Consider the following 72,089-nt stretch of genomic DNA (forward strand, 5'->3'; position numbering starts at 1 on the left):
AGGTTTATTTCCAGGTATTTTAATCTTTGTAATGTTATGATAAATGGGATTGTTTCCTTAATTTTTCTTTCTGATCTTTTATTGATATTGTATAGGAATGAAAGAGATTTCTGTCTTAATATTTTATGCTGCAACTTTACAAAATTCATTGATGAGCTCCAGTAGTTTCTGGTAGCATCATTAATATTTTCTATGTATCATGTCATTTTCTCTGCAAACAGTAAAAATTTTATTACTTCTTTATCCCCAATTTTGATTTTTAAATTTCCTTTTCTTCTGTGATTCTTGTGGCCAGACCTTCCAAAACTGTTTTGAACTAAATTGGTGAGAGTGGACATTATTGTCTCGTTCTTGATTTTAGAGGAAATGCTTTTAGTTTTTCACCATTAAGAATGATGTTTGCTGTGTGTTTGTCATATATTACCTTTATTATGTTGAGGTAAGTTCCCTTTATACCCACTTTCTGGAGGGTTTTTAATCATAGATTGGTGTTGGTTTTTGTCAAGAGTTTTTTTTGCAACTATTCAGATGATCAGATAGGCTTTTATTCTTCTACTTGTTGATATGGTATAATATGCTGATTGATTTGCTTATATAGAAGAATCCTTGCATCTGTGCAATAAATCTACTTGATCATAGTGCACGCTCCTTAATATGTTGTTGGATTCTGTTTGCTAGAATTTTGTTGAGGATTTTTGCATCTATGTTCATCAGTGATATTGTCCTGTAATTTTCTTTTATGTGGCATCTTTGCCTGCTTTTGGTATCAGGGTGACAATGGCTTCATAAAATAAGTTTAGGCATTTTCCTTCCTCTGAAAACTTCTGGAAGAGTTTGCTCAGAATAGGTGTTTGCTCTTCTCTAAACTTTTGGTAGAATTCACCTGTGAAGCCATCTGAAGCTGGACTTTTGTTTGTTGGAAGATTTTTTTTATCACAGTTTCAGTTTTATTACTTGTGATTGATCTGTTTATTTTCTATTTCTACTTCAGACTTGGAAGGTTGTACCTTTCTAAGCATTTGTCTGTTTCTTCTAAGTTGCTCATTTTATTGGCATATAGTTGTTTGGTAATCTCTTATGATCTTTTGTATTTCTGTGGAGGACTCAAATCATTACAGCAAAATCAATGTCTATTGTTGCTGAGTTGCTCAGTCATGTCTTGACTTTTTGCAACCCCATGAACTGCAGCATACCAGGCTTCCCTGTCCTTCACCATCTCTTGGGGTTTGCTCAAACTCATGTCCATTGAGTCAGTGATGCTGTCCAACCATCTCATCCTCTGTTGCCCCCTTCTTCTCCTGCCTTCAATCTTTCCCAGCATCAGGGTCTTTTTCAATGAGTCAGTTTTTCATATCAGGTGTCCAAATAGAAGTTTCGGCATCAGACCTTCCAATGAATATTCAGGATTGATTTCCTTTAGGATTGACTGGTTTGATCTCCTTGCAGTCCAAGGAAGTCTCAAGATTCTTCTCTAACACCACAGTTTGAAAGCATCAGTTCTTCTGCATACAGCTTTATGCTCCAACTCTCACATCCATACATGACTACTAGAAAAACTATAGCTTTGACTATACAGAACTTTGTTGGTAAAATAATATCTGTTGTAACTTCTCCTTTTTCATTTCTAATTTTATTGATTTGAGTCCTCTTTCTTTTTTCTTGAAGAGTCTGGCTAAAAGTTTATCAATCTTCTTTACCTTCTAAAAGAACCAGCTTTAAGTTTTATCTTTTCTATTGTTTTCATCTCTATTTCAGAAATTTGTGCTCTAATCTATATGATTTATTTCCTTCTTCCAACTTTGGGTTTTGTTTGTTCTTTCTCTAGTTGCTTTAAGTGTTAGGATTGTTTGTTTGTTTGAGATTTTTTTGTGTCTTGAGGTAGGACTCTATCGCTATAAACTTCCCTCTTAGAACTGCTTTTGCTGCATCCCATTGGTTTTGGTTTATCTTGATTGTGTTATTAGTTTCTAGATATTTTTTTATTTCCTCTTTTGATTTCTTTAATAATCCATTAGCTATTTAGTAACATATTATTTGGCCTTCATGTGTTTGTGTTTTTTACAGTTTTCCCTGTAATTTACTTACATTCTCAGAATATTGTGTTCAAAAAAGATGCTTGGTATGGTTTTAATTTTCTTAAATTCATCAAGGCTTGAATTGTGACCAAAAATGTGGTTTGTTTTGGAGAATGTTCTGTGAACACTCGAGAAGAAAGTATATTCTGCTGCTTTTGGATGGAATGTCCTATGAAAGTATCAAGTTTATCTTATCTAATGTGTCATGCAAGGCTTGTGTTTTCTTACTAATTTTCTGTCTGGATGATCTGTCCATTGGTGTAAGTGAAGTATTAAAGTCCCCTAATATTACTGTGTTACTATTGATTTCCTTTTTTATGGATGTTAGCATTTTCCTTATATATTGATGTGCTCCTATTTTGGGTGCATGCTGTTGCTGCTGCTGCAGCTGCTGCTAAGTCGCTTCAGTTATGTCCGACTCTGTGCGACCCTATAGATGGCAGCTCACCAAGCTCCCCCGTCCCTGAGATTCTCCAGGCAAGAACACTGGAGTGGGTTGCCATTTCCTTCTCCAATGCATGAAAGTGAAAAGTGAAAGTGAAGTCACTCAGTCGTGTCCGACTCTTAGCGACCCCATGGACTGCAACCCATCAGGCTCTTCCATCCATGGGATTTTCCAGGCAAGAGTACTGGAGTGGGTTGCTATTGGGTGCATAAATATATTTATAAAAATATAATTTTTTATATCTTTTTCTTGGATTGATCCCTTGAATATTATATAGTGTCCTTCCTTGTTTATTGTAGCAGTCTTTATTTTAAAGTCTATTTTGTCTTATATAATATTGCTACTCCAGCTTTCTTTTGATTTCCATTTGCATGAAACATCTTTTTCTGTCTTTCAGTGGGTATGTGTCTCTGGATCCCTTGTAAACAGCTTATGAAGTGAAGTAAATTGAAGTCACTCAGTCGTGTCCGACTCTTTGTGACCCCATGGACTGTATCGTACTATGCTCCTCCATCCATGGGATTTTCCAGGCAATAGTACTGGAGTGGGGTGCCATTGCCTTAGGGAATAAAAATTGAAAGGGACTCTCTGTTCTTCTCTGAAAGTAGTGCAGAATCTAGTGACTGGGACACACAAGTAGTATGTCTATAATGACTGTGCATGCATCCTAAGTCATATCAGTTGTGTCCAACTCTTTGAGACCCTATAGACTGTAGCCTACCAGGCTTCCCTGTCCTTTACTATCTCCCTGAGTTTGCTCAAACTCATGTCCATGGGATTCTCGAAGCAAGAATACTGGAGTGGGTTGCCATTTCCTTCTCCAGAGAATCTTTCCCACTCAGGAATCAAACCTGGGTCTCCTGCGTTGCAGGCAGATTCTTTACTGAATGAGCTACCTAAGTGAAATTAATGACTTTAGTGTGTCAATATTGAGCCTATGACATAAACTATTTCCTTATGAAAAATTAGGGCTGAACCTTTTAGTACTGAATCAAATCCTAGTGTCTCTCAGGTCATCCTTTGTAACTATAGAATGAATAATATGGAAAAAGAACATGTTCTTTAATCATTCTTAGTAACTACAATACATAGGCACACATGCTGCTGCTAAGTTGCTTCAGTCGTGTCTGACTCTGTGCTACCCCAGAGACAGAAGCCTACCAGGCTCCCCCGTCCCTCGGATTCTCCAGGCAAGAACACTGGAGTGGGTTGCCATTTCTTTCTCCAATGCATGAAAGTCAAAAGTGAAAGTGAAGTCCCTCAGTCATGCCTGACTCTTAGTGACCCCATGGACTGCAGCCCACCAGGCTCCTCCTCCATCCATGAGATCTGCCAGGCAAGAGTACTGGAGTGGGGTGCCATTGCCCTCTCACATACGAATGATGCACAATAGTACATAGACAGTGCTCTACATGACTTTGTGGATTTTCCTCGGTGGAAACAAAACACTGGCGGGTGCTCTAGTTGGCTATCTCCTATCGATGATCAGCGCATGCCACGCTCATTGGGGACATTATGCCTTCAAAGGTATATTCTCCAATTAATACCTTTGCTTACCCTCGATTTTTGCCTTTTCATACTGTTCATGAGGTTCTCAAGGCAAGCATACTGAATTGGCTTGCCATTCCCTTCTCCAGTGGACCATTTTGCAGAGCTTTCCAGTATGACCTGACTGTCTTGGGTGGCCCTACACTTATAGCTCATGGTTTCATTGAATTAGACAAGGCTGACTGAGCGACTGAACTGAACTGAACTGAACTGTGGTCCATATGATCAGTTTGACTAGTTTTATGTGACTGTGATTTTCATTTTGTCTGTCCTCTGATAGATAAGGATAAGAAGCTTATGGAAGCTTCCTGATGGGAGAGGCTGACTGAGGGGGAATTTGGGTCTTGTTCTGATAGGCGAGGCCATGCTCAGTAAATCTTTAATCCAATTTTCTGTTGATGGGTGGGGATGTGTTCCCTCCCTATTGTTTGACCTGAGGCAAAACTATGGTGGAGGTAATGAAGACAGTGGTGACCTCCTTCAAAAGGCCCCATGCAGGCATTGCTGCCCTCAGTTCCCCTGACCCTGCACCAGGCCACCTCTGACCAATGCCTCCGCAGACCCATGCCTCTGCCGGAGACTCCTGGACACTCACTGGCAAGTCTGGGTCAAGATTGCTGGGGGGAATATCTTGACCAAATCTTTCCCCTGGTGCTAGGAAAGATTGAAGGTGGGAGGAGAAGGGGATGACAGAGGATGAGAAGGTTGGATGGCATCACCGACTCGATGGAAATGAGTTTGAGTAAGCTCTGGGAGTTGGCAAAGGGACAGGGAAGCCTGGTGTGCTGAAGTCCATGGGGCCACAAAGAGTCAGACACGACTGAGTGACTAAACTGACTACCCTCTATTTTTAAAAAAATATGTATTTTAGAGTCTGAAGAAGGCAATGGCAACCCACTCCAGTACTCTTGCCTGGAAAATCCCATGGACGGAGGAGCCTGGTAGGCTGAAGTCCATGGGGTCTCTAGGAGTTGGATACAACTGAGCAACTTCACTTTCACTTTCATGTATTGGAGAAGGAAATGGCAACCCACTCCAGTGTTCTTGCCTGGAGAATCCCAGGGATGAGGGAGCCTGGTGGGATGCTGTTTCTGGGGTCGCACAGAGTCGGACATGACTGAAGCGACTTAGCAGCAGCAGCAGCAGCAGCAGCATTTTGGAGTCGTGAAGTGGACGCTTTGCCAATGCCTGACTTTTTCTCTTTTTCTCCTAAACCCATACTTTTATTTTTCTTTATGTCTAAAGAATCCAAATTTTAGTGTTCTGTACATATGGCCATACATTTCATCATGAAAATATACTCACCAACATGAAGACATTGCTGACTGAAAGTGTAAGTAATTGCAGCTTAGTGCCAGGAGGGCAGCTTGGAATGCTCTTGACCATCTTGCAGACTCCTCACTCCTGACTTTCCAAGACACTTGTCATTTATGATTACAGCTGTATTCAGCTCATCAGTAGTTCCTATATAGAGTCTGGGAGGTTGTGCAGTTTGACTTCTTTCCACGACTGAAACTCTCTCTGTTTCTGACCTAGAAGCCTTTAGGCTGAAAGATGAACTATCTCAGTATTTTGAGAGGTTGTAAAATTCTGTTTATGCTGAAGCTCTTTCTTATACACAGAAAAATCTGTCTATATGTAGTCATTGGTCCTTGTTCAACCCTTTGGAGGAATAATAATGATAATATTATCTAGCATTTTTATAGTGTTTACAGTGTGCCGGAATATATTTTAAGAGCTTAACATGTAGTGACTTAACTCTTATAACACCCCTATGAGAATTATACAATTATGGCATCAGTTTTATAGCTAAGAAATCTGTGGTATTATAGAACAACTAAGACTAAATTTATGCTTACCATGTGGCTCAGTGGTAAAGAATCCGCCTGCAGTGCAAGGAGCCATGGGAGACATGGGTTTGATCCCTTGGTTGGGAAGATCCCCTGGAGGAGGGCATGGCAACCCACTCCAGTATTCTTGCCTGGAGAACCAATGGACAGAGGAGCCTGGTGGGCTACAGTCCATAGGGTCACAAAGAGTCAGATACGATTGAAGCACGATTGAAGCAACTTAACACTGAAATGACTTAACACTGAAGCGGCTTAGCACATATATAAGAATAAAGATATTCCACTTCCATCGTTCAGCACCCACGTCTTCTCTTGAGGCTATATAGTCATTCTTCATAGAGCATGGTTTTCACACTCTTCCTTTAATCCTATTTCTCAGAGGTGCTGTTTTGCCAGTGTTCTAAGAGCTTGGATTCTGTTATTGTAGTATTTATAACCCCCAGGATGAGTACCATTGACACATACAGTGCCAGAGCTACCACTCTCATTATGGATATTGTATTTCTGTCAGTTCATCTTTAAAAACTCTAGCTATTTTGGAGGTTTCTTGGGTCTATCATGAAATAAACTCCTGTTTTCCTTTTACATGAAATGTTAATATATTCTCAGTTTTGAAATTTTGAGGATTTTTAGTCATCTGAGATGTTACATGTATCTGTTTAAAATTTTCATTTGTTCCACAACACGAAAAGAAGTATTTATTGACATTAACTATATGCAATGGACAGCATTTCTGTCATTATTGGGGATAGATAAGAAAATGATTTTGAGGCAGAGCTTACCCAGAAGGAGCACACACTCCAGTAAAGAAGATGAATCACAAACAGAAGATAGATAAATATAGGGTAAAATGTGCTCACATTCATAATAAAATTACCATTTTATTTTATGGCATGAAAAGGAAAAATAACAGTCTAAATGCAAGCTAGAAAAGAATTTGATTGTAGCAACAATTTTGACGTTAAAAAATTAAAGGGCCACTTCCACCTTCCCTAGTAGCTCAGCTGGTAAACAATCTGCCTGCAATATATGAGACACTGGTTTGATTCCTGGGTCAGGAAGATCCACTGGAGAAGGGATAGGCTACCCACTCTGGTATTCTTGGGCTTTCCTCATGTCACAGACAATAAAGAATCCGCCTGCAATGCGAGAGACCTGGGATCCCTGGCTTGGGAAGATCCCCTGTAGAAGGGAATGGTTACCCACTCCAGTATTCTGGCCTGGAGAATTCTATGGACAGAGGAGCTTGGCAGGCTACAGTTCATGTTGTCGCAAAGAGTCTGATGCAACTGAGAGATTTTCACTTTCACTTTTCTGACTTCTGGTTTTGCATGAAGGTGCTTGGAAGTAGCCCTTCTATCCTAGAAAATAAAAAGCTAAACTGACTGAAAAGTTAACTCTAGGATCTAGTAACAGAAGTGAGGTCACAAGGCCAACTGCTGCCCCAAGACTGAAGAGACAGGTGAACACAGGGAGTCAGGGCTTACTGGAGCTAAGACCTACAGGAACCAATGCCATAGAAGGAAAATGTATTGGTGCACAGACACTCAGTGTGGACAAGTCAGGGATTTAAAAACTCCACAAGAACCCTGTCACGGGTGGGTACGGGGAGGATGGGACACAATTTTGTGACAGGTTCCCTCAGGAGGTCAATCAGATTCTCACAGTAAATTAAAGCAATTAAAATGCCCTTGTGCTTCCTACAGGGGGAGGGGAAAAGGTTCATTTTGAAAGACACCAGAGCACTCTGTTCTTAACAAGGTCTGCCCTCAGGAAAAAGTAGTTAACCATGGCCTAAATGACCTGGTGGCAAGGAAATACTGAACTCCATTCAGCTCTAGCCTTTCATGTGATAGAAGGGAAATACCCAACTCTAGCTCACTGATAGCCTTCCTGATCCATCAAAGAAGGGAGAAAAAAAATACTGAAAAAAACACTCGTGAAGTTTCCAGTCCACAGCGGAAAGCTCAGTAAAAGACTGAGATGTAATCATCAGAGTACAGAACACTTTCCATTCTCCCACATGTCACCATCAGAGTACAAAAAACCCTATTTACAATATTCCTTTTATCTCATATATCATGCCCAGCTATCAGGATAAATTACAATGCATACCAAAAGTCAAAAAACACATTTGAAGAGACAAGCATCAGAAATAGATATGGAAGAGGGTGTTGGAATTACCACTAGGAATTTAAAACAACCACGATTAAAATGCTAAGGTCTCTAATGCATAAAGTAGACAGCGTGCAAACATAGAAGGGGAAGGTAACAAAGTGATGGAAACCTTAAGAAAGAACCAAAAGGAAATTCTGTAGATCAAAAACATTGCGACAGAAATGAAGAATGTCTTTGATGAGCTTATTAGTAGGCTAGATACATCTCAAGATATAATCTGAGGATGTCTCAATAGGAAGCTTCAAAAGTGAAAAGCAGGTAGATCAAAGACTGAAAAAAACAAACAGAATTCAGGGACTGTGGGAAAAATACAAAAGTGTAACATAAAAGGAATGATGCTAAAGCTGAAACTCCAGTACTTTGGCCACCTCATGCGAAGAGTTGACTCACTGGAAAAGACTCTGATGCTGGGAGAGATTGGGGGCAGGAGGAGAAGGGAACGACAGAGGATGAGATGGCTGGATGGCATCACCGACTATGGACGTGAGTTTGCGTGAACTCCAGGAGTTGGTGATAGACAAGGAGGCCTGGCATGCTGCAATTCATGGGGTCACAAAGAGTCGGACACGACTGAACAACTGAACTGAAATGTAATATGAATACCAGAAGAAAGACAAAGAGATGAACAAACAGAAGAAATGTTTGAAACAATAATAACAAAATTTTCTCATATTGTCAGACATCTACCCAGAGGTTCAGAGAGCTTAGCAAACATGAGGCAGGAAAAAAATGAGGAGAAAAAAAAAAACAAAAACTCTACCCTAGCATATTATTTTTTGAACTACATAAAATCAAAGATTAAAAAAGATTGTGAAAGGAGCCAGGAAAAAAACACCATACCTATAGAAAAACAAAGATCAGAATAATATCTGACTTCTGTTTGGAAACCATGCAAGCAAGAAGAGAGTGGAGTGAAATATTTAGTGAGAGAAAAAACCAATAACCCGGAATTTTGTATATGATGAAATTATTCTTCAAAAGTTACAAACAAATAGGTCATTTTCATTAATTTTTCTTGTATATGATAAATCCATTTACTTAGAGAGAGCAGTCTGTTTTGATTGGAAATATTCTCCTCGCCCCATTTAATTTTTGCTGCTGGAATTTATGTTGTGTGTGACTTGATGTGGATTTATGTGTTCCTCAGGAATTACCTTTTCTCTCTGTACTTTGTGTTAATCTGACTTCTGGGATTATTCTTTAAAATATCTTTTATTGTATCATGTTATCTTTCTACCAAATGCAATCTATTGTTCCAGTGTCTCCATCATACTTTAAAGGGTGGTTATCATACTTTTCAACTTTATTAAAACTTTTCCTCATCAGTGTTCCTTTTTCTCTCCTGCCTGTTCCAGAAATAAATATGCAACATTCATTCCTTCAAATCTCATTGAGATTACCAATGAAGACATTTGTTGCAAGTGCTAGTGTTTTTCATAAATTTGCAGCTTTCCACATATGATGAGTCTTCTCTTTCTAAATATTTAATGAGAGCATATTCTGGTAGCTCAGAGGTTAAAGCATCTGCCTCCAATGTGGGAGATCTGGGTTCGATCCCTGGGTCGGGAAGATCCCCTGGAGAAGGAAACGGCAACCCACACCAGTATTCTTGCCTAGAGAATCCCATGGACGGAGGAGCCTGGTAGGCTACAGTCTATGGGGTTGCAAAGAGTCGGACACGACTGAGTGACTTCACCTTACCTTACCTCACCTTATTCTTCTAGTATTTAAACTTAAATGGGTTCTACAGATAAAGTGTGGGTTTCTGCTCAGATCTTCTTTGTGTAGTTGAAGAAGGAAGGAACTGTTCAGATAAGTTATAGTTTTACTTTGCTTACCCAGAGATCTTGAGTTCTGTCCCAAGGAGGAGGAGGAGTAGGGGAGATTGGGAGGAGGAAGGGGAAAGTGAAAACAAGATAGGGATAATGTTAGTTCTTTTAGCCTCATTTTGGGTTGACTCTGGCATCACAGCTAGCTTGGAAAGCCTCCCTTCTCTAACTGGCATAACTAATGCCACTAGAATCCAGCTGTGCAAATACCTCACTATATCTGGCATGCTGTCTGTACCAACTATAAACTGAATGTTAGTGCCTGGTTATACCTCATCATTGGATGTGACAACCGGTGAATTATTTAGGCTAGTGAAAGGTGGTCTAGCTATGACTACTCTTCCAGCTCCTCTGGCATCCTTAGGAGCTAGTGGTGCTGGAGTTCTGCTGTGGATAAAAGAAAATCTCCCCTAAGCTCTTTATTTCCTAAACATACTTTTCCTTTCCATGAGGTAAATGGTGGGTTGGACATCTCTCACTTGATTCAGTTTTCCCTACAAAACAGTGTCTACAAATTGCACTAACTTTCTGACAGGAAGAAAACTCAGTTTCCAGCACAGGCATATACATATTTTACCAAAGATTATCATACGCTTTAGCTCTTTAAAGATTTGAAAGGGAAAGTGAGGTAAAAGTGTAAAGTTCAGAATATCATGTGAATTGACTGTTCACAGTTTATTTAAAAACAAAAATCAAACATTCAAAGAACTATATCAGCAATGTTTTATTTTAGTTATTTAATTATTGGCAAAAATAATCTAATATAGGCCATTATAAACATTTATACTCAGACAGAATATATATGTTCTATTTAATTAACACTTGAGTGATCTGAAAACTATTATATTCCCTGAATGAAAGAATATAGAACAGAAGCTAATTATTCCATATATAATTACTTCAAAATATTATAGTATCCCAGTTTTAGAGTGAGTGAATCTTTGTGTCCTTCTTTGGTACACAATCATTCTTTTAATCATGAAAAATCATCAAAATTTGGTAATATAAATCTGGAGATTTTGTCAATATAAAAATGTTAATAGTTGCAGATTATAGAAGTTAAACATAGTGTGTTTTCTGAACAAAAAAATACAATTGACAATATGAATATTGAGTATTATTTAAGCATAATTGTAAAAATAAACACTGAAAATTATGTTCATTTTGAACATTTTTGAATATACCATTTTTGCAAAATAACAGTTGTTACATAGGAAGTAGCTAGATTTAATAAAATAATGTATGTTTTATATTAGTACTTTAAAAAGACTTTAATTAATTTTGCTGTACAGATTGAAAACAAAGCAGAAACTCTAGTTTAAAGCAATTCATCATAGGAAGTTATGTTTAAATGTAAAAATTTCTATATCCTTTCTCCAAAATGAACAATGAAAAAGAAAATGTATAAAAACATTTATAAGTAAGTGATATAGAAAACAACCTCTTTAATTTGAAAAGTAAAATCATATGCCTGAAGGTTCAGGTATCCTAGTATAATTTACACATGCTGTAATAAATCATTTACATAAAGAAAAAATCCACCCAGTTTTTCTTTTACATAGTCAATATACGGACTTCAGATTTTCTGAGACTTTCATAAATGTACTACCACATTCCTGCTCTCTATTTAGCAGCAGTCATTTCAAAGACCATGAAGTCCTAGAGAAAAACAAAATACAGAAACGAGTTTTCAGCACCAAGCAGAGACCAGATCTCAGATGCATAAATGCTAAGGGATCTGATGAAACACAATAACATACTTGCTAAACAAGAAAAATCAACTGTAATACGTAGATCTAGGAAAAATTGATAGCTTTAACTTTCCAGTTTAATGGCAATTAAATCCTACAATTCTGTTAACTTATTGACACCTGCATGAACTTAAGTAATTCTCAGGTAATTTCTGTAAGTTTCACTTTTTTTCATGCTTCTTAGAATGTTCCTCTTTTAATCGTTCTTCAACTTTCTGAACTCTTTCTCTAGTAACATAACTTGTGTTGTGACTGTACATGAAGCCCCATGTACAATCTTTAGATTGTTTCAGGAGAATGGCAGCCATCTTAGACTTAGAATAACATCTTAGAATTTTGGGGCCCAATTTTATGACTTCTCTTCCAAGCCTGTCTCTCTATTCCTCAGTTTGTCTTACTCCATCAGTTTCTAACCAAATCTTCATCTTTATGACTTCTAAACTGTATGGATTTTAGCTCTCTCACATCTGTCATTTTCCTTTATCCCTTTATAAAGAGATAACTGAATCTTTATAACCATTCACTTGCAGTTGCACTAATACAGTTGGTCATCAGGATTTATTGTTCTAAAATTTGGATTTATAAATATTTTTATTTACACATAGCTTAAAACTAACCAGTTAACTAAACAATTTTTAGTATCTTTCCAAGGTCTATAAGAAGTTGTCCAATCTACCCTATATTCACTTCTTAATAACCCCACTCCAGTATTCTGGGCTGTATAGTCCATGGGGTTACAAAGAGTTGGACATGACTGAGGGCCTTTCACTTCATAACCCCACCAAAACCCTCCAGTCCCATATCTCATCTAACCAGACATCCCAAACTACTCTCTCTGCCCTATACACATCATATCTTTGGTTATGGTGTGTAAACCGTTGGTTAAACAGTTCCCCAAGATTAAGATTACAGTTTTCTTCTCAGGTGAAATAAACATTTGTTGAAAGCACAATTTTTAAACAGAATTGTGGTTATCTTTAAAATGTTATATAGAAAATATCGTCTATCCCAAATTAGATAGAATAGCATAATAAAGTCCCAGTGACTACTCACCCAGCTTAGTTCACCAATTAATCTATCCCTTATGTTCCCTTGGCTTCATCTCCCTTATTTAAAAGCAAATATGTGATAAATAACCATATCACTTCATACTGAAATATTTCAGTATATACCCTTAAGAAATATGGACTGTTTTGTTTTTGCATAACCATAATAACATCATTTTTAAAACCTTAATAATTCATTAATATCATCAAATAGCCTGTGTTCACAAATGCATAAAGGTCTTGTAAATGTCTTTTTATATTGGTTTGTTTAAATCAGTATCCAAACAGAGTCTACAAACGATACTAAGCTGATGTTTCTCTTTTCATTTTTATCTTCCTGATATTTATTGGTTGAAGTAACTGAATCTTTTTCTGTACGTTCTCTCACTTTTTAGTGTTTTTTGGGTTTTGTTTCTGATTGCTTCTGCATGTCAGTGTTTAAGGTAATCTAGTGGCTCCAAACCTCACTTGCATTGCAATCATATGGCAGCTTGAACACCTGATGGCTTGGTTCCATCTCCAGATCTAGTTTACTGGATCTGGGTACAGTCTTGACATAGGGAGTGCAAAAGCTACCCAGGGGTTTCTGCTGTGCAGCTAAGGTGGAAAACCACCGCTCTGTCCCCAGAGACCTTGACATTGGCCACATAAGGAATCATCTAGGGAGCTACACAAACTTTTAATGGTGTGCTTCTGATTTAGTTAGGGTATGGCTTACTACTAAAAACTTCCTAGCTAATTTAATGTGAAGACAAGTTCAGAATCAATGCTGTATTCCATATATTATCTCAGTTGATGGTTCCATCCAAGACTTGATCAAATGTACATTCTTATTGCAGTTTGTATTTCTGTATTAGATGGTTTAATAATGAATAAGGAAAAAATGTCCTTGTTTCACTGAGACTTATTTCATTTAAACACACTAGAAGATTCAAACTCTTCTCCAAAGTACCAATTTGGGGTTTTTTTTTTGTTGTTATTGGTGGTGGTGGTGGCTTTTTTTTTTTTTTAACCATTAAAACCAGAACTTCTCCTTAACATATAACATCCTTCTGGTACAGTGTGAAACTACACAGACCCTCCAGAGAGAAGCTAGTCACCTATGAACCAAGAGTAGCAGAAGAAAATGGAATTTCAGAGCTAAGATTAAACAGGACCACTTTCAATAAAGCCTAAAATTTAAGGTCATTTAAATGTATAAAATTTAAAAAATTATTTCAGGATAAAACTAGAGAAACCATCTGTACCCTAGATTAGCAGGAGTAAACTTACAATGAGGAAACATGCGCCGAGCATCACAGCTTTCATTTTCACATCAAGGTCTAACGGGAACTGGATGCCAAAGTTATCAACATCTGTAAATAACTCTTTAATAAGGCCACTCCAGTGCTTGGAAATCTTGCCAACCACATACTTCTCATCAAGAGATTTAACCTAAATTGAAAAAAGAAAAAGGACAAAAACTTTTAGCAAACTAATAAAGCTACTTTCCAACTAGAAGTAAAATGAAACCAATATTAAAATTATATATATGCCATCATAACTGTGAACATTATATCACTCAGTAGATGCAGGTAGATTCCTATGTTTACTTACAGATTCATTTTAAAAACTTTATTTGCTACAGTGAACTAATATGAAAGTAGTTTAGCTGAAATAGTTAACATTTTCTATTCTCCATTAAGATATACAGTAATAAATTAGTTGAATCTATCCAAAATAAAATTTAAGCAGGAAAAGATACAACTGTGAAATGATTCTTTGAATGAAATTTCTAGAAGCCATCTGGTCGGGGGAGCGGGTAGTAAATGAAACTCTAATCTGACTTTAGCTTAAGATTAGCACAGAAAGTTGACATAGGTTGAGTGTTTAAAGGTGATGGAAGGACTCAGGAAAACATAAAATGCCAAGAGGCTGGAAAAGAGGACTGGCAGTTTTGAGTGAAGTATACTAACCAATAAGTAATTTGATGGGATGCTCCAGGTTAAGGCTTGGGGTAAGACTGGACAACTGAACAATAAAAGAGGAAGGATGTATGAAACAGAAGGACTCCAAAGTAAAGGTTTTCTAATATTATGTTTCTATCTGAGCAAAGCTCAGGCCCATGATAAGGAACGGAACAGCTTGTAGCCAGTGGAATGAACCTCACAAAGTGGGCATTTGGGGGCTGAATGTAGCCCACACTCGCCAGGGTATTTATAGGCAGGGCTGTATCAGAACAGGAAGAGATGTGTCCTTTTCAAATGTACTCAAGGTACCACACATGCTGGTAACAACATTTGAAGCCCTATCTTAGGTTAAAACCAGCCACGTAAATGTGGGGAGATTAAAAACAGTTGACTCATTTTATTTGAATGTAGATAGTTAAGTTCTTTAAAAACCTGAAATAAACTTCTACTATGAATGCTGTTGGAGAAGGCAATGGCACCCCACTCCAGTACTCTTGCCTGGAAAATCCCATGGATGGAGGAGCCTGGTAGGCTGCAGTCCATGCTAAGGGTCAGACACGACTGAGAGACTTCACTTTCACTTTTCACTTTCATGCATTGGGGAAGGAAATGGCAACCCACTCCAGTGTTCTTGCCTGGAGAATCCCAGGGATGGGGGAGCCTGATGGGCTGCCGTCTATGGGGTCACACAGAGTCAGACACGACTGAAGTGACTTAGCAGCATGAATGCTGTGATAGCCTGGATTACTGTTCATCAAATAGTCATTTCAGTGTTCTCCCTCTGAAATCCAGTATACTTCCCTGCACAATGAAATTAAGACTTGGCCATGTTCCTTGTTTAACCAATGGAGGGTTAGTGGATGTGACACCAGCAGAGATTTTGGCCTTCATCCTGCTCTCCAGTGATCAGCCACTAAAAATGCATGATCCAGGCAGCTGCTGTTGATGCAACTCCAGAGTGAACATACCTGGAGCAGACCTGAGGCCAACTTACAGCCTAAATCAGGGCCATCTGTCTAAGCCTAGGTATATATCCTCCAGACACAGCTAACCTTGAGATCCATAAGCATGAGGATAAATTCCTGTTTTCTTAAGCCAATGAGTTTTAGGGGCTGTTTGTTATGCTACAATGGCAAAACAGACTAATACAAATTCCCTATTGCACACTTACATGTTTCATCTGCTAATAGATGTCATCTAAACATCTATGCCTTACATTTTATTTTTAATTTGATTATTTTTAATTTTTTAAAAAATTTTAAATTAAATATACAAAAAATAATTTATCAGCCACCACAATCCTACTACTAGACTTACAAGATATTAAGATTTCCTTTTTTTTTTTGATTCCTACAGAAAGAAATTTAAAAATTCACTAAAAATTTATGTAAGAATATGTAAATTTTTAATGGAAAGGAACAGAAAAGTATATACGGATGTACAACTGGAAAGTCAATAGGACTAGATGATTTTTAACTAAGTACTAAAAAAAAAATCTTAAAAACAAAAACTATATAATAAAATGATTTCAATTTCTAGAAATAATAAACTTGTATTATATTACTATTAAATTGATTAACTTACAAATTTAATACAAATAACTGATAAACTATTCTAAAAAGAAATCTATAGGTTCATCATAAGGGGGCCAGCCCTGCTCAGTTTTAGAATTTGTCCCTTCTGTGGAAATTATCCAGTTTAACAGATTTTATGCTTATACAAGAGAATTATGGTATCAAGATTAAGTTTTATAGTTGCTTGACTTTTAAGCATTTGCATCCAATTAATTTGGGCTGTAAGTCTGGGCCCCATTTGTGGAAAATTGCTGAAATGAAGTTCCTTGAGGTAGTAAATACACAGATAAATCATGATTTCTAATTACTTTAATACAAGGATAAAGGACAGATCATAGAGAAGCATGTAGGGTAGTACCTCATATATTATTGTTGTTAAAATTCTCTTTGTGTAATTGGGCTTTTTGTAGGAACTCAAAGATGCCAGAGATTCTGAAGAGGGCCTAGAGAACTGATAGCCTGTGTTTCAGACTAAGGAAAGACCATATGCTTTGGAAACCAGACATTAATGACAAGGTTAATGTTCCACTCAAAAAGGATAATATACAGAAACCACCATGTTTAAATGTTAGATGCTTTGTTTATATTTATTTGACTACAAATCTCTGCTTCTCTTTTTCCACTTAGCATAATCAGCACTAACACTTAATCAGAGCAATAAACATCTCTCTGACCAAAGGTAAATGTATGAGCACACTGAGTCCCTCTTGGAATATCAGGACATAAATATTCATTTAATATATTTGTAACATCCTCCCAGCTTATTTTATTAACTAGGAAAGCAAAACCTATAAACATTATCAAGTCTTACCTCAAAATCAATATCTGTACAACAGCTACAGACGATACACGGACCAGAAATTTTTAGTACATCCTCTCGCCTCTCATTTTGAATTGTAAGCTTTGGCAGGCAGGGGTGCCAGGTCTGAGTAACGTAACCTACTGGGACACCAGGAGGAGCCTGAATTTCTATCTACAAAAGCAAAAGAATAAATAAACTGTCAGACACTGTTCTAAGCATCAGTTAACTCATTCTATGTCCTTACCAGGTTGTTACTATTATCACTATTTATAGAGTAAGTAAGGGGAGGAACAGAGAGGTAAATTAATTTGTATCAGATTCCCCAGCTGCAAAGTGGAAGAGATGAGACACCAACTCAGGGAGGCTGCATGCCCAGTATCTACTCTGAAGTACTGCTCTGTCAGTCTCGTATATTTTTAAATTTTCATACTTATGAAAAATGTCTAAATTATTAAAAGCTACTTTTAAAACTCCTTTAAAAATAGAGGTTTAGATGTATGGACAGAGCCCAGATCACTGGAGCAATCTTCAAATAAGGTCAGTAGTGCTAGGATGGAAAGAAGATGGGGCCTGGAATCTTGAAGCTGAACCTCAACTCCACAACCTTGAGAGCATCTCGGCATGTTCATCTGTAACTGAGGACTTCCTAGATCTGTGTATTAAGGCCAATTATATGCTAACATGCTCTATAAATTGTAAATCATATTCTATCAAACTCTGTTTTACCTCAGCTATTCTTCAGTATTATTATATCTAAACTAATTGACATGGGAAACAAAATAATTCAGTGTGAACAACTTCAGTTATCCTTTCAAAATCAGTGCAGTATTAGACATCAAATTTCCATGTGCTTATAGTTCCGTCTACCCTGCTCTCACAGCTACCCGTGAGGACGACTGGGCAACCCAAGCAGCACTGGTCTCAGGCCAGTGGAGATACAGGCAAAGGTCAACTTCCTATAAACACTCTGTGCCCTGGTGTCCTGCCCGAGATCCACGTTCTCTGTCAGAGGGCTGTCAAGTGCTATGGAAGAGACACCTGATCTTTATGGGCCTGAAGGTACTCACAACTTGCAATATCCTGTAATAGGAATTACAGGAACTCAAATATACTACTCTTTCAAATGGAGAACTGAAAAACATAGGAGTTGAAATTTCTCAGAGGGAGCCTCTTCTAGGGTAGCTCCCTGTGTGTGCATTCGTGCCCAGTCACATCTGACTCTGTGTGTCCCTAGACTGTAGTCTACCAGGTTCCTCTGTCCATGGGATTTTTCAGGCAAGAAGACTGGAGTGGGTTGCCATTTCCTACTCCGGGGCGTCTTCCCAACCCAGGGACTGCGCCTGCATCTCCTGGGTCTCTTCCACTGGTAGGCAGATTCTTTACCACTAAGCCACCTGTGCTAAGTCGTTTCAGTTGTGTCAGACTCTTTGTGACTCTGTAGACTGTAGCTCACCACGTTCCTCTCTCCATGGGATTCTCCAGGCAAGAATACTGGAGTGGGTTGCTATGCTCTCCCTTCAGGGTATCTTCCGAATTCAGAGATTGAACCCATGTCACTTACATCTACCTCCATTGGCAGAGGGTTCTTTACTGCTAGTGTCACCTGGGAAGCCCTCCTTAGCTCCCTGTAGGTTGGCTAAAATTATGAGATGAACATATGTGTTCTTTTTCTCTCTTCTGTCCACTTGCTACTGGGATGGCATTTGAGGATATTCCCTATGGGGCCCTCATCTGGCTTTGGCCAGGCTCTCGTGGTCATTTCAGGTAAGGGCCTTGACCCAGGCACCCTACATTCTCAGCTCTCCCTGAAGATCAAGAAGTCTGGTCTCTGAGATCTCTGATCTCACCCCAGAGGGCACACTGCTCAGGAATGTGGGCCAAACTGATCACTCCTTTCTACCTGCCTGCCTTCCTACAATTTACTCTCAAGGATAAACTAATAGCTGGTGAACCACTTCACCTTTAAATCTCATTTTATTATATAAATTCACTGATAAGGTGAAAATTCCTACAGAACTACTTTGCAAAGTATTTGTAAAAATTACCATGTTAATCGCTCACCCACCTCTTGCAGGCAGCAGGGAAAACAGCAGCTGGTACACCGTAGTGGTCTTTCCAGAGTTATGACTTCTCGACCCATATTATCAAGAATCTTCATGGTAAAAGGCCTAGCAGGCCCACAGCAATTTCGAGTACAACAATCAGTATCCTCTGCTGCAAAGTAAATCCTCTGTCCAAGGCTGTTCTTAATTTCATATTTGTTATTAGTTTCAAAACCTATTAGGACTAAAAATATAAAAAGAGGGACTCATTATGTCTACAGCAATAAAAGAATAATCAGTCTATCCTAAGATGCTATAGTGTCTAGCTGTACCATTTTTAGATGGTACTTCATTTAACACAGGAGGAAGAAAGGAAAGGTGTTTAGAAATGATCTAAATATAGAAAAAAAGTGAAGGGGATGGAGGAGAGGGTATTAGAGTACAGAGAAATTTGGAATTTCTATATGAGACACAAGGGCTTCTTGTGTCTCTGTGGTGGCACAGAGGTAAAGTGCCTACCAATGCAGGAGAGGCAAGAGATGGGGGTTCAATCCCTGGGTCAGGAAGATCACCTAGAGCAGGAAATGGCACCCTACTGCAGTATGCTTGCTAGGAAAATCCCATGGACAGAGGAACCTGGCAGGCTCCCATCCCTGGGGTTGCAAAGGGTGGCACACAACTGAGCAACTGAGCACACACGCACGTACTTGTCCACAGCCATCATTAACATGAGTCGTAGGATATTAGAAGTCACCAAAATATTGAGCAATGAAAAAACAGAGAGACAAAAATCAGTCTCTAATATTGGTGTGGATGGATTTAGATAAAGATGTTCTTCACAAGTTTCATCACCATGACCTCCCTTAGGTGTCTTTGCTATGACTTAGGCAGACCCTGACTCTGCCTTTAAAAGAGCCACCCTTTACCTCAATATCCACCTGTCAAATATTTTATGTAAAAAAGTTAAAGTAATCATGAAATGGGATCTATTACCTAAGTAATAGAGTTTACTTTAGTAATTAGTTTACTTTACCTAAGTAAACTAATCTCAAAATTCTTCAGCTTGTTTATCTGTAAAGTGAGATAAGTGAGCTTACACAATCTGTTTCTTTCTAGTTACTTAAAAAATGAAAACAAATAAAAGAATTCTATGGTTTTGTCTTTATTATCTCTTAAATTTTGAACTGGGACACGTCTCAGGTGCTAAAAAATAAACTGAGTAATCTTTTCTCTATACTACTTACAATGTTAAAATATAAACTTGCAATTTAAGACAAAAATAAGAAAATTAGATATCCTTTTTAAAAACTGAAGAATTTATAATTATTAAATTTGAAATTTACTTTGTATTTCATGACTAATACATATATATTTTTTCAAATATATGTAAAACTTATAAATCTGAAAACTATAAATGGAGTGCTATATACTGTACAGTGTCTGATTTTTTGATTTTTATAATATCAAAAATAAACCCTAAAATGAATCATTAAAAAAACTGAAAATTCAAATTACCATACTCCTTTCCAGAGAGAATATAGTATAAACAAACTAATAAAAATGAGAACATGATGAGACTCTCTGGTGGTCCAGTGGTTAAGACTACACTTCCAATTCAAGGGGTGTGGGTTCGATCCCTGGTTGGGTAACTTAGATCCCCCATGCTGAGAGGCATGACCAGACAGTAAAAAAATAAATAAATAAATAAAACTCCCCACAGAGAATTCCCTGGTGCTCTAGTTGTTAGGACCTCATGCTCTAACTGCCGAGGGCCTGGGTTCAATCCCTGGTCAGGGAACCGAGATCCCACAAGCTGGGCAGCAGGACTGGCCCTCTGCCGCCAACAAAAAAGAACATTAAATTTCTAACAGTGAACATCACAAGTAATTTAAGTAGAATAAGCAATTATATATTCTAACCAAATATTAACCATATTACTATAGTAGTACAATTCACTTAATTATTCCTATCAGTGGTAAAGAACTCTGCAGAGATGTGAAGAAAGATTTAATAGATATATTCTAAAATCTATCAGAGTTTTCACTGAATTTTCTATAAGGAAAATACATTGGTTCATGAATTTACCCAGGTTCTCTTTTCCTGGCAGCAGTCCTAAAACATCTACTGGCTTTAAGTTAACTTTGCACCTGAGGAGCCTGGACCAAAGGAAACAACTGTAGGAGTCAGGCCCCACTGATAGGACAGCAGTGATATTCTAGGAAGTCAGGTGTTTTGGCTGACTGGTCAGCATCCTTCAGTGCAGTGGCCCTGTGCCCAAGGTGATAATTCATAGCCCATGGAACAAAGGTTTTATAGGGTTCATCTGAACTCCTAAGAAAAACCATGGACAATAATGAGGTTTTCCAAAACATCCCCATCCATCCAAATTCAGAGTTCATTTACTTTGGAAATGTAGTAAGGTAACTGAACTACTGCTTGTGACTCTTTGACAATCTCAAGCTCATCACAAACTGGGGAAAGAAATGTTGAACAGATAGAGGTTAGAGTGGGTTAGTGATAGAATCACTGAAGTGATTTCTAGAGAGAAGATTGAACAAAAGTAAGTTTTGATTGGTTTCCTCCCAAGTCATGGTCTGTATCATGAGGACAGATGTCCAGCTTAATGGTATTTTACCACTTGACTATTAATTTCAAAAAATGAGCTGCTGATAATCCTTATCAGGATTATCATTATCACAGAGACATTTTTAAAGCCAGGTTTAATTTCAACATCCCTGAAGGTGTTATATCTGTGTTTGATGATACGCTTTTATCTGCATAAATGTCCTCTCTTCCTAGAACTATGATAAATACAATGAATACATACCTTCCAGAAGTTCAACTTGCTGATGAATCAATAGCTGATCTATCTATTATAGTAAAAAAAAAAAGAGCTGTAACCATGTTATTAAGCCAAACAAATTAACATCAGTGTTTGTATGTTTTAAAAGAATGTATATAATCAGTTATCAACATTTATCAATACTATCAATAGTTAATAACTGTTTGTATCACTTCTAGGTATAAAATTAAGGTTAGTATATTTTTAACAACTACTGAAACATGTTTATTTTTAATGTGGGCAAATTCAAGTCAAACAAAATTGACTTACACTGGAATCCCTATAAAATTAGAAAAAAATGTTCCTTCCAGAAAGGGCCTAAGAAATATTAAGACCTTTTCATCCATTTAAAGAGCTTTTTTCTACAAATAAAAACATTTTTCAAGTGTGCTTAATATCATTTATAGTAGGTGATGACTTCCCAAATATGTTGTAAGGGCTTAATTTTTCTTAAAAAATAATATACTTAGGGTATTTCTTAGAGAATTTAGGAACTACCAAATTCTTATATTATATGCTGCCCAAGTGCATTATGGGAAATTAAATTAGTGCAGAGTGCAAGAGAGACAGCTCATTTGCTGAAAACTAACTTACCAGATTTCTAATGGCAAACAAATACTAAACCTCACATTGCTGAGGTAAGCCATTATGCTGTACATTAAAACCCAGGAATGTTTTTTCCTTATTGGTAGCATTAATAAAATTCAGTCTTCCAAAGAACAAAAGCAACATAAAAATGTAATTTTCTAATTATTATAAAAGGTAGGTCATATTATACAGAGATTATTAACTCCTTTCTTAGTACTACTTGTGGAAAACGAACACTAAATTGAGTTTGATGTTTCTTTCCAACTCCTGGGAAATTATTCAGTGTCGGGATAAAAGGGCACAGTTTTCAGAGCCAAGGTCCGGGAAGTGAAAATCTGTTCCTACTTCCTGTGCATTTTGATGTTGAGCAAATTATGTAACTTCTCTGTACCTAAGTTTCTTCTTCTGTAAAATGGTGATAATTGTAATACTTACATATCACAGAATTTTTTTAAAAGAATTAAATGAGTTAATACATGTATTATACTTAGGAATAAAGCATGGAAAATAGTGCTTACTAAAGGTTTGCTATTGGTTGTTACTGTAGATTATATTCAAAATCATAGAACACACAATTTCCTAAGACATTTGCATTTTGCTATAAGAGTAAACCTGACCTAGAAGAATTAGAGTAATTTGTTAGTAAAGTTGTTTACTGTTTCACACTTTTGTGAATTAGTTAATTGTTAATCTCATTAAGTAAACTGGGAGCACTGTTTTGTTTTTAATGAGTGTTTTAGGTATTGAATTACCTGAGTTAAATATTCCAGTCCTGGTGGGCAGTTTAATGGACGTAGTGGTGCTGGCATCCATGGTACCTGTGTGGGCGCTCCTGGGTGACCAGTCACTGGCTGGTATTGGATAGGAAGGCCGACTGGGCCAGGACTTGCATAGTCAGGTGGTGGCACTGGATAGCCAGCCTGGGGGTCAGGATAGCCAATATGTCCTGGAGGTCCTGAAATATGAACATGTGAAATAATTCGTAACTGCACAGGAAAATGCAGACCAAGTCTTTTAGGATCACCCCAGTTGTCTACAAACTACAATTTCTACTCAGAAGAAACAGGATTTCTAAGATATTTTTAAATCTTAAGATATTTAAGATTCTTAGGATTCTAAGATATTCTTATCTTTCAGTGATTTTTCAATGAGATAGATATCTGTGGTTTCATGTCCACTCCTATTTTGAGGGCTTTAGGCTCTGTGTACAGAGTTGCCACACAGACTTACCCTTATCAGTCAAAACTCAGATGAAAATATGCCTGAAAACTAAGGAAGTAAAATAAAGTCAACAACAATCTAGAGTCAGGTACATAAAACTTCTGAAATGGCTTCTTGAAAAAGAGGGATGGCATTGAGTAGAAAGCCCCAAATAGAGGCTCTGAGTCAGCATATCTATGGCCAAAGTACCTTGTGAAAAAATGATTCTAGAATTCTAACAAGTGACATTTCCTATACGTATAGATCTGACAGTAGTTTTGTCCCTTTGTTGCATACTCAACGACATCTGGAGACCCTTCTGGCTGTTACAATTGGAGGGTAGAATTAGCCTCAGGTGGGTAGAAGCCAGGGATGTTGCTAAATAGCCTAAAAAGCACCAGAACAGTGCCCTGAAAAAAAAAGAATCATCCCTCTGAAAATATTATGATGCCTTTGTTGAGAAACCCTCATAAAGAGGTAAAGGCATGTCATTCCTTCCACTACTGTCCAGATACTCCCTTGGGTTAACAGTTTGCCTGAAGTTTTAACCGTGTATTCCATTCCTAAAACCCTCCACATAGAAAAAAACAAAAAGTTTAATTATGATACTTACATTCCAAATTTAAATTTCACAATTTAGCAACTTTCTGGAAAATATAACTTGAGAATCAAGGAAGGTAAAAACTTCTAGCAGGCAAAATTGTCTCAAGTATTTATTAAGCACAGTAGTGGAAGAAATTCAATAAGTATTTATTCTATTCCACATGAATTTGTGATTACAAATATGAAGCTTTGTAATTTTATAACTTAAATGAATAGTCCACAGAGGAACTGTTCCATAGGAATGGAATATAACTTCAAAGAAAATTCTATGTCCTACAATATTTTAATAGTTGTTGGTTGTTTTCAGTTGCTAAGTCGTGTCCAACTTTTTTGCAACCCCATGGACTGTAGCCAACCAAGCTCCTCTGTCTTCGGGGTTTCCCAGGCAGGAACACTTAGTGGATTGCCATTTCCTTCTTCAGGGGATCTTCTCAACCCAGAGATTGAACCCATATCATCTGCATTGTCAGCTGGTATCTTTACAATTGAGCCAGCCACTAGGGAAGCCTCACCCATTAGGTACTGTCTGTAACATTAACATATCTATTTTTAAACAGCACTAACTATAGTGAAAAGATTAAACCATAGGAAGCCAGTGAGGGAGAGATGTGAATTAACTGGTTACATTATTAGCATTATTAAATCTTCACAGGATTCTTTGAGAGAATAGTTATTTTCCAAATCAATGGATTAAATAGGCATATGGAATTACCTGAAGTAATATTTCATTTACTTAAAGCCCAATTGATTTAATATATTACTAATATAATGGCAAATATTTGTCATTTATTAATTGTAAAGCATTGTGCTGGGTGTTTTACACATAGTCTCATTTAATCTTCAGACCACCTGAATTAAAAAATATTATCCCCATTTTATACATAAGAACTGAGGCTTGGAGGTATAGCAACTTGCTTAAAACCATTACACAGTGATTAAATATAGAAGCCAAAACTTGAAGCCTGATCCAGTCTCTCTATACCTGTTTTTGCACTTGCATAATTGGAATAATTAATAGTATTTACCCTGTTAATATTGTCTGACAATTAAATGAGTTAATCCACAGTCGGCATGATAAGCTCTCAGTTTTAATCCATCACTGTTGTTAGCATCATTATCATAAAAGACCTGTACTACATGAGACTTAGACTTGAGAAATAAAGTTGAGCTATTTTTCTCACAAGCTCGCCAGTCTGGTTATAACCTAGTTATGTACTATCTACTGTTATTTGGCCATGGGTGGATTAAAATATCCCCCAAGTGCTAATAATTCTCTAAACACCAACCATATAAAATTTTCAAGTAACAGTTCTCAGCCCTGGCTGCACATTAGAATCACCTGGGAAATTAAAAAATTACTAATTCCAGGGTGCCACAACCAGAGCTTCTGCTTCAATCTTCCTGGGATGGTGCCCTGGTACTAGTGTTTTCAACAGTTAAGTAATACTTAAGCCTAGACACCTCTAAGAACTATCATCTTAGAACCTTGACAGTCTTTCTACTTCACATTTTTTTAAATACAAACATCTGGAGGAGATCCAGGCTCCACTGAGAGGTTCCTGGCTAGACAGCTAAACAAGTCACTCAGCTCCAAGGAGATGTGTTTGCTCAGAGTAGAATACAAAATGCATAAACCCTTGTGGCCAAACTGTATCCCTTTTGATCCTAAGTCCTGGTCTCTCAAGATGTAGCCTGCCTACTTGCAAATGAACTCTGCCATTTGGTAAAGTTCTGGAAATGCTGATGACTGCGTTTGTCTAAATGAAAATCTCTGAAGTCTTTCAGGCAGTGGTTCAAAAGAAATAATATACTCCTTGTTGTATGTAGTGATATGACTCAGTTACTTTTCTTAGAAAGGCAAGGCACAGTTGAGTATGTATATAAAAGTAAAGCTTTCACATTTTTGTGTTTCTAAATGAAAGTGAGAATTATCCCAGGTAGCTGTGTTTCTGTTGAGTGAAGCTTCTTCCATGTTTTAGCAGTCATCTCTTTTGCATGACAATCACCGAACACAATTAACTCCAGATAATAAATAACTCAAAAATACCCAGAGACAAATCTCCTAAATGTGATTGAATAACCATATTTTTCAGAACAAATGGAGAATGAATAAAATCTGTTACTTAATATGTGTATTTTGGTTTTTAATTTATGTGCAACCTTATATTTCATTTGCTGTCAAGTCACTACTGTTTTTATTAACACTATATTTTTACTATCCTGTATAGAAAAAATATTTTAATGATCTTTATGATAACATATAATCAAAGAAAAAATCAAGAACTACACTGTCAATTTCATTTTTGCCCCTTTAATAAAAGACACTAGTAAAATACACACAGAGATAGGCACACACATACAGATAAACACACACACATCCTTTGGGGAATGTCCATAACTGATAAATTTTTTTTTTTTATTCTTTAAGCCAATGTTTACCTGGGAATGCTGCTGATGGATATTCAAGGGTATACTCATCTGTTAAATTTGTTCCTAGGTGTGGAGCATTTATTTGCATATCTGTAATTCAACAAAAAGTAAACATATATCTTCTTAAAAATATATATACATATCAGAAAAATGCATAGTTCTTAGATAATTTCATTTACATGCGCTCGTGCTGTATTGAAACAGTGTGGATTCTTCACTTAACAAAAGTGGTGCCTGTTATCAAAGGTAATTTGCAGTAGAATCCTGGTTCAAATTCTCTTTGAATAAAATAGGTAGCTAAGTTACTGATACTGAATTTCTATTTCTCAAAAAAGTCTGATGAGTGTTCTCTTCCATATTTTATTTTGTTATGAGGAAAAAATAGATTGTTTTAAAACCACATATAGACTGTGGAGAAACAGATAAATGAAACTAGTTGGATGTGGGTTTGGTAATGGAAGGATTATAGGTGATTTTAAAGCTATCTTTAATTGTTGTTTTAAGAATTATGTTTTAAATATTTAAAATTATACATGTACTTCAGTATTTAAATATCCTTTTAATACTTACTCTGGAATTACCCCATTAAGTTTATAAAATAGGAAATTCCTAGTATTTGACTGATTTTGACTGACAAAAATCATAACTGAGTTAATTACAATAAACAAATATATTACATTTTGCTATATTGCTAATCAGTGTGCTTTCAATAATCTCAATGTATGCACAAATTTGTCAGTTTCCTATTTCTTCATACCTGCATTTGTCTAGTCATTCCTTTAGCAACCACCTTGGCCAGAAAATAAGTATTTATTAGCATCTCCTGTGTCACCCCTCAGTTAGGTTCAATAGCTACACTGGCTCTGTCTTTATGGAATTTATGGTCTAGTAGACACTCGGTTAAAGTGTCTGCCTGCAATGTGGGAGACTCGGGTTTGATCCCTGGGTTGGGAAGATCCCCTGGAGAAGGAAATGGCAACCCACTCCAGTATTCTTGCCTGGAGAATCCCATGGAGAGAGGAGCCTGGTAGGCTACAGTCCACGGGGTCGCAAAGAGTTGGGCACAACTGAGCGACTTCACTTTCAGACACTCCACTTATGCAATGTTCTCCTTTCTTTCCTATGGCTTATTAACTGTAAATTCAAAATAGTTTATTTTTGAATAATGGGGACATTGGAAGGAATGATGCTAAAGCTGAAACTCCAGTACTTTGGACACCTCATGCGAAGAGTTGACTCATTGGAAAAGACTCTGATGCTGGGAGGGATTGGGGGCAGGAGGAGAAGGGGACAACAGAGGATGAGATGGCTGGATGGCATCACTGACTCAATGGATGTGAGTCTGAGTGAACTCCGGGAGTTGGTGATGGACAGGGAGGGCTGCGATTCATGGGGTCGCAAGGAGTCGGACACGACTGAGCGACTGAACTGAACTGAAGCATGAATGTAGAAGAAAAAGTTGACCAGACTTTCAATCTGAAACATTTCCTGTATGTTTCTCTATCATGTACCTTGAAAGATCACTCAAGTCATATGATTTCACAGGAAGACTGGGTTATGCCCCACTCCTACCCTCTTTTTTTTCCCCATTATTGGCTTCATAATAACTTCAGCTGAATGGAGTCAATGGATACTGTGCAAATTCAGGCAACAGAAAATCTTCTACTTGAGTTATGGCTTTTCCTCATACGGACCACAGCATACCCCAAATTATCACACATCACTGCAATATCACAAGTCATTCTGTCCTAACCATCTCTTCTTTTTCTGTCTTGGCTTCAGGTGAGTGGGCCAGCTCCAGTTCTCTAGCTCCTCAGGCTCTGCCCACAGCCTCCTCACAGAGTAAGACTCAACAGATCTCAAGGAAACACACTACAAGTTCGACTTAGAGACCCATCCTTAAATGATATGTCACATTTTGGCACTTCTTACCAGGTACCGCTGTTTGAACAATAGTAAATACACACACAAATCAAGGAGCTGACAGAGTCAAGAAATTAGGAGGCTATAATCTCTGGGGTTTCAGTATCAGAACAACCATCCCAGTTTCATGAATTCCAGGGGTAAGTTATACAAAGAAAAACAATAAGTGAATGGGTAAGTGCTCAAGTAGATCAAAGAGCAAATGAATTATGGATGTATTTCTGCATTTGTGCAATGCAACTTCAGTTCAGTTCAGTCGCTCAGTCGTGTCCGACTCTTTGCAACCCCATGAATCGCAGCACGCCAGGCCTCCCTGGCCATCACCAACTCTCGGAGTTCACTCAGACTCACGTCCATTGAGTCAGTGATGCCATCCAGCCATCTCATCCTCGGTCGTCCCCTTCTCCTCCTGCCCCCAATCCCTCCCAGCATCAGAGTCTTTTCCAATGAGTCAACTCTTCGCATGAGGTGGCCAAAGTACTGGAGCTTCAGCTTTAGCATCATTCCTTCCAAAGAAATCCCAGGGCTGCTCTCCTTCAGAATGGACTGGTTGGATCTCCTTGCAGTCCAAGGGACTCTCAAGAGTCTTCTCCAACACCACAGATCAAAAGCATCAATTCTTCAGCGCTCAGCCTTCTTCACAGTCCAACTCTCACATCCATACATGACCACTGGAAAAACCATAGCCTTGACTAGACGGACCTTAGTCGGCAAAGTAATGTCTCTGCTTTTGAATATGCTATCTAGGTTGGTCATAACTTTTTTTCCAAGGAGTAAGCATCTTTTAATTTCATGGCTGCAGTCACCATCTGCAGTGATTTTGGACCCCCCAAAAATAAAGTCTGACACTGTTTCCACTGTTTCCCCATCTATTTCCCATGAAGTGATGGGACCAGATGCCATGATCTTCATTTTCTGAATGTTGAGCTTTAAGCCAACCTTTTCACTCTCCTCTTTCACTTTCATCAAGAGGCTTTTTAGTTCCTCTTCACTTTCTGCCATAAGGGTGGTGTCATCTGCATATCTGAGGTTATTGATATTTCTCCCGGCAGACTTAGAATAACTTAAAAAATCATAGGACTTTCATATTGTGACGAAGTTATTTTATTGTTATTTCTCTATATCAGTGTGTATATATATATATATATACACACACACACACACACATATACATTCTACTTATGTATACATATACATGCAAATTCATACATTTGTATATATGAAGCTGAAGAGTTAAAAGGTAATTATGATCATGACACAATCAATTATTTAAGTGATTTGAAGCATCTTAAAGCTTACAGCAAAGAAAATAGCTGAATATTATATGAATTTACATTTTGAAAGTTTTTAGTATTAATTAATATGGCATATATTAAGAAAAATCATGAAACTTTGTGAAAGAAATTCAAGGTTTCTGGCCCTAAAGAGGATCTGATATATATGTAGCAAGGCTGGCATTGTGGTAGAGATAAACATCTCTTTGGTTATCTAAGTAAAGATAGAGAATAGCGAGCCTTCCGAAGACAGGATTTTTTTTCCCATTTGATTTTTTTTTTCTCTTCAGAAACTTCGACTTTTTAAAAGACAAAGTCTTTTATTACATGTTTGGCCAATACTCATCTTACTTAGAATTTTCTTGAGGAAAAAAAAGCCAGAAAATAAAGACATATTTATTTAAACCTATTCAAATGTATGTTTTATGAGATATATATTGGGGATGTATCAGAGCATTTTATTACAATGCCCTGGCATATTAAGTCCATTGTTTATTAAATAATATGACTTGAATAGTCTTTTTTTGTGTGTATATAAAATGTACAAAGAAAAGGGAAGCTTGATTCAGATGAAGTGTAATATTAAATTATATATTTTCCAGTAAGCCTAAGATTTCACTTTTTTTAAGCCTACGATTTCATAGGTTTATCTAAGGCTTTTTTACTTTTAAAGGGAAAGTTAGTGGTAGTGGATATTTGTGTATATCTTCTCTATAGTCAAAACACTGCCCCAGACTGAGGGTTCTGGAACATAAACAACACAAACCAAATTCTATTCTTTCAGAAACTGAATAAAACATTTTGACAAATAATACATTAACAAGAGATTTAATATTATAGGAGGAAAATAAACACTTAGATTACTTACTTTGTTTGTCCATGATTTAAACAGTTCTGAAAAAGAAGACCTGATATAAATACATAGGTCAAATATATATAAAAGGATACCCGGAAACTATATACACACAAGATACTCCTCTATTCATCTAACCATTGAGAATCTGGTCATTTGAACCCTTTGGTCTTGACTGTTTCCCACTGCTGTGCTTCTGAGTAGGATTTTAGAAATTGTGGGTCAGTCCAGGATGGTGAACGATTTCTAAAAATCTTGGGAGGAGAGGGACCAAAGAGGAAGGAAGACAGAAAAGAAACACTGTGAGCCCAAGGCCCTCCAGTTAAAAACTTGAGCCTTGCAATCTACGCAACCTACAGGGAGCATGCAATCCAGGACCGAGCCACAATACTGGGCTCCAGCTGTGGTCCACCATGAAAGGGAGAAAGGTTAGCTATCAGGTCACACTATTGCAGATATCTCTGGAATCCCAGAGCCTGAGGATATTTTCTGCCCAGCTTGAACAGCAAATGTGAGAAGGCCTGGCCCCCTGTTTGTATATCAATAAATGATTTTTAGCCTAAAAACATACACCCAGAGCTTGTAGAAGCTGTTTTTGTCTTCTAGTGACTTGATCCCATCCTAGTCTTTCCCACTATTACCTAGTCACTACTTTTTCCATCTCTCCACCTTAAATCCCAGCCCCAGTGTGCATGTTAATTATAATTAACACATTAGGCAAAAACTTGCTACTTGACTGTTTTATCTGGGACCTGCAAACTAATATGAATCAGCTCAGCCCTTTCCAGGCCATCTCCAGTCTTTGCTGCCCCTTTAATAACTCCAACTACTGTGTTACCCTAAATGATAAGTAAAAGCCAACTGATCCTTCCATATCCTTAACTAAAATCTGGTGTCCCCGAGAAGAAACCACATCCTTCCTCTCTTCCAAATTACTGATTTGTCATTGCCTGTCATAAGCATAAATTTTAATAATACAGCAAAGCTCTTAAATATATTCCAACTATAGTCACCTCTTATTATATATACTCAAGAAGTTCAGTAATGGGTTTGCTTAGCCTTGGAAAAATTTAAAAAATGTTTCTTGTTGCAGTGTTGACTTTTTGGATTTTTTTAGAACAATAATAACCCCTGTTAGCATTAACTGGTCAGAAACCAAGTGCTATGGACCTCCTCAGGCCAAAAGAACAAAAAATTAACATCTTATGTTTTTCTGCAGTTATTCTAGAACAGTGAACAATAAACTAAAAAACACAAGTAACAAACGTACGTCAAAAGTTTTCAAAGGCCATATTAGTGTTTTATGTTCTATCACATGAACTAAAAAAGAAGACTAAATTCTTATATAAAATAAGCCATGATTACTTTTGTCAACACTCATTTCTGTGATCAAAGAGTGTATATTAAAATTTATACTCATTATCTTCAAATGTACTAAGAGTTCCTTAACATATATAAAAATTTAAAACCTAATAAATTCTGGAGTAGAAATGGGTAATATCCCTTAATTAACACACTAGTCTAAACAGCTCAAGTTTTTACTTTACCACTGTTTCTCATAGGATCACTTTATAAGTATGATTAGTTTTTTAAAAATGTTATATGGCTCTTTAATCAACTAAGTAATTTTAAGGAAGTACGGTTTCAGTCATTCTTCCTTTTCCTAAAAGGCCAGAAGGAAACTCAGTTCAAGGAAAAAATCTCAAATAATACCCGATATATTAATTTTAGAAGTAAATAATTTATTTTTATGAGAAAATCACTGAATTAGTTTAAAAAAAAAATTCATTGTTTCTGGAGGGCAAGTCTGTCCATCTGAAATATACGTTGAGTCTTAACGTATAGCTTTGTGAGAATGAGTATCCGCTGGTAAAACGACAGAACAAAATCTGGGTCCTCAATTTTCTGTAGGTTTTAGAATTTTCACAGTTTCATAATATCTCAAGCAGGAAAAATGGTATTTTATAAGCTCTGGGTACAAAATGTGGAGTAACAGTGGAAGCTGTACGTGTGCCAGGTACAACAATGTATTTGTGGACTAAAGACATCCCCTATGTTCATCCCTGTCTGGTCTCCCTTGCTGTTTTAAGTATCTTTTGGTTTTCTTAAACTTAATGGGTCTATTACAAGATATAACATCACTCAGTTTTGGAAATGACTGGGTGGTGTGTCCTGGATGAATTAATTAGTTAATTAATTCAATATAACTTTTAAATAATGTCTTCCACTGCTCCTAGTAAGAAACAAATCATAGAAAGACTTCCAAGAAAATCCTATTTATCTTTTAGTAGTAGAAAAAGATCTCTAATGAAATCATAGTATATACTGTACCACTGAAATCATAACTGCTTCAGGACAAATACAGAACTTCAAATTATAATTGGATTACTACACACTCCTAACCTGTTAAATGAGAGCATCTGAGGAAATTAAAGCATCAGACACTATACACATATAAGCATATCTCTGTCAGTTGTATTCTATCAGACCTATTCTATTGGTGCTCTGGGGTATTAATCATAAACCTCTCCTACCAGGGAGAAGGCAAAGGCACCCCACTCCAGTACTCTTGCCTGGAAAATCCCATGGATGGAGGAGCCTGGTAGGCTGCAGTCCATGGGGTCGCAAAGGGTTGGACACCACTGAGCAACTTGACTTTCACTTTCACCAGGGAGGAAGAGAAATAGTGTAGGTCATATAATTTATGTTCCCACAATTCATATTCCAGGAAACCCTTTGACCCATCTCTTGGGGTCCTGAAGTTTCTATCTTATTGTATCAAGAAATATTAAAGTATAACCTGCAATTCAAAGAGCAAATTTCCCTAATTTTTGAAAGATTCTGAAACTACTATGCCTATAAACTAGGCATTAACTAGATTTGGGTTACTTACCCAAATCCACTTCTTAATTGCCTAAAACCAAGCCAGTTAACATTTTTCTCCAAGTCCCAGGATGGGAATATGTGTTATTATATATGTGTATACATACGTCTGTCAATATTCACTCAGTATAAAGTTTGTGCCTGTTTTCCAGGAATATTGCTTGAAGGCACTATAACAATCATTAGGACAAAATGACGGACAATTAACAATATATTATTACAAATACTAGTGTTATGAATAAAAACAATGGTCCTATAAAAAGAGTTATGGGGGCACTAATTTAGATGGTGGTGGTGGGTTGTCAAAAAGTGAGATCTGAGTGCCAAAGGCAGTTTAAAATCAACCAGGTTAGGGAGGTGTGTATGTGTTTGTGTGTATGTGTTGGGGAGGTGAGGCATTGAAGCAGGGGTAACTGTATGGGTATAAGTCCTATGGCTGGAGTGAGAGAGCTTGGCTCATTCAAGGTTATGAAGATTTGTGGGTGGCAGAGCAAAGAAAGAGATCATTAGACAAGAAAATGGAGAGGTGGACAGGGAGCCGTTCTTATAGGTTTTCTGTCTCTCTAAACTCTCAAAAGCCAGCACATGGATTGTCAGGACAAGACACTTAATTGGTGCTTGTTGATTGATTCAACACTGTGTTCAGTATTATCTCACTCCCTTCAGTCAGAAAGAACAGTTACCAATCAGATGTGAAGGTTGGCTGTGATTCAGCCATCTTATCTGATATTTCTATCCAAATGCAGAAACCTACTCATTTCCCTTTCCATTTCTTTGTGCTTGTTCAGCATTCAAAGCCCCCATTTATTTTCCCCATTTCTTTGTGCTTCTTCAGTGTTCAAAGTCCTACAATCCTAATACTTGCCAGGGTGCTAGGAAGAGAAAGTTCTATTGTCAAGAAAGTTCCAGGAAGAAGGGTATGCTGAATCGCCTGATACTTCCCTCTAAGCAAGTGGCACCTACATTAACCATGCATCTCAGATTGCTAAACTAAGAGAAATACTGCCTGCCTGTTCCTGGAACTGGGAAGTGGCTGTCCCAGGACTTGCTGGAAGAGCTGTCTAAATAAACCACATGGGAACCAGACAGTGAGCCTGGAGAAGCAGGGGCTTGACCAGCTATTAAAAGTAATAAATCTAACGTTACTGAGCATATTCTGCAGTGCTGAAGTTAGACATCATACTCTAACTCTTGTAACTTTTGATTGTTACCCAATTTCAGATATGAGCCAAGAAAGGAATGTGTAGGAGGAAAGTGCCCAGGATTCCACAGATATCACATAGAAGAGACACGTTCAAGTCAGGCAGGTGGATTCCTACTTTACCTTCTACGTGATAAACCACCTGTCTTGGCAATTCTTCCTATGTTTCAGGGTGCCTAGCATAGTTTTGGCTCCATCCACAATCCTAATTCATACTTCCTGTTCAAAGGCAGCTAGCAGGCTCTATTAATCGTCCCTTTATAACCCTTGAGTCCAGGTTCTGGTCACGACCCAGTGCCGCTCCGCGTCGTTAAGAGATGGACTAAACTAATTCGAACCTACAAGCCAGTTTCAAGCAGGAAATACCTTGACCTTGGAAAGATTCTGAGACTGGCCAGGATGGGACTGGGACGCCCGGGCCCCGGGCTCAGTCCCTCCTCAGCTTCGGCGGCCCCTTTTCTAGAGCCCCAGCCCCCACCCTCTACCCCCAATCTCAGCGCAAACGCAACCCGCCTGCCCTCGCGCCCCTCGCTCCCAAGTGCCCCAGCGCCCCTCCGCCCACCCTGGAAACCTGCGCTGCCCGGCGCCGGGTGCTCGCCCACCTGTCGGCACAGCTGCTCCGGCGCTACCTGCGGTGAGAGGAGCTGCGGGAACCCGGGCGCGGGGCCTCTGCTCTGCTTCCAACGCTTGGCGATCGAGCGTGCTCCTTACACACAACCTTGGCTGGAGTTACCGAGGCTTCCGAGCGACGTCGATGACGAAACCCGTGGTTTCTAGTTTCGTTTCCTAACTCCTGGGCAACAAAGGGGCTTCCCGCCCTCTTCCTCACTTGGGCAGGGCTTTCGCGTCTCTGCGCGAGACCTGGGGGCTGGACCGACGACGCCCAGTTGCGGCGAGGAGAGGCTGTAGGCTACTTTCCTTGCCCCTAGAGCGGCTCCAACTACTTGGGTCTTGAGATTCAGGTCCGCGAGGAACTGAGAGGTCGAAATCAGCTGGAAACTTACAAAGTTATTAACAGGGAGTGGCCGCCTCAGGGCGGACTCTGGGTGCGGAGTTTCCTTTACGGTTGCCTTGACCGACCTCCAGCCAGGAAGCAGAAGGCACTAAAGAGTACACAGGGCAACGAGTTGAGATTGTTTCTCTCTTTAAACAAGCCTTTCTCTGTTTTACTCTCTGCTCTCTGCTCCTGTCTCTCTGTCTCTCTCTTTCCACTAAATGACGTTTAACTCCCTTGAAGAGCCCTTCCCTGGTGGCTCAGAGGTTAAAATGTCTACCTGGAATGCAGAAGACCAGGGTTCGATCCCTGGGTCGGGAAGATCCCCTGGAGAAGGAAATGGCAACCCACACTCCAGTACTCTTGCCTGGAGAATCCCATGGAGGGAGGAGCCTGGTAGGCTACAGTCCATGGGGTCGTAAAGAGTCGGACACGACTGAGCGACTTCACTTTAGAATGTTTACTGTTTACAGCGCTCCTACTAGCAAACAGGCACACTAAGAAAATATTTGTTAAAATAAAAGATTCATTGTTTTTCAGTTCACACTTTCATTTACCAAAGTGACACATGACCTTCTAAACAATTAAAGCCGAATATGGAGAAAAGAAGTGAGATGTACCTTGCCTTTTAGCTCTCTGATTGCTAATTATCTATTGCAGAAGGAATAGGAAAACTGTAGAGATCCAGTACGTTGCATTACAATGTTATTTTTCAACCTCCCCTCTTCTATGACTATTGTTCTTGAATCTCTAGACGTTCTGTTTTCTTTTAACAGAAGAAATATCTCCTTCATCTTGCTTGCTGCTGCTGCTGCTAAGTCGCTTCAGTCGTGTCTGACTCTATGCAACTCCATAGACGGCAGCCCACCAGGCTCCTCTGTCCGTGGAATCTCTAGGTAAGAATAATGGAGTGGGTTGCCGTTTATGTCTCCATCATCTTGCTTACAGTTGGTTTATACCATTGCCACATTCTCTCCATGGCAATAGAGAATGAGGGTTGGTGCTTCGGCCTCTTAAATACGGACTTCCAAGCATTTCTCATTTTGATCTATAATTTCAGCTTTATTCACCCTTTTGTTTGAAATCAGGAAGTCTTCAGTCTCTAGGACAGTCTCGCTGAGATTCTGTGGTGCTAAGTTGGATCTCTTTCTTCTTACACCCCTCTTTACACACTATAACTTCCTATTATAAAATAGTTACATCTGCCTCTTCCTATTTTCTCAAACTTGTTAAGATTTTGTTTCCCTCTGTACATTAACATTTTCTTGTTGTTCTTGTACTTTTAATAGCTTTGGTTTTTGTTTTAACTACATTTGCTTTCATTTTATTATGATCTCTAAAGAAAAGTACTTTTAATTAGAAAATATCTTTAATTAGAAAATGTCTATGCATAGCATAAACTATTAGTTGCCTACCCAAAACTCAGCATCTGCTTTTATAGGGTAAAGTAGTGGTTCTCAAACTTTAATGTGCATCAGAACCACCTGAAATTCTTGTTAAAGCTCAATTTGTGAAGCACTATCTTCAATTTTCTGACTCAATCAATAGTTTGGGATGGGGCCTGGAATGTGCTTTTCTGATAAATTCAAATGTGATGTTGATAATGTTATCCTATGGACCTCACCTTAAGAACCACTTGGTTAAGATATCCTATTTTGGTCAGATACTGGGGAGCAGTGCATTCATGGAGCAAGGGTCCTAGTCTGAAGCATGAATTTTGATTGGTGGACAATCATGGTGACATTAGCCTGTCTCCTTTGCCTGTTATTGGCGCACATGTCAGCATATTTCTCAGATTTGGCTGAGGAAAAATCTTGAAGATTTCTATAAAAGCATTCCTACCTAATTTTAAATATAATTGTGTGTATATACATATTTACATGTATATATACACACACATACATATATATATGTGCTCCATCTAATAAGCTATGGTTTTTCCAGTAGTCATGTATGGATGTGAGAGTTGGCCTATAAAGAACGCCAAGAACTGAAGAATCAATGCTTTTGCACTGTGGTGTTGGAGAAGACTCTTGAGAGTCCCTTGGACTGCAGGGAGATCAAACCAGTCAATCCTAAAGGAAATCAGTCCTGAATATTCATTGGAAGGACTGATGTTGGTGCTGAAACTCCAAAACTTTGGCCACCTGATGCAAAGAACTGACTCATTGGAAAAGACCCAGATTCTGGGAAAGATTGAAGGCAGGAGGAGAAGGGGATGACAGAGGATGAGATTGTTGGATGGCATCACTGACTCGATGGACATGAGTTTGAGCAAGCTCCAGGAGTTGGTGAAGGACAGGGAAGCCTGGCATGCTACAGTCCATGGGGTCGCAGAGTTGGATATGACTAAGCTCCTGAACTGAGCTGAGCTACCAGTGAAGCTTGTACTGCTGCTGCTAAGTCACTTCAGTCGTGTCCGACTCTGTTACCCCAGAGATGGCAGCCCACCAGGCTCCCCTGTCCCTGGGATTCTCCAGGCAAGAACACTGGAGTGGGTTGCCATTTCCTTCTCCAATGCATGAAAGTGAAAAGTGAAAGTGAAGTCGCTCAGTCGTGTCCAACTCTTAGCGACCCCATGGACTGCAGCCTACCAGGCTCCTCCACCCGTGGGATTTTCCAGGCAAGAGTACTGGAGTGGGGTGCCATTGCCTTCATACATACACAAATGCATATATCAGTTCAGTTCAGTTCAGTTCAGTCTCTCAGTCGTGTCTGACTCTTTGCGACCCCATGAATCGCAGCATGCCAGGCCTCCCTGTCCATCACCAACTCCCGGAGTTGACTCAGACTCACGTCCATCAAATCGGTGATGCCATCCAGCCATCTCATCTGTCGTCCCCTTCTCCTCCTACCCCCAATCCCTCCCAGCATCAGAGTCTTTTCCAACGAGTCAACTCTTCGCGTGAGGTGGCCAAAGTACTGGAGCTTCAGCTTTAGCATCCTTCCCTCCAGAGAATACACACTTACATATACACACATACATACACATACATATAGGACTTGTGGGAAGATCCCAAGAACTTGATGACCCCTTTGAGTTGTAGCACTGACCCTGACTTACATAGTTCCAGATGTTTTATTTTATGAAGTCTGGCCTGTGGTTGTGGACTCACCAAGACTATTTAATTTTGTTTTTCAACTGGTTTCTTACTCAAAATGAGCAAGTTTCTATATTGCTATCCCCTTCTACCTGGATGGGGTTTATGTCTTAATAATTTTACACCATGGTTGTAACTCTTCATGATTCTTGCTTTCTGTTTAAGCTATTTAAGAGTATTTATTAATAAAAAGTGGGCTTCCCATATGGCACTAGTGGTAAAGAACCCATCTGCCAATGCCAGTGCTAGTGGTAAAGAACTTAAGAGACATGGGTTCAATCCCTGGGTCAGGAAGATCCTCTGGCGGGGGGCATGGCAACCCACTCCAGTGTTTTTGCCTGAAGAACCTCATGGACAGAGGAGCCTGGTGGGCTGCAGTCCATAGGGTCACAAAGAGTTGGACATGACTGAAGCAACTTAGCACAGCATAGCATTAATATAAAGTAATCTTAGCATTGTACCGCTGAAAATCTTAAACATATTCTAAAATCCTCTTTTTTGCTCTTTGCTACTGTTTCCTGTTTAGGCCAGCTGCTGTAACCAGTAGCTCCAAGAAAGTGCCGCAGCCCCAAGGTGAAGTTGGTATAATAGATTTCCTGGGAAACAGCATGAGGAGGTCTTGACATATGGGTACCTCAGGCTTACCATTAGACAAAATTTTCTATTTTGAGTTATTAATGTAAACAAAGATTTTTAATTTTCTAAGAGGTCACCATATATGAATTCTTTAGTCATTAACACTGGGCATAATTTTGGATAATGCTGATGGTATTATCAACCTCAAAATTTCAATGACATAGTTTTGTTTTGTTTTTTCATGACACAACAACCAAATGGAAGTGTTCCTTATTGGTGGACTTGGGGCTCTGTTTTACAGCATCACTCAAGGACCCAGGCTCATGGAAATTTCATATATAGTTTTTGAGATTTTTCTGGGCTTTGACATTGAGTCTGCAGAAGAAAGGAGAAGTTGTTGCCTATGAAAGGTTTTTATGGGCCAAGTTTGAAATTGACACATATATTTCTGTCTACATTTCCTTGGGCAGAACTCAATTATATGGCCTCACTTGTGTCTCTTCAGAAAGATAAATAATGAGTTACTAAGGAAGTGATTTTTATTCTATCTTCTACAGGTTTTTTACATATGATTAAAAATAAACAAAATGCTCCTATTTAACAAACTGTATATTGCCAGATGTATGATAACAGCTACTTATAAAATCATAAATTTGACTTTACTAAAAAATATTTTCATAAATTTTTAATAAGAAGTGGTCTAAATGAGTCAGGCTTCATTTTTAATACTCATATTTTTTTCAGGTCCCACTAAGAAGATAAATGGACATTTTTGAAATTATGATGTACATAACTGCATCTATCAAGATTTTCCAAGAACCTATTGCAACAAAAAAATGTAGAATACATAAGGAAGTTATTAATCCAAAAATAAGAGTTCTGTAATGGTTTTCTACACAAAACGGTTTCCCAGCTATGTTTTTAAAGATGAGTAGAAGATAGCCATGAGCAAAAGCCAGCAATATATGCCAAGAGACATAGTGTATTTCAGGATTATGAGGGTTAAGTGTGGCTGCAATGCACGAGGGAGCAAGACACGGAATGGAAAGATGGTCTGTGTTAATGCAGAGAGAGCAAGCTGTTCACCAAAGTTTGTGCTCCTTCTTCCTTGGTATAGAACTGTTCCTGAGAACTGGCCAACTAACATGTGGCCATATGACTGAATTTCAGCCAACAGAGTTTGAGAAGAAACAAATGTTATTACTTCCAAGAAGTAATAACTTCTTCTAAGAAGTAAGAATCTTAAGCAGCAGGTGAGCCTTCACCATACTGTTTCTCTTTCATTGGTTTATGCTGAGACCCTAAGAGATGACAGAACTACAAAACAGAGGTTTTGTGGCCCTGAAACACTGTGTGAATGAAAGTTGCCCATGGATTAGAAATTTTCACCTTGTCAGTTATGGGAAAGAGAAAGAAAGTTGGATTGAGAAAAGTCATTACAATTTGTTACAGGAGCTATCAGCATCCAGACTAATCAATTCTGGAAAACTTGGGCAGGAACCACAAGTTAAAGGTCATACACTGTGCTGAAGCGATTGGGTTTGATCTTGGAGACTGAAGTATGATACAATTTTAAGTATGAAAAAGACATTATTAAGCTCTTGCTTTGCATGCATACTAGTCACTTCTTGCTTTAAGAAGGACTAAATTGTGACAGAGTGATTTGTAGAGTAGGAAGAGAAAGGAGGTCATTTTAGTGACAAAAATATTTTCCTGAAAAATAACAAGAGAGATTGTGTTTAGTGGAATCAGAAAGGAGAAGATGCATTCCAGAGATAGGAAAAAGTAAAAATATAGATGTTGCTTGGTGACAGCAGATTTGGGGGAGGAAAAAGGGAGGGGATTACTTTAAGAATGGCTTCATTTTGAAAAACTGGATAGATGACAGTGTATACATATAGACATCACAGAATGAGATTGGGAGTAAAGTCTAGTTAGATTAGGTAAGTGTGAGATGCCTGGGGGTAGCAAACCTGAGACTGGATCCTACATGCCTGTTGAGAAAACTTGAAATATGCACAATAGTTGAATATATTGAAACAGACTTACAGTATTGAGTTTGGAGCATGAGGAGTGGGTCAAACATGGAAATAAGAGACCTCAATGTTTAATGAGCTCATTAAACACTGGTGAAACTGAAAGTGGGGAAGGACAAAGAGCACCATGTATAACAGAAGTATAATATTTCTAAAACTAAGGAGGGAGAGACTTAATGAGGAAGTGATCAGTGGTATCACAACTGTAGGAGGTATGAGAAATTGTGGTTGTGGAGGCAGAGTCTTGCACGTAGCACTTAGGTCATAAGATCCTGTCTTTTTTTTTTTTTTTTTTTTTTGCATCTAATGACAAGGAAAAGAGTACTCACAGAGACCTTCAAGTTCAATACAATGTCTAATTTATTATGCCCTCTATTTCCCTATCCTAGAAGGGAAAGGAAGTCACTAAACAGAAAATATATCCCATGATCTTAACCACAACCCAAAGCATAGTAGGTGGATATAAGTTAAGTGGAAATAAAGTAGTGTTTCTCTATGTGGTTCAGGAACCTGTGGTATAGTAGTTCCCTTTTTTGGGGGGTTGAGGGACAAGGGGTAGACAAGAAAGAGAGAGAAGGAGTACTCCAGAGCTCTGTTTCAGTGAGCAGGAAGGGAGTGACCAAGCTGCAGCATCACTGGCTACTGTCACCCTGGGAGGAGGCACAAGGCTAAATCTTTTCCTGAGGTTTAAACTTGTAGCAACAGCTTTATCAGTCACCATCTGATGAGCTTATCTGTTTTGATTCTTCACTTTGCACAAGTCAAACAATTTTTAATTACCTCAAATCTAAACCAACAAAAGATTTAAATTTAGGGCATAAAATTTCTACTTATTTAGCCAAGATCAAACAATTAACCAGAGAGATAATTATTAAGTTTCAAATAAAATCCAGGAAATCTGAGCACAAGAGACATTTTAATATACATTTGTTCTTCAGTTCAGTTCAGTTCAGTCGCTCAGCCGTGTCCAACTCTTTGCGACCCCGTGAATCACAGCACGCCAAGCCTCCCTGTCCATCAACAACTCCCGGAGTTCACTCAGACTCGCGTCCATCAGGTCCGTGATGCCATCCAGCCATCTCATCCTCGGTCGTTCCCTTCTCCTCCTGCCTCCAATACCTCCCAGCATCAGAGTCTTTTCCAATGAGTCAACTCTTCGCATGAGGTGGCCAAAGTACTGGAGTTTCAGCTTTAGCATCATTCCTTCCAAAGAAATCCCAGGGTTGATCTCCTTCAGAATGGACTGGTTGGATCTCCTTGCAGTCCAAGAGACCCTCAAGAGTCTTCTCCAACACCACAGTTCAAATGCATCCATTCTTCGGCACTCAGCCTTCTTCACAGTCCAACTCTCACATCCATACATGACCACTGGAAAAACCATAGCCTTGACTAGACGGACCTTAGTCGGCAAAGTAATGTCTCTGCTTTTGAATATACTATCTAGGTTGGTTATAACTTTTCTTCCAAGGAGTAAGCGTCTTTTAATTTCATGGCTGCAATCACCATCTGCAGTGATTTTGAAGCCCCCAAAAATAAAGTCTGACACTGTCTCTACTGTTTCCCCATCTATTTCCCATGAAGTGATGGGACCAGATGTCATGATCATTTTCTGAAAGTTGAGCTTTAAGCCAACTTTTTCACTCTCCCCTTTCACTTTCATCAAGAGGCTTTTTAGTTCCTCTTCACTTTCTGCCATTAGCGTGGTGTCATCTGCATATCTGATGTTATTGATATTTCTCCCTGCAGTCTTGATTCCAGCTTGCGTTTCTCCAGTCCAGCATTTCTCATGATGTAACTCTGCATAGAAGTTAAATAAGCAGGGTGACAATATACAGCCTTGAGATACTCCTTTTCCTATTTGGAACCAGTCTGTTGTTCCATGTCCAGTTCTAACTGTTGCTTCCTGACCTGCATACAGATTTTTCAAGAGGCAGGTTAGGTGGTCTGGTATTCCCATCTCTTTCAGAATTTTCCACAGTTTATTGTGATCCACACAATCAAAGGCTTTGGCTTGCTATCAGTTAAATATTTAACACTTTCCAGAGGGTCTAATAAGTAAAAAGCCCATTACCAATCTTAACAAGGACAATTTAATTGGAATGCTAGGAATGGACACCGTATTTCAGTGATTTACAGAATAAAAAGGAAGTAATGAAAAATAGACAAATTTAGGACTTTTTAAAAAGTAAATAAAATGACTGCTAATCAAGCTTACTTAAAAGTAAGCATAAGCAATTATAAGATTACTAAGCAAAACAATGTAATGAAAAGCCCTAAAAACAATCAAGTTCATTAGGCTAACAATTTTTAATAGAAAACATTAACTTTTTTGGATGTATCACAAGCAAAAACAAGAGAAGAGACACTTTAATAAAACTCTAAGAACAATTTGAAGCCCTGTTAATGGAGGAACTTCATATTCAGGTTATAAGGTCTCATGCTTACGAAAAACAAATTTTTGATTACTGAGTCAGAGGGTGAGCTTGAGTGTTATACCCCTTTATGAATCCCAAATTTAAACAAAATAAAGTAACTCATTACAAACAAGCCCCCACAGTTCAGTTCAGTTCAGTTCAGTCACTCAGTTGTGTCCGACTCTTTGCAACCCCAAGAATCACAGCACGCCACGCCTCCCTGTCCATCACCATCTCCTGGAGTTCACTCAGACTCACGTCCATCGAATCCGTGATGCCATCCAGCCATCTCATCCTCAGTCGTCCCCTTCTCCTCCTGCCCCCAATCCCTCCCAGCATCAGAGTCTTTTCCAATGAGTCAACTCTTTGCATGAGGTGGCCAAAGTACTGGAGTTTCAGCTTTAGCATCACTCCTTCCAAAGAAATCCTAGGGCTGATCTCCTTCAGAATGGACTGGTTGGATCTCCTTGCAGTTCATGGGACTCTCAGGAGTCTTCTCCAACACCACAGTTCAAAAGCATCAATTCTTCGGTGCTCAGCCTTTTTCACAGTCCAACTCTCACATCCATACATGACCACAAGAAAAACCATAGCCTTGACTAGACAGACCTTAGTCGGCAAAGTAATGTCTCTGCTTTTGAATATACTATCTAGGTTGGTTATAACTTTTCTTCCAAGGAGTAAGCGTCTTTTAATTTCATGGCTGCAATCACCATCTGCAGTGATTTTGGAACCCAGAAAACTGAAGTCTGACACTGTTTCCACAGTTTCTCCATCTATTTCCCATGAAGTGATGGGACCAGATGCCATCATCTTCGTTTTCTGAATGTTAAGCTTTAAGCCAACTTTTTCACTCTCCTCTTTCACTTTCATCAAGAGGCTTTTTAGTTCCTCTTCACTTTCTGCCATAAGCGTGGTGTCATCTGCATATCTGAGGTTATTGATATTTCTCCCTGCAATCTTGATTCCAGCTTGTGTTTCTTCCTGTCCAGCGTGTCTCATGATGTACTCTGCATAGAAGTTAAATAAGCAGGGTTAAAATATACAACCTTGAGATACTCCTTTTCCTATTTGGAACCAGTCTGTTTTTCCATGTCCAGTTCTAACTGTTGCTTCCTGACCTGCATACAGATTTCTCAAGAGGCAGGTCAGGTGGTCTGGTATTCCCATCTCTTTCAGAACTGTCCACAGTTTATTGTGATCCACACAGTCAAAGGCTTTGGCATAGTCAATAAAGCAGAAATAGATGATTTTCTGGAACTCTCTTGCTTTTTCCATGATCCAGCGGATGTTGGCAATTTGATCTCTGTTTCCTCTGCCTTTTCTAAAACCAGCTTGAACATCAGGAAGTTCACAGTTCACCTATTGCTGAAGCCTAGCTTGGAGAATTTTGAACATTACTTTACTAGCATGTGAGATTAGTGCAATTGTGCGGTAGTTTGAGCATTCTTTGGCATTGCCTTTCTTTGGGATTGGAATGAAAACTGACCTTTTCCAGTACTGTGGCCACTGCTGAGTTTTCCAAATTTGCTGGCTTATTGAGTGCAGCACTTTCACAGCATCATCTTTCAGGATTTGAAACAGCTCAACTGGAATTCCATCACCTCCACTAACTTTGTTCATAGTGATGCTTTCTAAGGCCCACTTGACTTCACATTTTAAGATGTCTGGTTCTAGATGAGTGATCACTCCATCGTGATTATCCAGGTTGTGAAGATCCTTTTTGTACAGTTCTTCTGTGTTTTCTTGCCATCTCTTCTTAATATCTTCTGCTTCTGTTAGGTCCCTACCATTTCTGTCCTTTATCGAGCCCATCTTTGCATGAAATGTTCCCTTGCTATCTCTAAATTTCTTGAAGAGATCTCTAGTCTTTCCCACTCTGTTCTTTTCCTCTATTTCTTTCCATTGATCACTGAAGAAGGCTTTCTTATCTCTTCCTGCTATTCTTTGCAACTCTGCTTTCAGATGCTCATATCATTCCTCTTCTCCTTGGCATTTTGCTTCTCTTCTTTTCACAGTTATTTGTAAGGCTTCCCCAGACAGCCATTTTGCTTTTTTGCATTTCTTTTCCACGGGGATGATCTTAATCCCTATCTCCTGTACAATGTCACAAACCCAAAATCAGATTGATTATATTCTCTGCAGCAAAAGATGGAGAAGCTCTGTACAGTCAACAAAAACAAGACCAGGAGCTGACTGTGGCTCAGATCATGAACTCCTTATTACCAAATTTAGACTTAAATTGAAGAAAGCAGGGAAAACCACTAGACAAACCCCCACAGAAGGTCAATAATACCTTCCTCTTCTCAATGAGTCATTATAGTAAGAATGTCACATGTTAATCTGAGATCATTACTGATAGCATATAAAGTCAATAGAGAAAAATCTCAATTACTTAATTACACTTTATCATGTTTGCTCTTTGTTTGCTTTCTCTTCTGATCATGTTACTGCTTGCTTGTTATCACTTGCAGTCAAGTTACCAATGAATTCATCATTGAAGACATAACATATGGCAGCTACTTATGATTTTGTTAGATGTCACCCTTACTTTCATTAGTTTAGTGTTCATGGTAATTCAACATTTTATGTACATTTTTTTAAAAAAGAAAACTTTAGTATTAATCTTTCCAGTAATGATGTAAACTTAGTTCTGTTTGTTTTGTTTTGTTTTCTTTGTTTTGTTTTGTGGTACAAAGAAGAAACTGCTTGATATTGAAGAAATATGCAAAGAAACATATTTGCAAACTCAGATGGTGAACTGAATTCATTTGCAAAGTAGTATCATTTGAAATCATACCAGATCAGGAGTTGCATTTATTTGTGTGGCCCTTTATTCTTCTGGGAAGATTGTACTCTACCAGCCTGCCTTTTGACACATGGGAACTCTTGCACCAGAATTTTGATGAAGCTAGTGGCACTAGTGCTAAAGAACCCACTTGCCAATACAGGAGACATGAGATGTGGGTTCTATCCCTGGGTCGGGAAGATCCCCTGGAGGAGGAAATGGCATTGCACCCAGTATTCTTGCCTGAGAAATCCATGGACAGAGGAGCTTGATGGGCGACAGTCCATGGGGTCACAGAGTCAGACACAACTGAAGTGAATTAGCGTGATCACAAATATATTCATTTGTAATAAGATAATGGTGAAGAAAAAAGTTTCATCGGTTCAGTTCAGTTCAGTTGCTCAGTCGTGTCTGACTCTTTGCAACCCATGAACCGCAGTACGCTAGGCCTTCCTGTCCATCACCAATTCCCTGAGTTCACCCAAACCCTTGTCCATTGAGTCAGTGATGTCATCCAACCATCTCATCCTCTGTCATCCCCTTCTCCTCCTGCCCTCAATCTTTCCCAACATCAGGGTCTTTTCAAATGAGTCAACTCTTTGCATCAGGTGGCCAAAATATTGGAGTTTCAGCTTCAATATCAGTCCTACCAATGAACACTCAGGACTGATCTCCTTTAGGATGGACTGGTTGGATCTCCTTGCAATCCAAGGGACTCTCAAGAGTCTTCTCCAACACCACAGTTCAAAAGCATCAATTCTTCGGCGCTCAGTTTGCTTTATAGTCCAACTCTCATATTCATACATGACCACTGGAAAAACCATAGCCTTGACTAGACGGACATTTGTTGACAAACTAATGTCTCTACTTTTCAATATGCTATCTAGGTTGGCTATAACTTTCCTTCCAAGGAGTAAGAATCTTTTAATTTCATGGCTGCAATCACCATCTGCAGTGATTTTGGAACCCAGAGAAATAAGGTCAGCCACTGTTTCCACTGTTTTCCCATCTATTTCCCATGAAGTGATGGGACCAGATGCCAGGATCTTCATTTTCTGAATGTTGAGCTTTAAGCCAACTTTTTCACTCTCCTCTTTCACTTTCAGCAAGAGGCCCTTTAGTTCTTCTTCACTTTCTGCTGTAAGGGTGGTATCATCTGCATATCAAAGTTATTGATATTTCTCCAGGCAATCTTGATTCCAGCTTGTGTTTTTTCCAGCCCAGCATTTCTCATGATATACTCTGCATGTAAGTTAAATAAGCAGGGTGACAATATACAGCCTTGATGGACTCCTTTTCCTATTTAGAACCAGTCTGTTGTTCCATGTCAAGTTCTAACTGTTGCTTCCTGACCTGCCTACAGATTTCTCAAGAGGCATGTTAGGTGGTCTGGTATTGCCATCTCTTTCAGTTTATTTTCCACAGGTTATTGTGATCCATACAGTCAAAGGGTTTGACATGGTCAATAAAGCAGAAATAGATGTTTTTCTGGAACGCTCTTGCTTTTTCCATGATGCAGCGGATGTTGGCAATTTGGTCTCTGGTTCCTCTGCCTTTTCTAAAACCAGCTTGAACATCAGGAAGTTCATGGTTCACATGTTGCTGAAGCCCGCCTTGGAGAATTTTGAGCATTACTTTACTAGCATGAGATGAGTGCAATTGTGTGGTAGTTTGAGCATTCTTTGGCATTGCCTTTCTTTGGGATTGGAATGAAAACTGACTTTTTCCAGTCCTGTGGCCACTGCTGAGTTTTCCAAATTTGCTGGCTTATTGAGTGCAGCACTTTCACAGCAACATCTTTCAGGATTTGAAACAGCTCAACTGGAATTCCATCACCTCCACTAGCTTTGTTCATAGTGATACTTCCTAAGGACCAGTTTAATAGCTATGTAATAACAAATATTGTTGTTTGAAGGAATGTCATTTGCCCTCTTTAGTCTGGTAAATAGATTCCAAATTATTCCTTTATGGAGTACTAAATTTCGAATCCATTATTTAGACATAGGGATAATGCAAATTATTGCATTAAGGAATTAATAATAAATTTATTCTGGGTTGTGTAGATGATAAATTCAAATAATTCATGATAGGTGCTAATACATTTTTAAACTCATAATTTAATGAAAGTTTTTAAATGGAAGTAAATATCTATCATTGATCCTTTATTTCGATTCATTTCAGAAAGATATAATCTAGATGGATTTTAATGTCAACGTGCTTGATCATTTTAATTCCCTTTGTATATCAGGCCTAAATGCTTTCCAAAATAATTTTACCAAATTTGCTTCAACATGTAAGAGACATGGGTTCTATCCTTGGATCAGGAAGATACCCTGGAGCAGTGCATGGCAACCCCTCCAGTATTCTTGCCTGGAGAATCCCATGGATAGAGGAGCCTGGCAGACTATGGTCCATAGGGTCACAAAGAGTTGGACATGACTGAGGTGACTTAATATACATGTAAGCATTTATTTATACTTCTATTTATAGAATGAATTATATGAAAATTAGATTTTAAAAATTGAAAATATATGTGTGGTGTTATTGTTTTAAGGTAGATGGCTAAAATATTGTTCTAATCATACAAAATAGTTTTGGTAAGTGTATGCTCTATATGTAATTTTAAAAATAAAAATTCAATTAAAAACTTTTTCTTACAAACATATATACAAACCTTACTTTGGTATGCAGAATATTAAAATATAAATCAATGATGAGAGCATAAGTATTTTGAAAAGGAAAGTCGAACAGTTCCATATAGTTGTCATTTATATAAGAATATTACTTGTTGTTGTTCAATCACTAAGTTGTGTCCCACTTTTTGTGACCCCGTGGACTGCAACATGCCAGGCATCCATGTCCCTCACAATCTCTGGGAGTTTGCCCTAGTTCATGTTCATTGAATCAGCGATGCCATCCAACCATCTCATCTTCTATTGCCCCTCTTCTCCTCCTGTCCTCAGTCTTTCCCAGTATCAAGGTCTTTTCCAATGAGTCAGCTCTTTGCATCAGGTAGCCAAAGTATTGTAGCTTCAGCATCAGCATCAGCCCTTCCAATGAATATTCAGGGTTGATTTCCTTTAGGATTGACTGCTTTGATCTTCTTGACATCAAAGGGACTCTCAAGAGTCTTCACCAGTACCACAGTTCAAAAGAATCAATTCTTTGGTGCTTAGTTTTCTTTATGGTCCAGCTCTCACATCCGTACATGACTACTGGAAAAATCATAGCTTTGACAATATGGACTTTTATATGAGAATATTACTTAAAATAATATAAAGAAAAATTAAGAAAGCAATTGCCCAACAGTTTGTGCTCTTGTTTGTATTTGTACTTTCTTAGCTGTGTTCAAAACGCATGTAATGATAAGATGAAAAATAAGATCATTTATTATGATTTAAGACATGATCATGTTCAGAGTGCAAAATAGCAAAGTGCCAAGTCCAAGCAGTGATTCTAGGGCAATACATTATAAACCTAGGGCTTTCTTGACTCTTCTATATTTAGATATTCTGAGAATTTTTGTGTTTAAAGAGATATTAGATCTTTTAAGTCAAATGATTTTTGAAGATGAGGGAACCAATGTACTAAAAGGTCAATTTGGCAAAGTAACATATAGAATTAGTGCCATATGTATAAATAGCAAACTAATTGTATAAATTAATGTTCAGTGTTTCTAAAAAATATCAAATTGAAAAATAATAATAATACTTAGGATTTTGATAAGATACTACAAATAAAATATGTAAAAGTTACTAATAACCTACCACACATTAATGAACACTATAACATAATATATTTCTTTTTAGTATGTCCATGTGTATTTGTAATTTTAATAAAATTAGACTCAGATAGTTGACATAATTTAGCATCCTGCATAATTTAGTATCCTGCTTTCATATAGAAATTATTTCATTCAAAAATTTATTTGAGGGTTGTATAATACTTCATATGATAATTGTGTCATGATATATTTTATTTATTCTTTCTATTATGTAAAATGCTGTGAAGGGTCCTATATCAAACATGCAATGTTTTAGGTGTGTTAGACTCCTAGGTATGTAGTGAATTATGTATCAGTACTATTGGCCCTTCCTTGCCACTAAATACCTGTACAGAATGGGACCAATCTACATGGATTGTGAATATTCAGGTATTTATGCTTTGGAAAGTGTGATGAAAAGTGAAAGTCACTCAGTCATGTCCGACTCTTTGCGACCCCATGGACTATACAGTCCCTGGAATTCTCTAGGCCAGAATACTGGAGTGGATACCCTTTCCCTTCTCCAGGGGATCTTCCCAACCCAGGGACTGAACCCAGGTTTCCCACATTGCAGGCAGATTTTTTACCAGCTGAGCCACAAGGGAAGCCCCAGTTTATGGTTTATTTGATTATAAATATCCCTGTGGTAAGTTTAGCTAATTAGAAACCTTAATAACTTTCATAGCAGTACCAAGACAAGTGTTTGGGCTTAATCAGCCAACTAGGGCCAACTGGAGGAGAAATCTTTAGAATTCTTTCTATTCCCAGCATCTATTCTGATTACATTGGCCTCATGCCATACCAGTTACACTTTTGATTGTCATTCCTGAATGTAATCTAATGCTAACAGCAGTGAGAGGTGTCATAATCTTGGTGGTCAGCCCTATTTCTTTTCTCATTAATCTTGGTTGAGGAAGCACCACTTATTCCTCTGCCATGGTTGGTTACCATGCTGCTGCTGCTGCTGCTAAGTCGCTTCAGTTGTGTCTGACTCTGTTTGACTCCATAGACGGCAGCCCAGCAGGCTCCCCCATCCCTGGGACTCTCCAGGCAAGAACACTGGAGTGGGTTGCCATTTTCTTCTCCAATGCAAGAATGTGAAAAGTGAAAGTGAAGTTGCTCGGTCATGTCTGACTCTTCGCGACCCCATGGACTGCAGCCTACCACGCTCCTCCATCCTTGGGATTTTCCAGGCAAGAATACTGGAGTGGGGTGCCATTGCCTTCTCTGTTGATTATCATAATGGGGTCCAAATTTAGTAGCCATAGCTAGTTTATCTTGTGAACCATTCTTGATCACCTCCCACCCCATAGCACCCTCCCAGCAGTTCTGCAAGGTTAACTCCCTCATTGAGAGACCAAATTCTCAGAGATCAATCAAATTAAACTTTATCATCTCTTGTGCCTATTAAAAAAAATACTTTAAGCTTTGAGATTTGAAAGAAAGCTGCTTGTTTATTTGGTGGTTTCCTGGGGCTACCCTACCCCATTCCAGTATTTTTGCCTAGAGAATTCCACGGACAGGAATCTGGTGGGCTACAGTTGATAGGGTTTCAAAGAGTTGGACACTACTGAAGCAACTGAGCATGGAAGCTTGGACTCATAAAAAATTAAAAAAATATACAGGTCTGCTTTAGCTTCAAATGATATCAAGATGTTTCAATACTGTATATTATGGAGAGACCTGTTTGAATTCAGTTCAGTTCAGTTCAATCACTCACTTGTGTCCAACTCTTTGCAACCATAGACTGAAGCACACCAGGCTTCCCTATCCATCACCAATTCCCAGAGCTTACTCAAACTCATGTCCTTTGAGTCGGTGATGCCTTCCAACCAGCTCATCCTCTGTCATCCCCTTCTCCTTCTGCCTTCAATCTTTCCCAGCACTAGCTGTTTTGGATTAGAGTTTGAAAATTCACAATCCATTCTTTAGAGAAGTTTTGAGGCCTGGAATAACCATAGAGTTGGGTTGATTAATTTTGTATACAGAGTGGTCTCTCAAAATAAGAGCATTATCTCTATTTGTAACTAAAACTGAGCCAAACTTAGCAAATCATACTTTCAGGACTCTCTCAAAAAATTGTCTGTATTTCACAGAAGAGATGGTTAGCACTCATGAGCTGTGAAACTGAACATAGAGATTCAGTAGGCATGCTTCAGTTTTCCCTTTCCCTTTATCCTTCCTCCATTCTTGGAAAATATATAACAACCTCCCAAGTTAGTTTCCTCTAGACTATAGAGGCCTTGGTGTTTAGTGAGTCCAACATTGTCTGCACGTATAACATCTCTTTTTCAATGGTGTTAAGCACAAATGGAAAAGCAGCCTTGAAAATTCCAGAGCAGACAAAGTCAGTTTAGTTTTACAAAGCTTAATTTAGCTTGTTTCACGATATTAACTTGACCCGGGTCATTTCTTGCTTTGTTGCTATTGTTTACTCGCTAAGTCTTGTTTGACTCTTTGTGACCCCATGGTTCTATAGCCCACCAGGTGCCTCTGTTCATGGGATTTCCCTGGCAAGAATACTGGAGTGCACTGCTGTCTCCTCTTCCAGGGGATATTTCCCATCCAAAGATCAAACTGCCATCTCCTGCATCTCCTACATTGCAGATGAATTCTTTACCACTGAGCCACCAGGGAAGCCCAAATGTACTCTGCATATGAGTTAAAAGCAGGGTGACAACATACCGCCTCGTCGTACTCATTTCCCAATTTTGAACCACTTAGTTGTTCCATGTCTCGGTCTGTTGCTTTTTGACCTGCATAGAGGTTTCTCAGGAGTCAGGTAAGTTTGCCTGGTATTCCCATCTCTTTAAGAATTTTCCAGTTTGTTTTGAAACACACAGTCAAAGGCTTTAGCATAGTCAATGAAGCAGAAGTAGATGTTTGTTTGTTTGTTTTTTCTGAAATTGCCTTGCTTTCTCCAGGATCCAACAAATGTTGGAAATTTGATCTCTGATTCCTCTACCTCTTTGAAACCCAGCTTGTACACCTGGAAGTTCTAGGTTCATGTACGGCTGAAGCCTAACTTGAAGGATTTTGAGCATAATTTTGCTAGCATATGAAATGAACACAATTGTACAGTAGTTTGAACATTCTTTGGCATTGCCCTTCTCTGGGATTGGAATTAACACTGACCTTTTCCAGTCCTGTGGCCACTGTTGAGTTTCCCATATTTGCTGATACATTGAGTGCAGTACTTTAACAGAATCATCATTTAAGATTATAAATAACTCAGCTGGAATTCTGTCTCCTCCACTAGCTTTGTTAGTAGTAATGCTTCCTAAGGCCCACCTAACTTCATACTCCAGGATGTCTGGCTCTATCTAACTTCATACTCCAGAATGTCTGGCTCTAGATGAGTGACCACACCATCATGGTTGTCTAGGTCATTAAATTTCTTGTTTATGTGTCTTGATATCATAAGGACAACATAGTGTGTTTCTCAAAATTGGTATGAGGTAGCCACTAACCTATTCTCTATTGCTTAAGAAAACTCTAAGATTGTAACCAATCATTGTGAAAAAAAAATAGTCATTGCCTTTAATCATTTACCCAGAGCCTCATTCAGTATTTGAGTGTTTCCAGTTCTCAAACTGTCTTTCCAGTGTGTGCACAGAAAATTTTTACTACTTTGGTGATGAATTGGTTTTACTTCTTTTATTTCTGAACTTTTGACAATAGCCAAAGTAAACCTTTATTCCTTCTTAATAGAGTGTTCAAAATTCACCTTTCTCTTCAATTCTCTCCCTCTTCCTCCCCCTCTAGCCTCTCATACCCTTTGTTCCTTATTTCCCCTCTTGGTTTTTTTTTTTTTTTTCATTTTTGAGAGATTTTTCTCAATTTCTCTTTCATACCGAAACTTGATTTAAAATTTTTGCTATTTATGTTTTCAACTCCTGCCCACCACTGAAAATAATTTTTCTTACAGTTTTATATTCATGTTTTATAAATAGCTTTTTATGTCTCAGAGGATATTAATTATGGGTTTTATTTTTTCTCAATATTTTATCAACTATTTTTTCCACTTTATTTTTTCCATTTTATCATCTATTTTTTCCACGATTTGCTTTTCTCTTGTTTTTGTCTCTGTTGTCAGAGATCTCCCCTAAGTATCTGGTGATTCTTAGATAGCCTAATTTTATATATTTAAGATGCAGTGAAGTAGCAGATTTCAGCAACAGGCTTTGTTGATCTGTGTGCCTCACTGTAGGGTTAATGCATTGTAACTGAACTTTTTTTTGCAGATACCCCAAAAATCTAGAATTTTTTGTTTTTTCCCTTTGACTATTCAGTTTCTCCAGGAATGATTTTCTCACTGAACAGCCTCAAGCTAGATTGGTCCCTGTTCATCTTCAAAGTGTTTGCACCAGCTAAATAGTAAAGTTATGCTCAAAATTCTCCAAGCCAGGCTTCAGCAATACGTGAACCACAAACTTCCTGATGATCAAGATGTTTTTAGAAAAGGCAGAGGAACCGGAGATCAAATTGCTAACATCAGCTGGATCATGTAAAAAGCAAGAGAGTTCCAGAAAAACATCATTTCCGCTTCATTGACTATGCCAAAGCCTTTGACTGGTGGACCACATAAACTGTGGAAAATTCTGAAAGAGATGGGAATACCAGACCACCTGAACTGCCTCTTGAGAAACCTATATGCAGGTCAGGAAGCAACAGTTAGAACTGGACATGGAACAACAGACTGGTTCCAAATAGGAAAAGGAGTACGTCAAGGCTGTATATTGTCACCCTGCTTATTTAACTTATATGCAGAGTGCATCATGAGAAACACTGGGCTGGAAGAAGGATAAGCTGGAATCAAGATTTCTGGGAGAAATCTCAATAACCTCAGATATGCAGATGACACCACCCTTATGGCAGAAAGTGAAGAGGAACTAAAAAGCCTCTTGATGAAAGTGAAAGAAGAGAGTGAAAAATTTGGCTTAAAGTTCAACATTCAGAAAATGAAGATCATGGCATCTGGTCCCATCACTTCATGGGAGATAGATGGGGAAACAGTGGAAACAGTGGCTGACCTTATTTTTCTGGGTTCCAAAATCACTGCAGATGGTGATTGCAGCCATGAGATTAAAAGACGCTTACTCCTTGGAAGGAAAGTTATGACCACCCTAGATAGCATATTGAAAAGCAGAGACATTACTTTGCCAGCAAAGGTCCGCCTAGTCAGTTCAGTTCAGTCATGCAGGCGGGTCTGACTCTTTGCAACCCTGTGAATCGCAGCACACCAGGCCTCACTGTCCATCACCAACTCCGAGTTCACTCAGACTCACGTCCATCAAGTCCGTGATGCCATCCAGCCATCTCATCCTCTGTTGTCCCCTTCTCTTCCTGCCCCCAATCCCTCCCAGCATCAGAGTCTTTTCCAATGAGTCAACTCTTCGCATGAGGTGTCCAAAGTACTGGAGTTTCAGCTTCAGCATCATCCCTTCCAAAGAAATCCCAGGGTTGATCTCCTTCAGAATGGACTGGTTGGATCTCCTTGCAGTCCAAGGGACTCTCAAGAGTCTTCACCAACACCACAGTTCAAAAACATCAATTCTTTGGTGCTCAGCCTTCTTCACAGTCCAACTCTCACATCCATACGTGACCACAGGTAAACCATAGCCTTGACTAGAGGGATATTAGTCGGCAAAGTAATGTCTCTGCTTTTGAATATACTATCTACGTTGGTCATAACTTTTCTTCCAAGGAGCAAGCATCTTTTAATTTCATGGCTGCAATCACCATCTGCAGTGATTTTTGAGCGCCCCAAAATAAAGTCTGACACTGTTTCCACTGTTTCCCCATCTATTTCCCATGAAGTGATGGGACCAGATGCCATGATCTTCATTTTCTGAATGTTGAGCTTTAAGCCAACTTTTTCACTCTCCTCTTTCACCCTCATCAAGAGGCTTTTTAGTTCCTCTTCACTTTCTGCCATAAGGGTGGTGTCATCTGCATATCTGAGATTATTGAGATTTCTCCTGGAAATCTTGATTTCAGCTTGTGTTTCTTCCAGTCCAGCGTTTCTCATGATGTTCTCTGCATATAAGTTAAATACGCAGGGTGACAATATACAGCCTTGACGTACTCCTTTTCCTATTTGGAACCAGTCTGTTGTTCCATGTCCAGTTCTAACTGTTGCTTCCTGACCTGCATACAGGTTTCTCAAGAGCAGGTCAGATGGTCTGGTATTCCCATGTCTTTCAGAATTTTCCACAGTTTATTGTGATCCACACGGTCAAAGGCTTTGGCATAGTCAAGGCTTTGGTTTTTCCAGTGGTCATGTATGGATGTGAGAGTTGGACTGTGAAGAAAGCTGAGCACCGAAGAATTGATGCTTTTTAACTGTGATGTTGGAGAAGACTCTTGAGAGCCCCTTGGACTGCAAGGAGATCCAACCAGTCCATTCTAAAGGAGATCAGTCCTGGGTGTTCTTTGGAAGGACTGATGCTAAAGCTGAAACTCCAATACTTTGGCCACCTCATGTGAAGGGTTGACTCATTGGAAAAGAGTCTGATGCTGAGAGGGATTGGGGGCAGGAGGAGAAGGGGACGACAGAGGATGAGATGGCTGGATGGCATCACCAACTTGATGGACATGAGTTTGGGTGGACAGGGAGGCTTGGCATGCTGCAATTCATGGGGTCACAAAGAGTCAGACACAACTGAGTGAACTGAACTGAAAATATTTTGGGGATGTCTGCATTTGACTTTGTGCAAACTGTTAATATTACTATCAAATTGCAAAAAAAGGTGCCAAAAGTGACATGAGTCTCTTCACTGAGGATAACAAAGATAACCAAGGTAAAATATGTAATGTGTTTGGACTTTAATTTCTTTCTTCCCTATTTCTACTACTTACCTGGCAAAATAGGGCTATGGTCATAGTACCAGTTTTGATTTTTCCTGTCCTCTGGAATTATTACCAGATTAGTGAGTACATATCGTTTAGTCCTCCCATATGACAGTGAACCAATAACTTACCTGTTTGACTAGAAACAAAATTAGACTGTTAAAATATGTTTTTTAAGCTGCTTTATTGAGGTATACTTGACATATTAAAAACTGTACATATTTAATGTATCCAAGTTTTTAAGTTTATGCATAAATATACCTTTGTGAAAGGACCATCAAAATCAATATCATAAATATATTCATTACCTGAAATATCTCACCTAAATCCCCTGGAGGAGGGCATGGCAACCCTCTCCAATATTCTTGCATAGAGAATCCCATAGGCAGAAGAGCCTAGCAGCTGAAGTCCTTGGGGTCACAAAAGAGTAGGACACGACTGAAGCAGCTTAGCACACAACCATACATTTGTGAAAGAACCACCAAAATCAATATCATAAACATATTCATTGCCTACAATATCTCACTCTGCCCTCTTTATTTATCATTATTAATTTTTATAAGAACACTTAATATAGTACTACTTTCAGTGAATTTTTAAATATATACTACAGTATTGTTTACTGTAGACATTATATTTTACAGTAGACCTCTAGGACTTAATTCATCTTACATAACTGAAACTTGTACTCCTTGACTAATACCTCCCTATTTCCCCCTCTGCCCCAGCACCTACTCTGCATTTATTGGTTTGAATATTTAGATTTCTCATGTAAGTGGTATCACCTAGTGTTTATCTATCTGTGTCTGGCTAATTTCACTTAGCATATGTCCTCTAGGTTCATACATATTGTTGCAAATGGCAAAAAATCCTTCTATTTTAAAGGTGAATAATATTCCATATGTTTATATGCCACATTTTCTCTATCAGCTTGTTCATCAAGAAACATTTAGGCTGCATCCATTTCTTGGCCATTGGGAGTAATGCTGCAATGAACATGGAGGTGCAGATGTCTTTTAGAGACCCTTATTTCACTCCTTTTGGTATAAACCCGGAAGTGGAATTGCTGGACCATATGACATTTCTATTTTTAATTTTTCTGAGGAGTCTTCATAATGTTTTTCATAGTGGTTGCATTAATTTACATTGCAACTGACAGTGTACAAGTGTTCCCTTTTCTTCACAACCTGCCAAACTTGTTCTCTTTTGTCTTTTTCATATTAGCCATTCTAACAGATGTAAGGTGAGATACCTCATTGCATTTCCCTGATGTTAGTAACGCTAAGCATCTTTCTGTATGCCTGTTAATTGTATGCTTTTTTTGTAGAAATAACTATTCATTTCCTGTGCCCATTTTTAAACTGGATTATTTTTTAATTGAGTTGTATAATTTAAAAATATATTTTGAATATTAACCCATTATGAGACATATATTTTGCAAATATTTTCTCTTATTCTGTAGGTTGCCATTTCATTTTGTTACTTCTTTGCTTTGCAGAAATTTTTAGTGTGATACAAGTCCTGCTTTTTTATTTTTCCTGCTGTTTCCTATACTTTTGGTGACATAGCCAAGAAATGAATTCCAAGACCAACCTCAAGAAGATTGCGTTTGTTTTTTTCTATTAGCTTTCTGATTACAGATCCTTTGTTCAACTCTTTAGTCCATTTTATATTGATTTTTGTGAACAGTATCAGGGTCCATGTGGAGATCCAATTTTTCTAGCCTCATTTATTGAAGACATTATACCTTCCCTTGATGCCAAAGTCCATGACCATGCCTAAAATATCTTAAGATCTTTTAAAGTCATAAATTAACATTTATATTTTAACATTTTCTAAACCCACTTATGTTCTATCATGTATGCTATATTTGTTTATATTGTTTAAAATTCTAAAATGGTTGTATACATATATGTATGTATAATTTCTCTTCTGCTGAATTTAAATTTTCTTTGAAAAAAATCAAAAGTATTATTTGAGTATTGAAAATTCCTAGTCCCTGACATTTTTAAAGCCAAGTGAGGAAAATGATTTTTACTGATTTTTTAAAAAAATATTAAAAATCAATGCTTCCTTAAAAAAATCAAAGATAATCTACATAATATTCTTTCCAGCAGGTTTCAAAAATATTACTCTAGATAGATCATCTTAAGTCTGTAATTTTTAATAGACATAATATCTGATATCTTCTCACAGATGTTCCTCAATAAATGCTGAACCATTTGTCTTTTTCCGAATAGCCATTGGATAACAAGAAATTTAACAGACAAGGTTTCTCTTTGGAACTCTGGAAAACTTAAGACTGTTCAAGGATATTTGAATACTGATTTTATTCATCTCTACCATCCCAGACATGACCTTGTTAGTACTGAATTTGGTCCCTAAATTAGGGGAGCCTGATGTAAAATTTTTTATATATCAACAACCTAACTGATTAAAGTCAGTTGTTTCTCAATGGCAATGTAATCCCAATTGTAAAAGGGTTTGATATCTTCCTTAACTTTACCATGATCCTCTGTAAATGGAAAGCCTTAGAAAGGAATGCTGGGAACCAGAACTGGGGAAAAGACACAAATGACATGTGTCTGTATTACTTAGAAATGTCATTTTTTAAGGATTTTTTTTTAGCTTTTACATATTCTTTTTTTTAATTTTTAGTATGAAATTAGTGTTTAAAATATGTGTGAATCTTTGTTTCACAAGATGAATATTGTATGTATGTATCAAAATAATATGTATTCTTTATCCATCACATGCAAGAGAGCAGTTCTCAAAGTGTGGTGAAAATAGTTTCCTGTATCATTAAGATGTTACCTGCACTTTTCACTCTTTTTCATATGAATGCACAGTGACCATTTCCAGAAGCTTGTGATATGTGGTAATGACATAACTAATCTGATAGCTATGGAATATTAGCTATATTCCATAGTTCTGATGGAATATAACTTGTGTTTTAACAATTTCTTAGTTTTAATTTCTAATACAGTAAGTATCAGGAGATAAAAACCTGCATAAATGAAAGCTCTTTGGGGTCTTCACTTAATCTGCAACTTACTATTAAATTTTTGGATTCCTTAAATAGCAGATCTCTTGCCAACCCAGGCTTTATAGCTGTGTTAAGCACAGGGAGCAGTGTGCTTACTCCATCTCATCTGGATTTAGAATTATTGGATATTCTCTTATTCTTTTGTGTTATACTGCATATTGCATATATATGTTTATACATGTATGAACATTATGAACTGTGCATCATGTGAGATACTTAATCAGGATTACAATTACAGCTATGTTAAATGTTTTATATTTGTGTGGAATTTAATAATCATTTTTGGTATGCAAATTGCATGTGAAGACAGAAGAGATATAGGGAACCTACTGGATTAATTTTACAATCTTTCAAATTTGTTTCCCAATAGGCAATATTTCTGAGGAGCTCTTTGATGTAAATATCTATTAAAATTCATAGATGAAGATATCCTTTCTATAAGCCCCCAAATGGAAAAAAATGCAGTATCATTGTATTAGTAAAAATTAAATTGTAGATATATGATATTCAATCAGATATCAAACTGATATCAAATTATATAAATTAAGTTTCTTTTTTAAGATGAAACTTTAATTACTTCAGGATATACTTAAAATGTTAATAACAAACACAAATAGAAATAATATGCCACTTCATATTTTTCTACTAATGTTTTACTCTCGTCAGTTTCCAGATATGTAGTAGGTGATTGGATATGGAACAATCAGAGCCCTCACAAAGGTTAAGAGATTTAAAATGTCATAAATGGACAAATCTACATATTTTTATAAATAAAACAGCAATGAGCACTTAATATGTAGTAGGCTTTGGTTTGAGTACTATATTGTGAATAAGTTTAATATATATATTTATTTAATTCTCTAAGGTTAAACATATATGCTTATTTAATTTGCTATAATTAAGATTTAATTCTCTATACTTAAGGGTAAATTTTCCCCAAGTTTACAGATGATGGATATTTGTAGAGAGTTAAGAAATGTGACCACAGTTGATAGGATTGAAGTCAGTCACTATCTCCAGTGTGAGTATTTTAAACATTCTATGTTGCTTCTTCATTCAAATGACATCAAATATGTCTATTTATGAGACTTATCAGTTGAACTTTCCCCTTCTTTTATTAAGGACTGTAGTCATGATTGCACATATAAATTTTTGGATTTAACTGGGTTCAGGATGTGTTCCTTTGAAAGGCTCATTCTGAAACAAAATAGAAGTCCTTTTCCATCATGCCACTAAGAGAAAATGATTTCTACATGAGATAAATGTCCACCATCTCAGCACAGCTACTTTGCCTTTTCCTTTACTACATGGGGCATATGACACAGGCAAAGGAAAGGAAAAGCTGAGAGCAGATCAGTCAGTGGATGCCTTAATCTTTGTTATGATCCCAGCAACTAGATGACATCATTAGTGCTTCTCATTTTCTAAAAGAAAAATCTAAGTTGACAACCTTATGTGTATATAGGTATACACACACACATACATACACACACATGTAAAATATATGTGAGGATATATATATATTTGCAACTACATTCACTGAGCTAATTGGCCTATGGGCCATGACAAAATTTCAAAAAAAACTTTCAAAATTTCCTTAACGTTCACTACTAGTTGTTGTGTTGTTGTCATTTAGTTGCTAAGTCATGTCCAACTCTTTTACAACCCCTAGAATCCTCCAGATTGCCTATTTATATTCAACTGAGTTCTGGAGAATTAGTTTGATATATATCCACAGTGTTTAATAGGTGCAGCTTTGTTAAATCACAATATCCGAATTTATTTTTTATTTTTTAATATAAATTTATTTATTTTAATTGGAGGCTAATTACTTTACAATATTGTATTGATTTTGCCATACATTGACATGAATCCACCACGGGTGTACCTGCATTCCCCATCCTGAACCCTCCTCCCACCTCCCTCCCCATACCATCCCTCTGGGTCATCCCAGTGCACCAGCCCCGAGCATCCTGTATCATGCATCGAACCTGGACTGGTGATTCGTTTCACATATGATAATATATATATCAGAATTTATAAGTATTCAGAAGCAGATGAAGACTGAGCTTGCTTGAAAGTACGCAGAATTTAGGGGCAGGGACACACAGGTTTCATACTTATGCTGACAATCTGTATATCAACATTTTTAACTTATAATAACTTAAAAACTGAATAAGTTAATTCATTTTGTTTCTTGTGGTTTAAACATGAGAAATTTAGCTATATCTTTAGAGGTTTAAAATTGTGTAAAGGTATTATGATTTAATTGAGTTTTAAGGTTATCTAATCTTTTTTTCAAAGATGATTGCATTTTTGCAAAAGTGGGGAGTTAAGACTTTTGAATAAGTATATAAAACTTTCATTTCTGAAACTTCTAAAAGAAATAACCTCTTTTAACACATCATTTGAAATAATGAATATGCATTAATGTTGACTTCAAGGTGACAAAATTCATAATGTATATGATTTTGATTGCTATTGAGAACAAATATATATTTATAGATACCTTGGATGCTCATATTGTATATGATTTCCATCAATTTATGGAATTTAATTTTTAGAGATTTCTAGAAACTTATAGCCCACTGATATTAATATTTTCTTTGAGACTTTTAATTTTTAAGATATTTACCCCCAACAATATGAGGATTCTAAATTTTGAGCTGGTTAAGGTTTGAAAATATTTTCCTGATTTTTTCCTCTGGAACACCTTCCTCAAATCATGATTTTGAAAGTAATCTCTTCTGGTTATTCTAATCTTTTTATATTTTTGTGTTTTTTTTTTTTGCATTTTATTTTTCATCTGATAATGGCTTTTGTATATGTCATATAAACTGATGCTTTTTTCAAAAAAAGCATTCTCAAATTATTCTAACGCCATTTTAAAAATAGCTAATTCTTCTTCACTGCTTTAAGATGCTGTTGGCTAAAAAAGATTCACAATGTGAGGGTTGCAAGTTGTTTTCTTTGGGGCAAAATAAGGACTGCAGCCCTAGAGATAGCACCTCAGATAGCTCTGAGAAACTGTTCCAAAGAGGTAGTGAACGTGATAGTCACTCATTCATGTCTGACTCTTTGAGACCCCATGGACTATGCAGTCCATGGAATTCTCCAGGCCCAGAATACTGGAGTGGGTAGCCGTTCCTTCTCCAGGGGATCTTCCCAACCCAGGAATTGAACCCAGGCCTCCTGCATTGCAAGCAGATTCTCTACCAGCTGAGCCACTAGGGAAGCCCAAGAATACTGGAATGGGTAGCCTATCCCTTCTCCAGCAGATCTTCCCGACCCAGGAATTGAACCAGGGTCTCCTGCATTGCAGGTGGATTCTTTACCAGCTGAGCCACCAGGGAATCAAAGAGGTGGTGGTGGGGGATGGTCATATATGTGGTTTTTGTGAAGAGGAGTTCAATGCAATCAAGCACTCATTTTGCAAAAGGTTTTCTGTTAGTCTTGAGGAGCTGATGTCACCATGAAGGGATTTAGTGCTTTTCTAGATATGAGGAGATACAAGGATTGAGATCATGAAATAAGTTATTGAAAATATCTATCCAAAGACCATTCCACCAATTTCCCTGGAGTACAAAGTGCCTCATTCTCCACACTGAACTCCCTTCAGGGTGTGGTGAAGGGTAGCAGGTGCAGCAGCACGGAATTCAATTCCAACAAAGCCAGATGGCAAATGCCAATTTGTATTTGACAATGCCAGTTTTATTGTATGTGTAATTTCATATGTACATGGCTTCTCTAGTTTGATCCATTGGTTTTTTTTTTTTTTTTGATCCATTGGTTTTTATTTACCATTTTCCTCAAGTACCATGGGCAGTAGTACTCTGTTTTAATGATTTAACTTTACAGTATATTTTGATATCTATAATAGTATTCCCTCATATTCTTTCTTTTTTTTTAAGTTAATTAATTTATTTTAATTGGAGGCTAATTACTTTACAATATTGTAGTGGTTTTGGCCATTCATTGACATGAATCAGCCATGGGTATACATGTGTTCCCCATCCTGAACCCCCCTCCCATCCCATCCCTCAGGGTCATCCCAGTGCATCGGTCTTGAGCACCCTGTCTCATGCATCAAACGTGGGCTGGTGATCTATTTCACGTATGGTAATATATGTGTTTCAATGCTATTCTCTCAAATCATCGCGCCCTCACCTTCTTCCACAGAGTCCAAAAGTCTATTCTTTACACTTGTGTCTCTTTTGCTGTCTCGCATGTAGGGTCATTATTACCATCTTTCTAAATTCCATATATATGCATTATTATACTGTATTGGTGTTTTTCTTTCTGACTTACTTCACTCTGTGTAATAGGTTCCAGTTTCATCCACCTCATTAGAACTGATTCAAATGCATTTTTAATAGCTGAGTAATATTCCATTGTGTATAGGTACCACAGTTTTCTTATCCATTCATTTGCCGATGGACATCTAGGTTGCTTCCATGTCCTAGCTATTATATTTTATATATGTATATGTATACAATTATATTCACACTGTATATATGAATATGTACTTCATATATATATATATATAGATAGATAGATATAGATATAGATATAAACTTTACAGTGTATTGCCGGGGTTTGGCCCCCACAGGATCCAGGGAAACCCGAAGGAGAGATGGCGTCAGTGATTGATTTAGAGAGAGAGAAGGAAAGAATGTTGTAGATAAGAAAATAGAGGAGAGAAAGAGGCTGATATTCTTTGGTTTACAGAGAAAACCAATAAAACTCCGAGACAAGGAGTTTGCCCTGTTCACGGAGGCCACAGGTGCCCTCCCGGTCTCCCGAGGGAGTGAAGATGCAGAACATCTTCCCGTTCAGGTCTTAGAAACCTGGGCAGATAAGTGAACGCAGGGAGCCTCCATGCTCCAAGGGATCAGCCTGAAAAAGAGAGGGAGAGAGAAAGAGAGAATGATTGATGCGGGGTGACCAAGCTTCTTTGAGTGAGGCCCATTTTTTTATTTTTTAAAAAGGATCTTTTATACCTTTACTTATAGATAGAGGGAAATGAAAGAGGCAAGGTCATATAGAGTCAGCCCAAACATTCCAGCAGTTTTGCCCTTATCGAAACCAGGATTTTTTCTGCATACCTTTCCCACAAATGATGTTGTGTACATTATCTTCTGGCCTTGGAGGACTGTGAACATTTTATGACCCTCTTTTGATAAAGGCTGCTCAACCAGAAAACTTATTTTCCCTCAAAGTGTTTTTTCTTTATATTTCTAATCTACATCAGCCTCAGAAAATGTTAAACAGAGTTACATTTCACAGAGTAAAGGTTCAGTGAGTTACAAGAAAGAACCAATTAGCTCAAAAGTATGATGTGGTTAATTTCAAGGCTACACTTGTTTTTCTTACATTCCAGCTATGTTAACTAATGTACTCCCAGGTGCACAGTGAACAAGAGATATGGGAACTTAACAGCAAGCATTGGCTCAACAGTGAAATCCTACACCAGCACTATTCTAATAACTTTTAACTCTTTGAAAGGCTCTATGCTTTAGGTTTCCTGTGCCTCTCACAGTTGGGAGGCTGCGAATAATCACATGCATAGCTGCAAGAGTGTGGATAGACCTGCCAAGCAAGCTAGAATGTTAACAGAGGGGGTTTGAGCTGAGACATTCCTTTTATATGCAGGAGACTGTAAACTGGAGCTCTAAGTTAACTTTTTCCAGAGAAAGGTGGTCAGGGATAGCCCCTGTTAATGTCAGAAGAGTGAGTGAAAAGTATAATGCAGTAAGACAGGCAGACTCTTGTTTTTTTGGGGTAGATGCTCAAGAAAGTCCAAGGGGGACCCCTGAGGCCTGATCCCGCCTTTGGGTGTCAGGCCCTTCCTCATGACCTTTGCCATGGGCAGGGTTCCCCATGCTGGCTCCCGGCAGTGTATCAAATAAACAATACATTATGTGGAGGGAGGGACTATGTTGCTACTTGTTTCAAAGCTGCACTGCCAGACACACACTCCGCCTTCCTTTGCAGCAGCTTAGTTATGGGAGATGAGGGTGCTGCTACTCTGTTTAAGGCAGTGGTCCCCAACCTTTTAGGCACCAAGGACTGGTTTCATGGAAAACCATTTTTTTTCACAGACTGGGATTTGGGGGCTGGTTTTAGGATGACTAATGCACGTTACATTTATGTGTACTTTATATCTATTATTATTACATTGTGATATATAAAGAATTTACACAACTCACCATAATGCAGAATCAGTGGGAGCCCAGAGCTTGTTTTCCTGCAACTAGAATGTCCCATCTGGGGAGCAGCTATAAAAACAGCTGAAGTTTTGTTCACCTGCCAATCTACCGCTCACTTCCAGCTGCACTTCCAGGTTCTCAGGTTCCTAACAAGCCATAGACTGGTACTGGTCTATGATGGCGGGTGGAGGTGGGGAGAGTTGAGGACCCCTGCTTTAAGGTATACACAGTCCTGGAAGTTGAGACTTGTGCTGCACCAAAAAAGGGTGGTAGATACTCCTTTCTGCTTACTAATGAAGAAATACACTCAGCAGCCAAAATGGTTGAGTGGAGCTGTGCCTTTGTTACCTGCCATTAACAGTAGCTGCCACAGCCCATTCCTCATCAACAAAACTCTTCTTAACACTTCTGATTCCACCGAGATATTGCAGCTCCAGAGGGCTTAGGCCACTTCTTCCTCAACTTGACCAAGGAGAATCTCAGGGCGCCCAGTATCTCCTGAAGATGCAAAACCAATGCAAAGGCCACAGCTACTTTTTAGGACAGGCAGAAGCCACCCCCATAATAAGTGAGGTAAAGCCCTGGACATGATGGAAGCCACAGTGGCCCTGGAAAAACTTGAACCAGGCAGTTTGGGATGTGCATGACCTGGGTTCCTCCTGCACAGACCCTTATTTCTGTGACTTATTGGCGAGCCCTGTCCTAGATGAGCAGATGAAGCTCACCAAGAAGATGGTGATCCCGTGACTGCCCTGCCCAGGCTGGCAGCCCCAACTGGGGCGGAGCGAGGATCTCTTCCAAAGGCTCACCCTCAAGCAAGGCTAGAGCCTCCAGAACCTAAGCAGCTTTGAGGGGCTGCTCTGTATCCCTTATAACAAGGGGTTTCTGCCTGAGCCTTTCTCTGCAGGCTCTAGGCAGCTTTTCTAACACCCAGGAGCCCTGACTAAGCTGTGGACCAAAGGGAAGCAATGAAGCTTTTTGCAGAAAAAAGAAAAAGGTAAGAATAGGGCTCTCTGCAATTGGCATGCTTCACAGGTGAGGCTCTTTGAAAGAGCTCCAGAGTATGGTTATTATAATATTCTCCTGTTTGGGGTTCTTTGAGGTTAGGATTAAACCACAGAGTTAATAATTTTGTGTTTTAAAGGGTGTTGGGTGGACATAAGGACAGAGATTTATTTTGGGACATTAAAAATTTATTTGGCATTTCCAGCTTTCTTCCAAATTAAAGTGCAAATCATGTTCTGATTTATTCTTTCTCCCTCTCAGTCTCTGTCTAATCTCCTCAAGGTTTTGAGAGTCAGCGTTGTTTTTTGAAAGATGTTGTTTTCTCTCTATAAAAAGGAATTCATCCCAATTTTTAGCAAATATCATGTAGCAAATAAGACTCATGGTTTCTAGTGGAACAAAACAAAAAGCTAGGATTTCAACTTTACCCTCAAATTGATTTATCTTTAAAATAGATTCTGGAGAAAACTAGGAAACTGATAATGAAAGGTAATCATGATATAATTTCCCTTGTCTTTGTTGTTATGTGACAACATTTGTATTATTTATCATCTGTATCACTAAGGCATTTACTCAGCGTGATTCTAAGCATCTCAAACCCCGTGCCCTGAGTACTTGTTCTCAGTAGGCTGTATCAGTCTCTCAGTCACAATGACAGCAATTCTCCAGTCTCTGTGTAACTTGGATCATTTGAACTTCTATAACAAGCATAATTTGTTTCATGGACCCTGTGTTCATAGCCATTTCTAATTAATATATTGAATTAAAATTTGAAGTCTTCAGATACTCTCATAGTTTAGCTGTATCTGCATTATTGGAGCTGTGACTTCTCTTTACATTTTGCTTTAACTGTTGAATGCTCACATTTTATTTTCAAATTAATGATTCTCCAAAGCTCCAGCCCTGTCGTTGAGGTTTATGAATGAAAAATATGGAAGATGAAAATATTGTGAGAATTTGCATTTTCCATATGTTGATGCCGGAGTGTCCTCTCTAACAAATCTGTTACACTTTTTCATCTTCTTCACGAAATTCTAATTTCTCCATTCCTGATTTTCTTCTACAACTCCTGTGGAGTTGTTCCTGCATTCTGGAGAATTCCTCAAAGGATTAGGGCATTGTTTCTTTCTGGGTGCCAGACACACTAGCCATTCCCAAGACCCTGCAAACTAATACCCTTTAATACATTAATTTCATGCTTTAACTATCCAGAGTGGATTTTCTTTTTCTTTATTTGCTATCAAGAATTCTACTACATCATTCAATATATAGTAGATATTGCTTAATTAGTTGAAAATTTAAACTAATTAGGTGAAAATTTAGATGTTATACGTAGAGGTGTTACACGTAAAATTGGGTTAAGTATGACTTTTGTCAACTGTAGGATGGGAAATAACTTATTTGAAATCTTTCATCCATAAGTGATTTATTTGTTTGAGACAGAATTTATGAAAACTTAAGTTCAAATGAATAGTTTTAGTGTAATGACTGAGCCTATGAGATGGGCTTTACCTTTATTAAGAATTATTTGAGCTCACTTTCTTTCTGCTGTGTAGAATCCTGCTGTCTCCGATGTCATTTCTTTGTGTTGTGCTCAGTCATGTTCAACTCTTTGCAACCCCAAGGACTATATCCCACCAGGCTCCTCTGTCCATAGAATTTTCTAGGCAAAAGTACTGGAGTAGGTTGCCATTTCCTACTCAAGTGGATCTTCCTGACCCAGGGATCCAACTTGCATCTCTTGCATCTCCTGAATTGGCAGGCAGATTTTTTTTTACCACTAGTGCCACCTGGGAAGCCCTACTTCTTTTAATAACATTATTTTAATATAAAAATCGACTTGTTCTCTGCATAGTTCTTCTTACTAACCCAAACAAGCACACAAAGTAGAGCAACACATAGCCAGTCCTGTATAAGACTTTGTGGATTTTCTAGGTGGAAATAACACTTCATTAGGTTAATCTTATAGGCTTCCAAGGAGGCTCAGTTGTAAAGCATCTGCCTGCCAATGAAGGCTGGCAAAGTAATGCTCAAAATTCTCCAAGCCATGCTTCAGCAGTACCTGAAGCTTAAACTTCCAGATGTTCAAGCTGGTTTTAGAAAAGGCAGAGGAACCAAAGATCAAATTGCCAACATCTGCTGGATCATCAAAAAAGCACAAGGGTTCCAGAAAAACATCTATTTCTGCTTTATTGACCATGCCAAAGCCTTTGATTGTGTGGATCACAATAAACTGTGGAAAATTCTGAAAGACATGGGAATATCAGACCACCTGACCTGCCTCTTGAGAAACCTGTATGCAGGTCAGGAAACAACAGGTAGAACTGGACATGGAACAACAGGCTGGTTCCAAATAGGAAAAGGAGTACAACAAGGCTGTGCATTGTCACCATGCTTATTTAACTTATATGCAGAGTACATCATGAGAAACGCCTGACTGGGTGAAGCACAAGCTGGAATCAAGATTGCCAGGTGATATACCAATAACCTCAGATATGCAGATGACACCACCCTTATGGCAGAAAGTGAAGAAGAACTAAAGAGCAACTTGATGAAAGTGAAGGAGGAAAGTGAAAAAGTTGGCTTAAAGTTCAACATTCAGAAAACTAAGATCATTGAATCTGGTCCCATCACTTCATGGCAAATACAGTAGGGAAACAGTGGAAACAGTGGCAGACTTTATTTTGGGGGGCTCCAAAATCACTGCACATGGTGATTGCAGCCATGAAATTAAAAGACGCTTACTCCTTGGAAGGAAAGTTATGACCAACATAGATAGCATATTAAAAAGCAGAGACATTACTTTCCCAACAAAGATCCATCTAGTCAAGGCTATGTTTTTTCCAGTGGTCATGCATGGATATGAGAATTGGACTATAAAGAAAGCTGAGTGCTGAAGGATTGATGCTTTTGAACTGTGGTGTTGGAGAAGACTCTTGAGAGTCCCTTGGACTCCAAAGAGATCCAACCAGTCCATCCTAAAGGAGATGAGTCCTGGGTGTTCATTGGAAGGACTGATGTTGAAGCTGAAACTAATGCTTTGGCCACCTGCTGCGAAAAGCTGACTCATTTGAAAAGACCCTGGTGCTGGGAAAGATTGAGGTCAGTAGGAGAAGCGGACGACAGAGGATGAGATGGTTGGATGGCATCACCGACTCAATGGACATGAGTTTGAGTAAACTCTGGAAGTTGGTGATGGACAGGGAGGCCTGGCGTGCAGCAGTTCATGGAGTCTCAAAGACTTGGACACGACTGAGTGACTGAACTGTACTAAACTGATACAATTTTTTTGGCATATGTGTGTTCATAGTATTTTCTTATGAGTTCTAATTTTGTTTGAGACCTTTCTTGTTTTTTTTTGGTGAGTCTAGACAAAGTTTTGTTTCCCTTGTATTTTGTTTCAAAAATCAGCTGTTCAATTGATCATTTTGATTTTTTTTTAGTCTCTATCATTATTTCCACTCTGACTTTTCTTATTTTCCTCCTTTTACTAACTTTTTACTTAGTTTGTGCCACTTTTTCTAGTTTCTCGAGGTGTACAGTTGTGTTATTTATTTCAGATCTTTCTCGTTTCTTAATGTAGGTTAAACTTTCCTTTTAGAGCTGCTTTTGCTGAATACAGTAAGTTTCAGAATGCTGTATTTCCTTTTTCATTTGTCTCAAGATAGTTTTTGATTTCTCAGTTGATTTCTTCTTTAACACATTGGTTGTTTAGTAGTATGTTGTTTAATCTTCACATAGTTGTGAATTTTCTTCTTGTAATTTATTTCTAGCTTCATAACACTGGATAATTGGTCTCTGGAGAGTCTTGCAATCAGCTTGTTTCTGTGTGCTAAAATAGAAGCCTGTTCCTTGGGATACAGCTATTAGCATATGAAAATAGGCCTCTTTTTTGAAAGAGTGATTGTGTTTTTATTGCTGCTTCTGCTCTAAGGGTATAACCACTGTGAGTCCACACTAACTTTTAAGATCTTTCTCTGAGTTTGCAATAGCCTTGTGGATATTAGACATACAAACCCCACTGGATTTCTAAGCTGGATGTTTTGGGGGTCCATGTCTTAGGTGAAAGTGTTAAAAAGTGGGGTGTCAAATATGGGGTCAAACCCTTTGGTGCTCAAAAAGATGCAGGGAATTTTGAATCCCCCCCCTGTTGTGCCCTAATGAGGGTGGAATTTATTGAGAGATTGTGTCCCAGCCTCTTACCTATTTTAATGTAGATATTTTCTTGTTTGGCTGATATGTAGGAGTCACTCAGCTAGTTTTTGCTTTTCTTTCAGAAAGAACTTACCCATCTCTAGCTGTAGATTTCATGTGTGTATAGGAAGACATATGTTCATTGTCACCTTGAAATGGAAGCCTCTCCCCCATATTCATCTTTTTAATCATACTATTTCAAATATCCTCTAGTTTACTAGTGTT

General features: G+C 38.2%; 1 protein-coding gene across 1 annotated transcript; it reads right to left on the reverse strand.

Moving 5' to 3' along the window:
- Positions 1-11,181: 11,181 nt before the first annotated feature.
- LOC120858327 (phospholipid scramblase 2) lies at positions 11,182-35,945 on the reverse strand. The gene is made up of 9 exons (XM_040234361.1): positions 35,489-35,945; positions 30,818-30,843; positions 26,762-26,842; positions 23,272-23,474; positions 21,917-21,959; positions 19,113-19,333; positions 17,057-17,218; positions 13,995-14,156; positions 11,182-11,584 (listed from the first exon to the last, which is right to left on the reverse strand). Exons 2-9 carry the CDS (start codon positions 30,828-30,830, stop codon positions 11,549-11,551), a joined length of 921 nt encoding a protein of 306 aa, XP_040090295.1. The 5' UTR covers positions 30,831-30,843; positions 35,489-35,945; the 3' UTR covers positions 11,182-11,548.
- Between the last annotated feature and the right edge of the window lie 36,144 nt (positions 35,946-72,089).

This window comes from Oryx dammah, unplaced genomic scaffold (genome assembly GCF_014754425.2).
Source record: "Oryx dammah isolate SB20612 unplaced genomic scaffold, SCBI_Odam_1.1 HiC_scaffold_2, whole genome shotgun sequence".
Classification (NCBI taxonomy): Eukaryota; Metazoa; Chordata; class Mammalia; order Artiodactyla; family Bovidae; genus Oryx; species Oryx dammah.

What these genes read in the sequence shown, in the direction of transcription:
- LOC120858327 (XM_040234361.1), bottom strand. An exon ending in TTCCCTGCTGCCTGCAAGAG is followed by an intron (nt 17,219 to 19,112) that starts GTGGGTGAGCGA and finishes TTGCTTTTGTAG; the next exon opens with ATAGAAATTCAGGCTCCTCC. An exon ending in TCGGCGCATGTTTCCTCATT is followed by an intron (nt 11,585 to 13,994) that starts GTAAGTTTACTC and finishes GTTTTTCTCTAG; the next exon opens with GACTTCATGGTCTTTGAAAT.